Source organism: Drosophila nasuta, chromosome 4 (assembly GCF_023558535.2).
Source record: "Drosophila nasuta strain 15112-1781.00 chromosome 4, ASM2355853v1, whole genome shotgun sequence".
NCBI lineage: Eukaryota > Metazoa > Arthropoda > Insecta > Diptera > Drosophilidae > Drosophila > Drosophila nasuta.
In genome coordinates this window covers 122,410-194,498 of record NC_083458.1, presented here as the reverse complement: position 1 = coordinate 194,498, position 72,089 = coordinate 122,410, and the positions used below count along the sequence as shown (strand labels likewise).

Here is a 72,089-nt window from a genome sequence, read left to right as displayed (position 1 = left end):
ACCTAGATCTCAGAGACTATAAGAGATAGAGCTATAATTTTTTTCAGCCCATACAAAAGTATTTATTTAATAACTTCGACAATTTTTATCTGATCGCAACCAAATTTTCAGGAATCATAACTTCTATAGTTATTATTATATATACCAAAATTTGCAACTCTAGCTTTATTCGATTTTTTTTTGATTTGCGGGGGCGGAAATGGGCGTGGCAAAAATTTTAAACAAACTTGATGTGCGTGCAAACATAACAAATGCTGTTATTGCTCTATCTCTTATAGTCTCTGAGGTCTAGGTGCTCATACGACATGGCTAGATGGTCTCGGGCAAAAAGGCCTACTTACTAGGGGTCTTAGTTGCTTTGGCTGACAATCTGGTATATTGTGCCGTCTATGGTATATTTTTAATGTACTATATCCATATACCAAATATATCATTCAATACATTCTTAGTATTTTATAGTATTTTTGGTATTTTTTGAGAATAATATCGCAGTATTTTGCTTTAATTCAAAATGGTACTCTACGGTATATTTATTTTGAATGTAGTATTTATCGAAATACCAAATATGACCTGCGGTATATTTAGGTATTTTTCGGTATATTAATTCGGTATATTTTTAAAATACGGTTATCACTGCAGTAATTGGATTAAAAAAAAATTGCTTTTATATTTGTTATTTTTATGTTTATGTTTATGACAGGGTTTTTCGACCTTTTATTTAAAACATAAACGCATTATCGGAGCTCGATATTTATCCAGATTTCAAGTATTTTCTCTTTAAATTTTTCATTCAACTTTAAAATTGTGAGTTAAGGGAATGTCAAACAAGTAACTAAATATAGATAAATTATATAATTATTTTAAAAAATATATATATAACAATAAGTACTGTAAGATTATTAAATGTTGAAAATTTTATTTTAATTTACGAAATATTGCAGACAAAACTGTGTTTACTACCATTATAACTGAACCCAAACTTCCAGAGAGTACATCGAATCTTGGAGGAGCCGCATTAAGGGCCAAGACTGCGGAACTTGGTAAAACATCTAATAAATGTAACGCAGATAATGATGTATCACGCGTTTCTCCATCGAAAAGCACCAAGCTTTATAAACGTCAGCATTTTATATCAAGCTCGAGGCATAAGAATTAAAGATAAATCGCATATCATGCCATCTAACTATAAATTATGACTGTTAATTATACTGTATTTTTGTTAATTATAAGCCCAAGATGGCTATGTTTCCAGTCCACATTCTTTTTTAAATATTAAAACATAAATAATAATATGTACAAGTACAAAATCGCATAGCACTACATCATATAAAAAGTTTTTCAATAAATAAAATGTTATACGGTATTTAACATTTTAACGAAAAGCTAGTTAGAGAACCAACATACCATACATCGCCTATATTATATGGAGAATATTCGTTCCTTCCAGCTGATAAACGAATACAAAACTTATTTAGCATATATATATGCTATATGTATACGTATATATGTATTTATTCTTACTGTACGTTTTTATTACATAAGACTATAGGAATTATGCTTAATGTAGAATCTATGTATGTATGTATGCATGTTAGTATATAAAGGTAATTTGATTTTTTCCAAATGTTTTCGTTACAATCTTATTTTTTGAATATATGTTTGTATATGCTTATGTATATGTGTAGGACCAAACAAACAAGTAGTCTATTGTTTTCGAATTGCTTAAATTTTAAAGTTATTTATAAATAATTTGCTAAATTGAATACCGTACATGATTTATACAATATAAAAATTACTCATCGTTTATTTATTAAAGAGTTGTGGAAATTATGTCACAACTACCTTTAAATAACATGTCTTTCTTTGCTAGAGCTAATTCTGTTTAAAGTTAGTCAACTTAAACTTCGATGAACAGTTAAACGTTGTGTTAGGTTCAAAACTCGAATGAACAATATATCTGATATGATCAAACACGCTATTATGATTACTATAGAAACATCTGTAGCACTCGCAATACTGGTTTGCATTGCTGCGGGCTGTTCACCTGTAAATAAAAAATTGTACGCCAATAAATAATATATTTATTACTGCTTAGAAGACAAGTAAAATTTCAATTATAATTATTTTAAATTTTCAACATATTCTTCTATTGAATTGATAATAGGTATTAATATTTATATTACACTTTTACTAACCCGTTAAGACGTGAACTCGTACTGATGCCGGCATGGCCGCATTGGGAACACATGTATAATTTCCAGAATCTCGTAATGACGCACGGGTTAGCATCAAACGACTGGTAGTACCTATATCGGTCTTTTCAGTTTCCAAACTAATTCCACCTCTTAGAGAATCAAAATCTACTATTGCAGACCCATGATACCTGCGGTTGCAAGCGAATTAACAGTAGAATACATGTCAAAATTGATTACTTACCATAGAACAGAAGAGGCATGAATGTTCACAGAGCAAGCCAAAGCAATAGTACTATCGCGTTTTACGTGTATTTCTGTAGAGCCTAAAATCTTCGCACGCGCTGCAAATTTTTATTGTTGTTAATTTATAGTTAAACAAAAAAAACTATTCACATACGTATTAATTTTGATTTGTTTTATATGCTTGTAAGTATATACATAACATAAGAATATTGATTTATGTTTAGTATACAATAACTAACTCTATTGGAGTTTTAGTCTGTTAGATATTTAAGCATCAATATTTAAAGTTAAATGGTACATTAATTTATACAAATATGAGTAATGTAAAGTGTATTACCTTTGGAATCAAAGTAAACTTTTCCCGAACTTCTTTCTCGCAGTTCTTTTTCAGCTAAAATATAATAGATACATTTTTGTTAATTTAAAAAGTTGATCTTAAGCCAAATAATAAAAAGTTATAAATATGTTTAGACAGTGAAGTACACACAATATAAGCAACCGAGTATGCGATATTAATTAAGAAATAGAAATTACGTAAGTCGTATCCACCAAAGCTCGCAAATACGGCGGTGAATACAATTATATTTATTTAAATAATTTATTTATTTGTATTTTTTAAATAAATATTATTCCACATTAGTATTGTACGCCAACCGAGAATTTATAGCTCTTCCCGAACCATGCGAACACTTACATACATACAGATGTCAGAGACTATAAGAAATAGAACTACAATATAAATCGAAACCAGTAATAACGCTATAGTCGAGTGGGCGACTTTAAGAGACCCAGTACGCATTCTAGAAATAAGCAAACAATGCAGTCTTACCCTTTAAATAGACCAAATTAATATACCGAAAAAATAACTAATATATAACTGCTGCGAATTAAAATTAAAAGCCAATATCTCTTTGATTTATATGTAAAAAAAATTATAGCTTTCTCATTACATAATTTACATACATAACTAATGTGTTGCGTCAACTAAGAAGCAAGGCAAATCTAAGCACCTTCCCTCAATTTTTAATCGTGATTAAAAGTCGAGTAAGAATTCTTATTAATTAATTTTGCCAACTATATTGTGATTGGGATGTGCGTGGATATTTAATTCGCAATTGTATATACAAAAGATTTTAGCATAGAAAAATCACCAGTTATTTCCAGAATAATGGCCAAGTTAATTTTTGGTTCAGTATTAACTTGGCATTCGTAAATACCACTGTCTCTAGCCTGTGCATATTCAATTTTCAAGTCCCAATCGTCACTATTTGATGGGTGTATTACAGAAAACCGTTGATCGCCAGTATATGTATAAATGTTAGTGGTCAAAATATGTAAATCCCGTTTGCGCATCCACGAAACCTTCCAAAGAGAGGTAAATTGTTCAAATATATGTATACAATAGCAAAAGAACTTAATACATACAGTTCGATTTCCTTTGTTTTTAACGCGACATCTTAAAATTGCAGTTTCGTCAACAACAGCCGAAATATTTCTTGAACTTATATCGTCAAAGAAAGGGCGATCCATACTCGCCAAGTCTTATGAGGCGATGTGATAAAAAAACAAATATTGAAATCAGTAATTATATTTGCCGATTAGTTTAAAATAATTACCATTTATATTTAAAACTGATGAAGCGATGATATGCTGAAGACCACAACTAAAATGCAATATTAACAATATGATGGACTTCATATTTTTTAAACCATTCAAAAACTTTCTCTCTGCATTTAAAGCCGCCATTGCTTAGTTTAATAACTTCACATGCCGTTTCTCGCTACACTGCAAATAACATGATTTCTAAAAAATGTGGCAGTTATTGATGTTTAATAATCATCTATATCATACACTATTATAAAGTTTTGTTCGGGTTTATTAGTTATTTTAAGTTAGGTCAGTAGCATATGCACAATTACATATTATAAATACATGTATGTATGTACATGAATATGTACATTTAAAACCATCAACAACACAACACATACTCAGCCTTAATATAAAATGAAACCTTATCTTTCTCTTCTTGAGACCTTTAGTAATACAGAACTTGCTTTAAGATTTTCAATTAATATTGACAAAAAAAAAACCATTTCATTTCTAACAGATTTAAATTTCTTGCAATTCAGCAGTAATGTTTTTCTATAGTCGAAAGACTTCAAGATGTATTCGTTTCTGCATTATTTGTATTCACAATGCATGATTGCTGCTAATGCGCAACTCAGACTCAGCACACAGTGTGAGAAAGCTTTTATTGAGAAAGCTTTTTGCATCCCTTCAGCTTACGAATCACCAAATCACCAATTTTAGATGCCTTATGCAACCAATTGTCTGTTGGAGTCTATTAATTCACGCCATAGTCGATGTGCTGGACTTTTATATTCTCGCTACATTCTTTTAGAAAATCTACGTACACATGCATGATTTTATTCTATCTGATTTTTAATCCTGACTAGTGAAATGTTATCAAAGAAAGGTTTTATACTAAAATTAGACATTAACCTCATAATGATACAATAACAAAAGGTAGTCTCGTCGGCAAAAAGCTGGTACCCTTAGACGATGATATTAATATTTACATAGTTTGAAGCTAATATTAATGTCTCCTTGACATATTTTTAAAATGTAAATTGTTTATGAACAATATTAATAATATATATGAGAATTCTCTAATTCTCTAAATGTTTTAATTCTATCCGTATCTACGGCATACATTACAAAATGTCATTTTGCATAGGGGTTAATTGCGCTAAAAATTCGTCCGCAGACAACCTCTTGTGTCGAAATACGAATGCGCACTGACGAAAGCTTTTTTTCCGACGAGACTACCTTCTATAATTGTATCATGGGCTCGGCGTAGTAAGCAGTGTTGCCAACTTGGCTATTTTCTAGCCAGATTTGGCTATTTTGCATGACCCAAAACTAGAAACCACTCAATTTTGCTAGAGCCTGTTATGTTGGCTATTTCACAAAAAAAATTTGCTATTTTTTAGCTATTTTAAATTATTTGTAATATTTGATTATATTTATTTATTTAAAGTCGACTAAAAAAAAAAGTGGACCTTCAAATTTAATTTTCGGAAATCGTATATTGGCAATAGAGACGTTGTTTGTGGCTATCGATATATACACACCACGCTTACCGCCCAGCGTGACCGAATTGTGTATTTTAAATACTAAAACATTATTTACCCCTTTGTAGCTTTTGGGTACTTAGTATTTTCTCAACATCGTTTCGCGCTCGCAATGCCACCATCTTTAATTCAAATTCACTGATTATTGTGTTTGTGCGGTTGTTTCTTAAATTGTATAGACAAAAGTTCGCGATGCTTAGTTGGAGGATCCCCAACTTAAGGACTGTATTCCAAAAGATTTAACTAACAAATCAAAAGCATTTTGCAAATATTGCAAATGCACATTAAATGCAAAGTTGTGGGACATGAAATCGCCCGTTGAAACTAAAAAACACAAGGCAAACCTTGAAGTACGGCGAGGTAACCAAACAATAGAGTTTCCCAAAACATCTACAGAGACATTCTCAAAGGAATCTCTGCTTGTTTGTGGCTCAACACTGTTCAATCAGTTCGGTTTACCACCTTAATAATTTGTGCGCGCAAATCTTTAAGGAACGCCAGATAAAAATTCATCGAACAATGTGCATGGCAGTTATAAAAAATGTGCTGTCGCCACATTTCCAGGAATGTCTGCAAAACGACATGCAAATTCAAAATTTAGCTTATTGATTGATGAATCGACAGATATAAGCTTTACAAAAATACTTGATGAGTTTACCGCATTTTTCTAATATATTGGTTCCGAGGAGGTGGAAATTGCGCAAGTTTTAAACAATTTGCTTATCGAGGAAGAATCATTAGATTTGTACACTGAATGTACAAAAATATAAGATTTTGTTATTGAAAACTAACGGCTATTTTAATTTACTATTTTTTAAGAAATCTTGCTATTTTTGGCTATTTTTTTATGCTTTCACTGCTATAAACGACCACTAAGAGTTGGCAACACTGGTAGTAAGGCAAGCGAAACGGCAGTGTGTGGATTAGCCCTTAGAAGATGCTGAGGGATTAAAGTTGCAGTTAAAAAAAGTTAGATTTGTTTTACAATTTATTTTTTAATAATTTTGAAATTAAGGGTTAATTCACAAAAAAAAATGGTTCGCACATAGCTTTTAACGTCAACAAGCGAGCACGCATTGACCAAATATATTTCGATACAATTCACGCAAACTATCGATAAAATCTATTGAATACATATACAACTTTTTAAATTTTTTTTTTTTTAATCGGTTATTTTTATATTTATTATTATTATATTCATATTAATTCGAAAGTCAGTTTATTAAATTCTTCAGCTCTTCACTACAAAATCACCATTTTTTACACCCTTGAATATAACATAACATAACATAACACACGTTTTCAAGTTTTAATTACCTGTTTATCAATCTATAACATTAAGAGTACATTTGTAGAGTCTAACAATTTCACTCATTCACTCTTAAATATTATCAAATGCGCCAACAGTCCCCATAAGTCTTACTTACAAAGACAATTTCTATAGATCTAGCTATTTTGAAACTGCAAAAGCTATAAGATTTTGTGAAATGCTATTAGCTAGAAATCTAGATCTTTTACCGATAGGATGTATTTTGAGGTTAACTCATACATGATACAATCATGATACAATTATACAAGGTAGTCTCGTCGGCAAAAGCACTCCCTCTATAATCATAACAATGAGTGCGAGTGAAAGAATCTCAGCACAGTAGTGTGAGCGAGACGACAATGAAATGTGCATTAACCCTTAGACGATGCAATTAATATTAACATATTTAGAAGCTAATATTAATGTCTAATTGACATATTTTTTAAATGTGAGTTGTTTATGAACAATATTAATAATATATATGAGAATTCTCTAAATGTTTTAATTCTATCCGTGTCTACGGCATACATTGCAGAAGGTCGTTTTGTATAAGGGTTAATTGCGAAAAAAAATCGTCCGCAGACAACCTCTTGAGTCGAAAAACGAAAACGCACTGACGAAAGCTTTTGCCGATGAGACTACCTTCTATAATTGTATCATGTACTCATAAAATTTGCATTATAGTTCGATTCTGTTTATAGTTCATGTGCGAACTTAGTTCGTTCACTCATTAGCTAAATACAAATTGTGAATTTGTGAAACTGTGAAGCAGTGCTGCCAGTTTACCAATTTAATTGCTTTAGTTAATTTGCAACTTTTAAACTTAAAAATGCTATTAGCTACAAATTTATCAACTTTTTATTTCTCTTTTGGCAATTTTAGCTATTTTACTTAAATCCTTTTCATTATGTATTACTTTTGTCATTCACTGCAAAAATTGGGATTAACAGTTTGCAATTAAATCGGGGCTTCTATTTAAACAAGTGGTTCGATTATATGAGCTACTTGAGTTCACTGTAATATTTGTTAATCCTGTCTTTTTATTTTTAATTTCAAGATTTTATTCTAAAATGAATTAAAAATGTACAAACTTGATGAATAATGTCATTTAAAATATTTAGCAATTTTGATGGCTATTTTTTGTAAAATTTTTAGCAATTTTTAGCATTTTTTTTCTGAAATCCAGCAATTTTTGCTCCAGAGATTCTGGCAACACTGTCCACACGCATTTCAACGCAAATATCCGATTTGTGCGGATGTGGTATGGGAATAAATGAAAGTGGTTGTCGCCGCCATGTTAAATCTACGACTTATTTCTTACCGCAGTGACGTCCTCCAATAATGAATTAGATCGCGCTATTATAAGTCAGCTGCTTAAATGCTATAAGATGTGACCATCACAATAGTCATTAAAATACCACTTATCATTCTTTCGATAATAGATTAGAAAATACTTAAAACTACTAATCGAAATTCAAACTAATTTACGTCGCTTCGTGACAAGTTTGTCTGTGATTGCGGGAAAAATATGAAAACAGCGGCCAGTAGGAATTCTGGCTTTTTGTGCAAACTTAGTCTTTTTTTAACTTACTGGAATTTTAGAGATGTTTAAATTGAATTTAACGGCTGAAATGTTAAAAATGTATTTCTATCGATATTTACTTGTATCGAATAACTTCCCTCAAAATTTCGCACCTAAATTGGAGCGTCTTCAATCACTAGGGGTGTTGGATTTTGAAAAAATATCGTATTGATATTATTTTCTGTTTAAAAAATATCGTACGACGATACTAAGAAATATCCATTAAAATTATCGATATATCGATACTTTTGATATTTTTTAATGTTTAGCTAAAGTTGAATAAAGGTTTTCTGTTGCTGTAAATTAGGGTCTTTTATAGGCCAATATGTATAAGCAAAAAAATGTTAGAATATATGATTTTATCAACCATTAACTGCAAATAAGAGCAACTTGAGACACAATAGACTATTTTTTATTTAAAAAGTAAACAGAAACCGAACTACCAGGCTTGTTTAAGCAACTTAATGCCACCTTAAGAAGAAGATCCAGAATTCCAACGGATTTGTATCCCAACTACAAAATTGCATACTAACAAAAAGCTGCGTTTCCTTTCATTCGGACCTCTGGACTCAAGAGTCTCGGAGTTCTATGGTCCTTTTGTGCAGATATAGAAAACTTTTCTGAAAGCTCAATGCGACCATGTCTTGTTCTCCACAATCCATTTCTCCTTTAGACGAAGGCAGTATTTCTGTTTGTTTATTTTCAACCATGAATTGGTGAAATTTTTTACGTGAAAATGCATATCGAAATACATTTTTTTAAATCGAGCTTAGTAGCTTTCATTATTATGCTATTCTGCAGCAAACCACTCAATCGAAGGGTATTTTTTGTTTCAAATCTCTAAGCGATGACCACATTAGCTTCTTTTAATTTTGTATTAATCATAGAAATCATGGGAATCACTAAGCTGATGGTGACATAAGAATCTACGCACAAACAGCACATTGCTTTATAAAAATTTGCTATTTTCTTTTCTTTTTCTCTCTGGTATTAAGCTTTTTTTCGTTGATGCTGCTTTTTTTGCTCAGAAAAATGTGACACTACTGATCTCCAGAGGTGGGAGGGAGTATTAAACTGCTCCTCCTGTTAAAAATGAGATTAAAAGAGAACGTCAATTTTTTTCACTGGACATTGGCATATGGATTTTCTTGGATCAAGGGAGTTGTATTTAGAGGGGGGTTGGAGACGGTGAGTTTTTACTTACTTCATCGTGGAGTGGAATCAAGAATTTTAAACTAAAAAAAAAACTGCTTAAATTTACTCAAAAAGCCAGAATTTCCGCTGAGAGCTGTTTTCATATTTTTCCCGCAATCACACTTCAAAAAAATCCAGATCTGATAGGAAAAAAGCGGAAATGACATCGATGCCGCTGGAGAGGAGCCCGAGTGCGGACAACCGTCGCAGAGAGACGACGGAAATCAACCCACCAGCCGGAACAAAATCTAAATAAAAAGATTATTAAAAGAATGTAAACAAAAATATTTTATATATATGAAGTACTACATTACACAACACTGAAAATAGATAAATTGTATTGGAGTGTTAAACAATAGAAATGAGAACAAAATTTAAAAAATAAAAAAAAAACTTAACTGTGATTAGAGTAAAATTTAAATTAAAGTCTATAAAAAAAATGATATTAAATTAATTGAAAAGAAAATAAAACAAATGAAAATTTTAAATTAAAATAAATTAAAGTAGATCTACATTTGTTTTTGTAAAAATGACAGAGTAGGGACGACAAAACACATTCATATGTACATACCTAGAAATTTACTTGCGGCGAGATTTATTTTATTATTTATTTATTAAAGGCATAGACTATAAATTAATTTATAACCTAGCGTAAATTTACTAGCGCTGGATGCATTGGCTTTTGGCTAGGAACAAGTATAATTAAATTATTTACAAAAGGTATTTAACTATAATGATTAAATAACTATATATGTATATAATATGTGCAAGCTATAATTTTAGTTATATTTATATTTTTATATTTGCTGCTTTGAAGAAATTGAGGATGTTAGATTTACTATTAGAGGAATTAACACTGCAGCAGCGATGGGTGGTATTATCAATGGATTGTCACAGCCGGGATCAATGGGAATGCCTAGTAATCTTCAACAACCAAACGACATGCACGCTTCCAGTTCATTGGCTAGGAGTGGGCCGCTTAAATCAGTGCACGACATGTCATCAGCCGAGATCTACCTACTTTTACTGGAAATCCTGACGAATGGCTGCTGTTCAGTCGATGGAAAGATGCGGATTCATTAACGAAGAAAATCTTATACGCTTGCAGAAGTGCCTTAAGGGCCAGGCACTGGAAGCACTACACGGAAAATTGATGGTGTCAGATACAGTGCCGTATGCAATTGGAACATTAAGAATGCTGTATGGCCGATCAGAAATAGTCCACGCCGCGTTACAAGGAAAATTGAGAGACGAGCCAGCGATAACGGTAGATAATTTGGACTCCGTCATTCGACTAGCCCTTGCTGTCCAAAATTACTGCGCAACAATGTCTGCATTTGGTCTTCATGACTTTTTGCATGATCCTGTCTTGTTGAACGAATTGGTTGCATAGATGCCGAGCAGTATGAAGTTGGACTGGGGTCGACACCGATTGGCAAATCAAATCGTCAACATGGCCACATTCGACAATTGGCTTTTTAATGTGGCAATGTGTGTTAGTATGGTAACTCCGTATGATGTCGGACGAACGACCTCAGCCAAAACTTCAAAAGAAAGGTTGTTTGTACGCAGTGTTACCGACAACAATGAGGAGACTCAACAGCGACAGCATCATGGAGAATCGGAGAAGACTGCATGCCCAAAATGTGAAGGCACGCATCGACTGTCGGAATGTGTCGACTTTCGAGCATCGAACGTTAAACAGTGCTGGGAGTTTGTAAAAACGAAACGGCTATGTTGCTGTTGTTTCTGGCGGCATCTCGTACGAAACTGCAAAGCTTAAGAAACCTGTGGCGTCGATGGATGTAAATCAATTCACCACGTACTGCTGCATACTGCCGCAGGCAGTGATGGCAGAAACAAGTTGACTGGGCAAACAGTGCCTCGATCTGCCAACAAGGAGGAGTCTTCAATCATGTTTCATGGAAAGACGGCAAGTAGCCCTCTCTTTTGCTATATCCCGATAACGATCCACGGCAAATCCAAATCCGTGAAAACATTTGCTTTGGCCGATGAAGTAGCTCCTAGTTCTTTAATTGAAAAATCCTTATCAGACGAGCTCGATCTAGAAGGACCGGCAACTCAATTGTGCCTGAAATGTACCGGTGATGTTTCTAAGGTTGAAAACAATTCGCAATCGTTGGACGTCACTGTATCAGCTACGAGTATGGAATCGCAGCGATCTCGACCTACCAGAGCCTCGACCAGCAATTATTGGAGTCTCGGAGTCTCCTCCGTACGTTGCCTTTAGATCCCTATTCCAACGTACGAGCACGAATCATCATTGGACTCGACAACATTAAGTGGACTATTCCGCTGGAGTTGCATGAAAGTGAAGACGACGACGTCATTGCAGCACGTTGCAGGCTTGGCTGGGTTTTTTACGGCCACTCAGCAAAGGAATACTCATCGATTCTATGCCTGTTACATATTTGCCAATGCAGAGAGACTGGCAGTTTGGATGTTGCATTGAAAGAGTATTCTTTTTTGGAATCACTGGGAATTGTCGCTACGAAAAATCTATTACGATCCAAAGACGATGAGCGATCGATGCAAATCATGGAAGCAACGACATCGTTCTTGGCAGATGAGAAAAGGTGGTAAGTGGTCTTGCCTGACTCCTATGAAATGTGTCTTAAGCGACTAAAATGTCTCGAATCAAAAATGTCGAAAGATCCGCAGTTACGCAACTTCATGCAAACGACGATGAAAAACTATAAGGAAAATCGTTACATCAGACGCCTGGATGATAGTGAGTTGGCGCGTAAAGATATAACATTGTTTCTTCCTATCTTTACAGTCACCAACCCTAACAAGAAGAAGACACGTTTAGTGTGGGACGCTGCAGCGAAGCTCCAAAGGCTCTAAACGTGTGTCTGCCTGCTAAAACGTTCTGACACACTTGCATCATTGATGGGCATTCTAATACGCTTCAGAGAACGCCCAATTGCTATTTCGGGTGACATACGCGAAATGTTCCACCAAGTGAGAGTGCGACCAGAGGATCAGGCAGCTCAGAGATTCCTCTGGCGTGATGGAAACTCGCAACGGCCACCGGAGGTATACGTCTTCCAAGTTATGACATTTGGAGCATTGTGTTCACTTTCCTTGGCGAGTTACGTTTTGAAACGCAATGCTCAACGATATGAAGCTGAATATCCCGAGGCCGTAAAATCAATTTGCGGCAACACTTTCGTCGATGACTGGCTTCAGTCTGTGGATTCAGTAGCTGAGATGACAAATCTGGCCCAGGCTGTAAAACTAATTCATGCTGATGGTGGATTTGACATGCGATTCTGGACATCCAATTCTCAAACAGTGGTCTGTCCTCTCGAAAATAGATATGACATGTTGGAGAAAACAATTTGTTACCCATACGTTGGTCCGGAAAAGGTTCTGGGCATGTGGTGGCAACCTGGAGAAGATTGTCTAACGTTTATGGTGAAGCCAGGTACGATCGCAAAGGCTCTGGATGGTCGGCCAACTAAACGCCGCGTCCTGAGCATGATTATGACTATATTCGACCCGCTTGGAATTGTTGGATTTTTTAACATACGCGCCAAAATCATTCTGCAAAATATACGGGGGAGTGAAGTCGGATGTGTCGTTGGTTGGATTTGGTGCCAACGTTAAACAATCTGCGTATAGCCCGATGTTTGAAAGGAGTTAGTGCAGCTAGATGTCTGGAAATGCATACATTTGTAGACGCAAGTGTTAATGCGTACGATGCCGAGCTGAAGCAGACGATCAAGTTCATTGCAGTCTTGTAGCGTCGAAAACAAGAGTTGCTCCATAGAAACCAATTTCGATATCGCGCATGGAACTCATGGCTGCTGTTTTGGGGCCGAGGTTGGCCAGATGTATCGAGACAAGAAAGTGTTCTGGGCAGACTCTAGGGACGTTCTATACTGGATACGTTTGGATGTTCGTAAATTTCACCAATTTGTTGCACTCCGCATTGGCGAAATCTTAGAAGGACCAGATGTGAGCAACTGGAGATGGGTCCCGTCAGCGCAAAATGTCGCCGACGATGGTACCAAATGGACACAAACGACTGTCATTAACGAAGCGAATAGGTGGTTCAGAGGGCCAACGAGCCAACATAGCCATACTATTCTGCAACACGTCGAAGAGCAATTGGAAGCCATTTCACCTTTGAGCTGTATCTCACCAGACCCAGAAAGATTCAGCAAGCTGTAGAGATTAAGAGCCGCACAGTTGAGAGTATTGGATTTCTTGCGATCTATTGTCAAGACGAGCATGGGATCAGAATTAAAGAAGTTATTATTACTTGAGCGGCCAATCGAGATGGATAGTATTTTAATACGAGTGTGCCAGGAAACCGAGTATTTCAGCGAGATGAAATGCTTGAAAGCAGGAAGCAGTATAATGAATCGAAAGAGTAAGCTATTCAAATGCTCTCCGTACTTGGACGAGGTGAGCATACTGCGCGTCAAGGGAAGAATCGACCTAATAGAAAGAGTCGAAGTTAACCTAAAGCGACCCATCATCCTACCGATAGCACATCGATTTACATATCTACTGGTTGAGTCGTATCATCGCCGGTACCATTATCTGTAAGACGAGATCGTGGTCAGTGAAATAGAGCAAAAGTTCCTGATATTTGGTCTGAGAGTCTTGGTGAGAGAGGTGTCTCAAGCTTGTCCAGCATGCCGGATGAGACGCGTGCGACCTCAACCTCCAGAAATGGGAAGCCTACCACGTGAGCGTTTGGCGCACCACATAGCGCCGTTCACCTATACAAAAGTGGATTACTTTGAGCCCATCGACATCATTGCCGGACAACGGCACGAGAAGCGCTGGGGTGTTCTGTTCACATGCATCACAATTCATGCCGTACACCTCGATATCGCAACGTCGTTGTCAACCGACTCTTTTCTTTGCATTATAAAGGCATTTATAGCGAGACGTGGTTGCCCGCGTCGACCAGGGACGTGGAGAGCAAATACCCAGAAATGGAGTTCGCGTTCATTCCGCCAGGCTCACCGCACATGGGCGATGCATGGGAAAGATTGGTACGCTCGACAAATTCCATTCTAACGGAAATCTTGCCACCTGGTGGATTGCGAGAAGAAGTGCTTCGTGCTGCGTTGGCTAATGTGAAGGGTATTCTCAACTCGCGCCCACTCACATATGTACCACTGGAATCGGCAGACTCAGAAGCGCTTACACCGAACCATTTCCTGTTGGGACACTCTAGTGGAATGCGTGAACGAGACAGCGAAATTCAAAACGGTGTCAGGCTTGCCAAAGGATTCAAAATTTCAAGCCGGTTAGCCGATCAGTTCTGGAAAAGATGGATTAGAGAATATCTACCAACGCTTACGCGTCGTTCCAAATGGTTCCATCCGCCGCCAGATTCGATTGCCGTGAATGACATTGTTCCTATCGCGAGTGAGAACGGAAAACGAAACAGATGGCCCAAACAAGTTGTGGTGGATGTTCACCGATCGAGAGACGGTCAGGTACGGAGTGCCGTAGTGCGCACGCCAGATTTGAAAATTGGTATTACACAACGCGAATGCTAGTGAATTACATGGGAATGTTGGCGGCCGAACTAAATTTTCTACTGGGGCTTTGCCAGCGCATTTCCTACTAGGCGTTTGTAATCGGTGATTCTCTTTTATGCATTGGAATTTCACCGTTAGGCCCGCTAGATGTAGTAATGCAGCTGCAAATTTCGGCAGCGTGATTTACTTTTGATTTGTATGTGAGCCCAAACAGAGGCAAAAAAATTGTTAAGAATATAATGCGCAGAGCACGAATGTAAGTAAAAATATGAAAATTATAATGAAACGTACAAAATGGAATGAAAATAATAAAGATTTCAGCAGATTTTGATCCACTACAGAGTTGTTGTTTTCGAGTAATGGACTGCTCGAAGTACGAGCAACGGCACACCAACCAAGGCACGGATCTGGTGCCAACAGGTAGGTTGTGAAGTTTTAACTGTGTAAGAGAAAGTTGGGAAATCACAGGGTGTCTTTGTTTGTATATTTCATATGCAGTCTTGTTGTTTACTTGTAAGTTAATTTTAATGGCTATTATTTCTTGTTGTTTAATATAAATGGGGCATTTTTTATGGTGGTTTATGCAGCAGTTTTCGTTTTTGCAGCTTTCATTAAGTTCTTCGATGAGGTGGTGTTTCTCACCACATTTGGCACAGATTTTATCGCTTTTGCAAAGCTTTGATGGATGTCCGAATCGGTAACAGTTGTTACATCGAAGGGGGGGGCTGGGATGTAAGGGCGAATGGGAGTTTTCTCGTATCCAATCATGATGTGGTCCGGCAAAGTTGTGGATGAAAAAGTTATTATGTGTAGTCCAGTTTCAATGAGTATACCGTCAGATTTTGTTTAATTTGTTTAACGAAGGAGACGTTCTGAGTTTTGAGTTCAGTTTGTATGGTGTCTTCAGAAATCCCACGTAGGTTGTTTGCATAGATTACTCCTTTGCACGAGTTAAGAGTGCGATGTTCGGACACAGTTACTGATATTTTGCTTGTGAAGTTTGTCATCTTCAATAGCTTCTGTGCTTGATGTGAGCTTTTAGTTTAGCAGAGTCGTTTGTTTTTGTGATAGAAGGCTTGTCCACATCGACTTTTGACGATCGGGGGTGGGCCCGCTTGGTTTCTTTTGATTATTGGTTTGTATTACGCGAGAGTGTAGATAACGGAGCTTTCGAGTATAGGTAAGCGCGGCGGTTTACTTAGTTAAGCGTAGCTTGCTAAGTAAGTCGACTGTACAAGTGTCGAGTTCACTTGCGGCGAGATTTATATATTTATACTCCTGGCCATCGCTTAACACGGGGGTTACGTTCCTAGAAATCTTTGTGTTAAGCGAAATCGTGTTAAGCGAAGCATGGATTCAGTACAAAATAAGGGGTTACGTTAGCAAAATTCAAAATTGGCAGCAATTAAAATTTTTTATTGTTCAAATTTGGTCTGTTTTTATGAGAGTTTTATACATTTTTTCAAGATTAAGCAAAATTTATTATGCATATGCCTTTACTAAATGCATAACATTCATATTTTTATACCCGCTACCCATAGGGTAGACGGATCTGAGAGACTATAAGAGATAAGAGCAATAATTTCGATTTTTTTGATTTGCGGGGGCGGAAGGGGGCGTGGCAAATATTTGAAACAAACTTGATCTGCGTGCAAACATAGCAAATGCTGTCGAATAAAAATTATAGCTCTATCTCTATAGTCTCTGAGATCCAGTGTTTCATACGGACGGACGGACAGACGGACATGGCTAGATCGTCTCGGCTGTTGTACTTTATAGGGTCGGAGATGTCTCCTTCTATCTGTTACATAAATTTTCTGCCGGCTAAAAAATGTATAATACCCTTCTACCTTTTGGGTAGCGGGTATAAAAAGGTTGTCCTTTACGCCGTTGTGGCTATATTGATGTTTCGCCTCGTCCTACTGCTTTATTTTTGTCTCATGCTCCTTTGTTGAAATATCTGTTAATATAAGTAAATAAATTAAATGTTAGTAATTAAGAACATTTTTAAATAATATAATTGTAATTACGATGAGCGACATGGTTGTGTGAATTTTTTTCATCGGTGGGGAGGGGAAATCCACAGCACTACACCGGATGAGGAGCAGCCAATGATGAGCACCAACGTAAGGGAGATGGCGCCGATGTTGCCATCTCAGCTAGGGTGAGTACGCCGGTGTCCAGTGGCCCTACTGAAACATAAGAAGGATCAGTAAGTTGTACATTATTGTCGTTTTCTTTGTACTTACCGTCGTCAATAGTTTGTTTTATATGTATTTCAATTGCGCGGCAGCTGTTTTGTATTGTTAGTGTTTAGTATCGATGGAGTTATCGATTGTTCGGCTTGCGGGCCAGGGATGGAACTCATCCTGAGTACCGATGAGCAAGCCGGCACGGCCCCAGGGAGGACAACAAGTCCGTAACATCTTTAACCATTTTCTTATGTCTCTGTCTATTTCCTTTAATTTTTTACCCTTTAATTTTTTGTTTTAAGACTTGCAAAGCAAATTGAAATAATTTATAGGCGCCAAATTTTGCAAGTGGTATAACCAATTGATCAATATCGCACTTTTTTTCGATAAAATATGAAAATATTAACCGAAATACGGTCACATTTTCAGAATCATTGCCGCATGATTATTGGTGCGGCTCCATTACCCGTCCCTATCTTACACATAGCTACGCATATAATGATGCGGCGGAGGGTTCTACTTAACGGAAATTTCAACGATACAGTTCAGTCTAGACAACGTATTATTTAGTTCCCAGTACAAAAAAAATTTGGCGTATCGATATTTCGATAATGGAATGAGTGTATGTGGATGTCGAATCAGCAGTTCCACAGATGGAAAAATATGTTACGTTTTAGATATCGTTTGTGCCAGCAAGGTTGGGGGGGTTATCGATATATCGCGAGGCGATATATCGGTGGTATCAAATGGTAACTCCAGGGGGCGAGGGAGTTTTAAACTGCTCCACCTGTTAAATAGGAGATGAAAAAGGAACGTCAACTTTTTTCACTAGAGGAGCATGTGGATTTTCGCGGAGTCGTGGAGTTGCTTTGCGATCGAGGTTGGAGACGGTCGGCCGGAAGATCGTGCTGAACGATCTTGACTGTCTTTTCTTTTCGGAGTGGTGTCACGAGTTGATTTTGGATGAAGGTTGGAGACGGTCGGCCGGAAGATTGTGCCGGACGATCTTGACTTTTTTTTGTCTCGTGAAGTTGGTTTGCGATCAAGGTTGGAGACGGTCCACCAGAAAAGTAAAGAAAAAAGACTCTACTCCGTGTGTTTGCTGCATCGTAGAATCGTAAAACAACAACAGTGTGAGCAAAAACAAGCAACTGCAACGACAGCAACAACCACTGCGAAAACAACAACAACAGAACCAGCAAAGCAACAACAACAGAAGCAGCAAAACAACAACTACAGAAGCAGCAGCAACAACAACTACAGAAGCAATAGCAGCAGCTACAGCAACGACTTGCAGCATCGCGTAGCTCGATTGCAGCTGCGCTCATTGCCAATAGCATTAAGAATAACAACAATAACGTTGCAAGCAAGAAGAAGATTGCCAAGCACAAGGATTTAACAGCGGCGGCGGCAACAACAACAACGTCAACTCCAGCAGAGAGCAACGGCAGCTAAAACCAAAGCAACAGCAGCAACAACCAGAGCAACGGCGAGCAACACCAGCGGCCACAATCACCGCTGGATAACTGCGGGCAACCGTCGCCGCGAGAAGACACACGGCGCTTCAACGACGTGGAGCAGCATCCACGACGTGGGATAGTGGGCGAGACAACGCCGCCAACGCTGAGGCAGGAGGAGGAAACCGACTGGTGAGTCAGTTTCAAGTCGCCCTATTTCCGACCGCCAGTGCGGTACGTCCAAATACTCGCAACTGTCGTCAATCTTAAGATACGTAAACGGAAACAGCAGTTAATTTGTTTTCTGAGATTTGCTGTCTATATTTTCTGCTGATGTGCTCATTTAGCAATCATTAATTTAAAAATCTTGTGAAGTAAATTAAAATTCCAAATTAAATTAAAGTACAGTAAATTAAAGTAAATTCAAATTTATTTTCTTGTAATAATGACAGAGTAGGGACGACAAAACACATTACAATACAACCAATTATTCGCGACGGGATATATATATATTTTCCTTTATGAATTTACATATATGCATGATCTCACCTCACCGTATCGCCCCTTTACCAATCCCAAGAGCTCTTAGGCAGGTAAAGGTAGATGATTAAGCGACTCAGATATATACTTATATATGAACATGCGTATGTAAATTGATAAATGAAAACATACCAATCTCCAGAAACTGTAACGCATTAAAGAGCAGTTGTCCTTTACGCCGTTGTTGTTTCGCTCGTCCTACTGCGTGATTTTGTTTGATCTTATTTCTTTGCCATATTGGAATCCACATATCTGTTAATGATATATAGGTCAATAAATTAAATGTTAGTAATTAAGAAAAATTCATGAAGAATATAATAGTACTTACGTTGACCATGGTTGTGTGAGTCTTCTCAGCATGGAGGGAAGGGGAATTCGACAGCGCTACGCCGGATAAGGAGCTGCTACTGATATAGTGGCCAACGCAAGGGAGATGGCGCCGATGTGGCCATCTCAGGCAGGGTGGGTACGCCGAGGTCCAGCTGTGGCCCTATTCGACTCCGGCTCATTCTGGTGGTCCTTCTGGATTACTCCTGTGTTTACCATCGATTTGTGCTGCGCAGCGGCGGGTCGACTGCCACTACTATCTTCCGTCTGCGGCCGGATGATCTCCTGCATCAGCTTCATCATCTCCAGAAAGCCTGCGCGAATCTCATCGCGTATCGATGCTTCAATACCCTCCACCAGTGAACTCCTGTAGGTCGCATGGGCCTGCGCAAGAGCTGCGTTCACGGTGGACTTGATGACTGAATCCATCGGCTCCGGTGGATAGATTTGTCGGCTCCTATCCGTCGAATTGCTGGCAGTTACTGATACTAACTCAGATACTCCTGCTGGTTCACGACTTTCTGACATTTTAATTTTCCTATTAATCTACTGCTATATAAGAAATCCGCTAACTACCAAAATAAACTCTTATAATAATTAAATAAATACCATAAATAAATACGTAACCCTTTTTCATTCTATAACATTAACAAACGGAAGAAAGAGAAAAACTTCACACTATGACCTAACCAACGCTTTACTACGCACAATTCAAACAATGGACAAACACTTAAGCACTAATCAGATGCTCTATCCATCACTTTCGTGATGGATGACATCCAAGGAGCTCGACCTGAAATCTATTTTGATTCCGTCTCGCTTTTGAGCACGATTGGTGTCCGCTGCGTGGCAGGTGCGGCGCAGAATCGATCCTGTATCGATCTGGGTCACCTGTCGCCTATGCTGATAATAGAGCATCAGGCCAGCACACATCCAAGCGCCACTCGAAATGAGATGGAACAAATAGTAAACATAAACAACAAAGAGAAACTACCTATACAACAATGCTAACCTAAAATCACAATTCTATCACAGTATTTGTTCGTAGTTGCCACCAGGCTACGATGACACGTGACAAACTCTCTATTACATCGTAAGAGTGACACACGCGCATCAACCACAAAATGAACAAATCCTTCTACAAAAATTGACATTAAGATTTGGATTCTGTCATCAAATGGAATCTCGATCAGAGCTGCGCAATTATGGGTTACTACCTCGTACCACATAACACATCAGATGATCACAATTTGACTCGACAAAGGGACTTACACTAAATCGATGGAACTATCTTTTTTTTATTTTTTTTCTTTTGAATTCAAATTTCAAAGTTGGGCGCCATATTGTTACGGACTTGTTGTCCTCCCTGGGGCCGTGCCGGCTTGCTCATCGGTACTCAGGATGAGTTCCATCCCTGGCCCGCAAGCCGAACAATCGATAACTCCATCGATACTAAACACTAACAATACAAAACAGCTGCCGCGCAATTGAAATACATATAAAACAAACTATTGACGACGGTAAGTACAAAGAAAACGACAATAAGGTACAACTTACTGATCCTTCTTATGTTTCAGTAGGGCCACTGGACACCGGCGTACTCACCCTAGCTGAGATGGCAACATCGGCGCCATCTCCCTTACGTTGGTGCTCATCATTGGCTGCTCCTCATCCGGTGTAGTGCTGTGGATTTCCCCTCCCCACCGATGAAAAAAATTCACACAACCATGTCGCTCATCGTAATTACAATTATATTATTTAAAAATGTTCTTAATTACTAACATTTAATTTATTTACTTATATTAACAGATATTTCAACAAAGGAGCATGAGACAAAAATAAAGCAGTAGGACGAGGCGAAACATCAATATAGCCACAACGGCGTAAAGGACAACCTTTTTATACCCGCTACCCAAAAGGTAGAAGGATATTATACATTTTTTAGCCGGCAGAAAATTTATGTAACAGATAGAAGGAGGCATCTCCGACCCTATAAAGTACATATACAACAGCCGAGACGATCTAGCCATGTTCGTCTGTCCGTCCGTCCGTATGAAACACTGGATCTCAGAGACTATAAGAGATAGAGCTATAATTTTTATTCGACAGCATTTGCTATGTTTGCACGCAGATCAAGTTTGTTTCAAATATTTGCCACGCCCCTTCCGCCCCCGCAAATCAAAAAAATCGAAATTATTGCTCTTATCTCTTATAGTCTCTCAGATCCGTCTACCCTATGGGTAGCGGGTATAAAAATTTGAATGTTATGCATTTAGTAAAGGCATATGCATAATAAATTTTGCTTAATCTTGAAAAAATGTATAAAACTCTCATAAAAACAGACCAAATTTGAACAATAAAAAATTTTAATTGCTGCCAATTTTGAATTTTGCTAACGTAACCCCTTATTTTGTACTGAATCCATGTTTCGCTTAACACGATTTCGCTTAACACAAAGATTTCTAGGAACGTAACCCCCGTGTTAAGCGATGGCCAGGAGTATAAATATATAAATCTCGCCGCAAGTGAACTCGACACTTGTACAGTCGACTTACTTAGCAAGCTACGCTTAACTAAGTAAACCGCCGCGCTTACCTATACTCGAAAGCTCCGTTATCTGCACTCTCGCGTAATACAAACCAATAATCAAAAGAAACCAAGCGGGCCCACCCCCGATCGTCAAAAGTCGATGTGGACAAGCCTTCTATCACAAAAACAAACGACTCTGCTAAACTAAAAGCTCACATCAAGCACAGAAGCTATTGAAGATGACAAACTTCACAAGCAAAATATCAGTAACTGTGTCCGAACATCGCACTCTTAACTCGTGCAAAGGAGTAATCTATGCAAACAACCTACGTGGGATTTCTGAAGACACCATACAAACTGAACTCAAAACTCAGAACGTCTCCTTCGTTAAACAAATTAAACAAAATCTGACGGTATACTCATTGAAACTGGACTACACATAATAACTTTTCATCCACAACTTTGCCGGACCACATCATGATTGGATACGAGAAAACTCCCATTCGCCCTTACATCCCAGCCCCCCTTCGATGCAACAACTGTTACCGATTCGGACATCCATCAAAGCTTTGCAAAAGCGATAAAATCTGTGCCAAATGTGGTGAGAAACACCACCTCATCGAAGAACTTAATGAAAGCTGCAAAAACGAAAACTGCTGCATAAACCACCATAAAAAATGCCCCATTTATATTAAACAACAAGAAATAATAGCCATTAAAATTAACTTACAAGTAAACAACAAGACTTCATATGAAATATACAAACAAAGACACCCCACAGATTTCCCAACTTTCTCTTACACAGTTAAAACTTCACAACCTACCTGTTGGCACCAGATCCGTGCCTTGGTTGGTGTGCCGTTGCTCGTACTTCGAGCAGTCCATTACTCGAAAACAACAACTCTGTAGTGGATCAAAATCTGCTGAAATCCTTATTATTTTCAATATATTTTGTACATTTCATTATAATTTTCATATTTTTACTTACATTCGTGCTCTGCGCACACCTTCAAATCCCTATTATATTCTTAACAATTTTTTGCCTCGTCTGGCCAACCAGGACACCCTTCTTAATCTTATTTAGAGAAGGACGCCTTGGTTGGTCAAACGAGAACCCTTCTTAAGATACCCCCTCAATCTCACTGTAAACGCAATTACACTATTACTTTAAACAACCTACTACTACCTTTATTATAACTAAACTTCCTGTGACTCTAAAAATAATACAATGGAATATTCGTAGATATTTAAATAATTACAGTGAACTACAATTGCTAATAAAAAAAATATAGCCCCCAAATAATAGCTCTACAAGAGACTCATCTCCACTAATTACACAAAATACCGATTCCAATTAATTACAATCTTCTCTCTAACAATTACTCATCCTCTTACGGTGGCTCAGCCATTTTAGCACACAAGTCCTTACACTACGAACCTCTAACTTTGACAAACGACTTTGACGCGAATGGGATTACGGCTCATTCAATTATAAAACTAACCATTATATCTGCATACTTACCTTCAAACAAAACCTTCACAGAATCCAATCTCATGAACAGACCTCACTCATCCTGGGTGACTTCAACAGTTGGGGCCCTATGTGGGGCTCTCTCAAATTCAACAAAAGGGGTAAAATACTTTCAAAATGTATTAACAACTCCAATTTTATTGTGTTAAACTACAAATCACCTACACACAATTCATTCACCCATATCGATGTCTCTTTCTGCTCATCTAATCTTTACCCTTTACTTCAGTGGCAAAACCTAAATGGCCTTCATGGCAGCGACCATTACCCTATTCTTATCACCTCGCCTACTCAAAATAGCAACAATACAACTAAATCCAAACCACTTTTTAAAATCAATAACGGCGAGTGGCCCTCCTTTAAAAACAGAACTTTAATGAGATTACTCCAATAAGCAATAATATCAACAAAGAAACAGCCTGCTTAAACAAAATAATTCTGCAAAGTGCACATTCTACCATCCCCCAGACCTCCCCATACAAACACCACAAAAATGTTCCATGGTGGAAAGACAAGCTACAAAACCTTAATAAAGAAAAGAAAAAAGCAGCCATCAAACTAAAAAATTGTATCTCCAACACTAACATTACCACCTTTCGCAAAGCCACATCCAAATTTAGAAGGGAACTTAGAATTTCCAAAAGAGAATCTCTTACAGCATTTACATCTGATATACAACCACAGACACACACAACCAAAATTTGGTGCAATATTAGAAGGCTCTGTGATCTCAAAACTAGAACTGGTATACATATCATCAACTCCTTACCTATCTCACACCATAACATTATAGCCAACACGCAAACTTGCATTAACCACAAAAACTCTTCTACATATCCAAATATTGCATTCTAATATTCTAAAATATGATATTAACTTGATGAATAATAGAAAAATAATCTGTCGGGTTGCTGGCAGATTATCCAATACCTACCCTTTGGAAAATGGGATCCCCCAAGGATCGCCTATATCAGTAATCCTCTTCTTAATTGTTTATAACAAGTTAGCTTACTGTATTAAAATCCAAAGAAACTTCTCCTTCGCAGACTACGCTGACGACTTTCACATCATCGTAAAGTTCAACCAAAACCAAAGACAACATACAGCCAACTTAGACAACGTCTTCATTAAAATATCTGAATGGAGCACCTTTTCCGGCGCCAGTCTCTCCCCTAACAAATGCAACCAGTTACATATTATATTTGTAGAAAACTTAAATGTGTTAATTCCTCTAATAGTATATCTAACATCCTCAATTTCTTCAAAGCAGCAAATATAAAAATATCAATATAACTAAAATTATAGCTTGCACATATTATATACATATGTATATAGGTTTTTAATCATTATAGTTAAATACCTTTTGTAAATAATTTAATTATACTTGTTCCTAGCCAAAGGCCAATGCATCCAGCGCTAGTAAATTTACGCTAGGTTATAAATTAATTTATAGTCTATGCCTTTAATAAATAAATAATAAAATAAATCTCGCCGCAAGTAAATTTCTAGGTATGTATGAATGTGTTTTGTCGTCCCTACTCTGTCATTTTTACAAAAACAAATGTAGATCTACTTTAATTTATTTTAATTTGAAATTTTCATTTGTTTTATTTTCTTTTCAATTAATTTAATATCATTTTTTTTATAGACTTTAATTTAAATTTTACTCTAATCACAGTTAAGTTTTTTTTTTATTTTTTAAATTTTGTTCTCATTTCTATTATTTAACACTCCAATACAATTTATCTATTTTCAGTGTTGTGTAATGTAGTACTTCATATATATATAATATTTTTGTTTACATTCTTTTAATAATCTTTTTATTTAGATTTTGTTGAGTAAGAGTGCACAGAAAATTCTTCGGGCACGGGTCTGGTGTCACTGCAGCTCGACTCACTCAGACGAGCTCCACCACTTTATTAGGCGCTGGATGCGTCGTCTGGCATCCGCTGCTTCACGTCGTTGTGTCGCTCCGGCTGGTGGGTTGATGTCCGTCGTCTCTCTGCGACGGTTGTCCGCACTCGGGCTCCTCTCCAGCGACATCGATGTCATTTCCGTTTTTTTCCTATCAGATCTGGATTTTTTTGAAGTGTGATTGCGGGAAAAATATGAAAACAGCTCTCAGCGGAAATTCTGGCTTTTTGAGTAAATTTAAGCAGTTTTTTTTAGTTTAAAATTCTTGATTCCACTCCACGATGAAGTAACTAAAAACTCACCGTCTCCAACCCCCCTCTAAATACAACTCCCTTGATCCAAGAAAATCCATATGCCAATGTCCAGTGAAAAAAATTGACGTTCTCTTTTAATCTCATTTTTAACAGGAGGAGCAGTTTAATACTCCCTCCCACCTCTGGAGATCAGTAGTGTCACATTTTTCTGAGCAAAAAAAGCAGCATCAACGAAAAAAAGCTTAATACCAGAGAGAAAAAGAAAAGAAAATAGCAAATTTTTATAAAGCAATGTGCTGTTTGTGCGTAGATTCTTATGTCACCATCAGCTTAGTGATTCCCATGATTTCTATGATTAATACAAAATTAAAAGAAGCTAATGTGGTCATCGCTTAGAGATTTGAAACAAAAAATACCCTTCGATTGAGTGGTTTGCTGCAGAATAGCATAATAATGAAAGCTACTAAGCTCGATTTAAAAAAATGTATTTCGATATGCATTTTCACGTAAAAAATTTCACCAATTCATGGTTGAAAATAAACAAACAGAAATACTGCCTTCGTCTAAAGGAGAAATGAATTGTGGAGAACAAGACATGGTCGCATTGAGCTTTCAGAAAAGTTTTCTATATCTGCACAAAAGGACCATAGAACTCCGAGACTCTTGAGTCCAGAGGTCCGAATGAAAGGAAACGCAGCTTTTTGTTAGTATGCAATTTTGTAGTTGGGATACAAATCCGTTGGAATTCTGGATCTTCGCCAAGCTGGCGAAGGTGGCATTAAGTTGCTTAAACAAGCCTGGTAGTTCGGTTTCTGTTTACTTTTTAAATAAAAAATAGTCTATTGTGTCTCAATTGCTATTGCTCTTATTTGCAGTTAATGGTTGATAAAATCATATATTCTAACATTTTTTTGCTTATACATATTGGCCTATAAAAGACCCAAATTTACAGCAACAGAAAACCTTTATTCAACTTTAGCTAAACATTAAAAAATATCAAAAGTATCGATATATCCATAATTTTAATGGATATTTCTTAGTATCGTCGTACGATATTTTTTAGACAGAAAATATTATCAATACGATATTTTTTCAAAATCCAACACCCCTAGTGATTGAAGACGCTCCAATTTAGGTGCGAACTTTTGAGGGAAGTTATTCGATACAAGTAAATGTCGATATTTTGTCGATAGAAATACATTTTTAACATTTCAGCCGTTAAATTCAATTTAAAGATCTCTAAAATTTCAGTACGTTAAAAAAAGACTAAGTTTGCACAAAAAGCCAGAATTCCCACTGGCCGCTGTTTTCATATTTTTCCCGCAATCACACTTCAAAAAAGTCCAAATCTGACGGGAAAAAGGCGGAAATGACACCGCTGCTGGAGATGGCATTTTATGCACCCTGTTATCGGCACGCGATATATCGATAACCACCCGTCCACACCCACAAATTGATGGCACAAACGACATCTAAAACGAAACAAGGATAATCGCTAAGACGATCAATTGGACCCCTTTGTATAGAAATGTGATCGTTGCGAAGCGAATTGCTATTATGATGTAAAACGGAAATAATTAAAGTCATTTGATGAATAAAAAATAAAATTTATAACAAAAATATATAATTTTTCAATACCCTCAACATCACATAAATTATTAAATTTGCTAATTTTCGGTTGATTTGATTCTATTGCCCTTGATATTCTTATTTTTCATTCTTAAATTTGTGAACTTTTTCACCCTTAAACAGCTGTTCGCTTTATGCAATTTTCTTGTAAGCACTTGCAATCATAGAACTGCATCATTGAAGCAGATTCACTTGGTCTAAATAGAGTATTTGACTCTGGATTTATGGTTCAGTCGATTGGAACAAATGGTTTTGCATATGGACACTTCCAGAAGAAGGCCCACCGATTAAATGAATTCATTCGGGCATGCTCCGGTTTTCACTTTCGGTTTTCGTTTTCGTTTTGAAAACGAAAACGGAAAAATTGGTGCTCCCGTTTTCACTTTCACAAGATTTTTTCGAATTCCAAAACGAGAAAATTTGTCTTGTAGAAATGAAAAGTAAATGCCTTTTTCTATATTAAATCGGATCTTATTTGCAAAAGGAAAAAAAGTAGTTGACTCATTGGTTTATTGTCGTTCTTTTAAGACCGCCAGCAGATCAATTAGGCTTGTAATTATGTTTAAAACGACTAATTACTGACCCCACCTCAAATTTGGGATATCAAATTTTGCCGTCGGCAACAACAATTTTCGTTTTGGTGAGCAACCGATAAGTCCGACACCATGTCCGCTGCCATACCTTTGACAGAATGAAAAAGCAAGTTAAAAATACTTGTATAATCAAACGGATGGCGATAAATTTGTTGAAGTTGGGTAAAATATGTTTTTTAAAAATTAATTTATTTAATTTAATTACTTATGTGTTAACATTTTATAAAAAAAAATGTTGGAATAACCGGAATGACATCTATTAAAAAGGTGGCACCCTCATTTTTTGTGGGAAACAGCTGTTTGTCATTCAACTGATTTTTTTTAAAGAAAGTTCCCAATCTTTGTTTGCAAAAAAGGCAAAAAGCAAATATATTTCATTCAGGAGAAGCATAAATAAACTATGCAGGATAAAAAAATCCTTATGTGAGTTCAATCCACGCACGAAATTGGACATACAAAAGACATTTTTTCGCGTTGTTTACTTTTAACCAAAACACAAGTCAGCTGTTTTAGCAGTAAAAAATGAAACGTTCCGATAGCAAAACGATGACCAAAAACGTGTGAAAACCGGAGCACCTAAAAACGAAAATCTCGGTTTTGGTCCCAAAACGAAAACGAAAACCGAAAGTGAAAACCGGAGCATGCCTGATTACATTATTTTTGTAATATTCTGTCTAACAAAAGTAACGGAGCGTCATTTTGGAAATGTCCATAGATCGATATATTTCTTTTAATTCAATAGTTGATGTAAGTCTTCCCAAAAAAATTAAAAGTGAAAAATCAATTCACTTCTGTTTCATTTAATCTATAATTAGTAAAGCAGGCAAACTTGTCACGAAGCGACGTAAATTAGTTTGAATTTCGATTAGTAGTTTTAAGTATTTTGTAATCTATTGTTGAAAGAATGATAAGTGGTATTTTAATGACTATCGTGACAGTCACATCTTATAGCATTTAAGCAGCTGATTGATAATAGCGCGATCTAGGTCATTATTGGTGGACGTCACTGCGGTAAGAAATAATTCGTAGATTTAACATGTCGGCGACAACCACTTTCATTTATTCTCATACCACATCCGCACAAATCGGATCTTTGCGTTGAAATGCGTGTGGAAGCGAAAGTCAACTTAAGCTGGAAATTTAAGTAGACTGTGAGTGCCGGGTAGGCACTATTCTACTTCACCAAGATCTGCCGGCTACTTCGTGAACCGCACCTGTGCCACCTACAGGAATGCCTGTCGCCTACCTCAGTGGCGTATAGTTGTAAAAATCTGTAGAACAACCTGGGTCTGCTAAAGGCCCTTTCAAGTTTCCTGCTATAGATTTAAGCATGGTTCCTAAGCCGTTAATAAAACCCCTCTTATTTCTTATGTGTGGAAATAGGGTCTCTATTCCGTCTTCCCATTGCTGTGATTTCCCTTGTATAACTTCTAATGAAATTTTGAATGTTGTATCTAGTCTAAGAGATATTAATGTATTTCTTATTCTGGAAACACACAACTTGAATTCTTGGATGTCTACAATATAGGTTAAGGTTCTATGGTTCTGTGTTATATGAGCATTTCCCAGATGGATGAGTGCGAGAGGAGGATCCGTTGTGTTTTTCCAAGGAGAATAACTGTGTGGTAGAATGGGTTGTTCTGGAATGAAGTAGGTTATTGGGCGTAATTGTTTTTCCTGATTAACTTATTCTATTCTATTTCCCAAATACTACGTTATTGTTTTCGACCTGGACTGGTGGTTCCCTTTCTTGGTTTAACTTGGGTAACCTTTGTTCTGTTTTATTACCTAGTTGTTTTTGGATTTGGGGGTACAGTTTCCTTCTAAATTCCTTCAATTTGGTTAAGTAGTCGTGGTGATTGTCAAACTTCACTGTTTTTTTGAATATGTGAGTTCTACCATGGAAAAGTTCAAACGGTGTATAACCGCTGCTGGAGTATATCACATTGTTGTATGTTGTCAATACTTCCGAAAGTATATCTGCATGGTCGCATTGGAGTTGCAGTTCCTTCTTGGGGTTAACAATTATTCTCTACAGTTCTGATATTGTTGAATGGAGTCTTTCAACAGGTGCATTTCCTGATGATTGTTGGAATGATGTCGTATGAGTGATAATGTTATACTGAGTCAGAAAGTCGCTGAAAAGGTTTCCTGAAAATTTTGCGCTTGGTCAAAGACCGATTTCTTTGGTAAACCGAAGATACTAAAGTGATGCGATGACTCTGATTGAATTTCTATTGGTTGATGGATATGGTTGTGCAAATTTTGAGAACTTATCGATGACTGTTAATTGTTCTTATTGTTGATTGTATAAATGTCAATGTCAATAATCATTTTCATGGGTGGAAAGTAGACATCTCTATTGAGATGGTTAAGGATCTCATCGATTCCTCAGTGATTGCTATTAAGACGGTACGATTTTTTTTACTGTTTTTTGTTAGTCAGGTCGATTAAAAGTGATTTGCAACGACAGATGTTATATACGTTGTTTTCTGTGAAGTAATTGTTGAATGCTTCTTCGATTATGCAAAAGTGCCAAAATGGCATGCGTTTTGTTTAATTTGAGAATGTTCTGGAGTATATTGGTAATCAAGTTAAAAGTGTGCTCGGGTTCTGAAAAGATACGCCTTACTTTACGAGGCAATGGTGTTATTAACTGCACTGGGGCCGTTGGCTCGATTTGAAAAATCGATTGGATATTAAAATGATTCAGTGGGTTCTGAACAAGCGTTATTATAGTGGATCTTCATTTACATTTAAAGTTGATTCTAGTAAGCGACCAGGGTGGTTTTCCATCGAACTAGTTTTGGGTTTTGACCCTTCACGTTTTCAAACCAGACTAATGGTTTATGATCTGACTAATTTAAATCTGCGGTCAAAAAAACATATGGTCTAAAGTGACCTACGGACCGGATGATCGCTAACATTTCTTTCTCTATAGTCGAATATCTGACTTTCGTGTCTGAGAGTGTTCGGCTGGCGAACGAAATAGGCCTGTCGATGGTGACCGGTCCTTGCCATAGTACCGCAACAATGGTGAAATACTTGCGTCTGTGGTCAGTGTGAATGGTTTAGTGAAATCTGGATAGGCTAGTATCGGTTCGTTACACAGAAGGTTCTTTGAATAAGCTACTACTTATTTAAATTCATCGTCTATTACTATTGATTTCTTACCCTTCAGTTCTCTTGTTATTGGTTTAGTTATTCTCGCGAAATCTTGAACTTCCTGTAATAGCCTAATAATCCTAGGAACGAGCAAGGGAAATTTGTCATTGCCTGGATCTTGTCCGGGTTAGGCTTAACTCCTTGGTGTGTGACGATGTGTCCCAAAAATCAATTTCTTTGTATGTTAAGTTCGCCTTTAATAGCCTATCAAACACTGACTTTATTTCTGTAATATGTTTTTGAAACGGGGAGAATATTATGATATCGTCAAGGTATATGAGGCAAACGTTCCCTACTAAGTCGTCTAGGACGTTGTCCATAAGGCGTTGGAACGTTGCAGGTGCGTTCGTGAGGCCGAAAGGCATTCTTGTGAACTCGTAATGTCCGTTCTCAACGGTGAACGTTGTTTTGTTTGCAGGACGTGGGTTCATCTCTATCTGGTGAAAGCCACTTGCCGAATGGATTGTTATGAAGTATTTGGTTTTTCCTATGCTGTCTAATATATCTGCTATATTAAGAATTGGGTATCTGTCTGAGATGTTTTTTTCATTTAGTTTACGGAAATCAATTACCAATCGCCACTTCTTCTGACCTGAAGCGTCAGTTTTCTTAGGCACGACCCATACAGGTGCGCTCCAAGGGGAGTGACAACCATCTTTGAAATTTGATTCCGCACCTTTTCTTTGTGGATGAAAGGGTATCTATAAGATTTTGTGTAAATAGACACATCATCTGTTGAAATCGAGGTTTCACGACGTTTGAAAACGTTAGTTGACGATCCTCGTTAGAAAAGTTGTTTGAACTGCTTACATAGTTTAGTTAGGCTCTGTCTTTCCTCATCGCTCATATGTTCTGTTTGGATGTCTAATTTTACAAGAATTTTTTTTTTTTTTGCTTTAAACTGTTCGAAGATAATTAATTCCGTAAATTCTTGGATTTGGAACGTGTTAAGAACGGTATGAATATTAATATGGTTATCCAATTGTTGAATTTGATCCTTTGCAATCAATTAAGGTTTTATAGAAGGATAAGTGGAGCTGGTGTCTATGAGGAATTTAAATGGGTTTTGTTGTAGTACAGTTAGAAGATAAAAGAACGTAAGGTAAGAATTGCCCATGGGATTTTTTGTTGACGCGAGTCATTTTTATTGGTTTTGTTACTACCTGATTGTTTCTGGTTTTGTTGATAATGTTTCTCGCACGGACGGTTCCGGTCACCTGAATTGTCATGGTGGCGCTGATTTCGCCGGTCGTTAGAGTTCTCACGGTGACGACCATTCTGTTGGTTGTTAGAGTTCTGGTAGAAAAAGTGTTTTTCTATTTTTGCAAGTTCGAAAGCTTTTTCTAAAGATTCTGGGTTTCGGGATCTGATAATATTTTGCGTTTTGACTACGTGGTCCCGGTGTCTTATCAACGATTGATGGACACATACATAAACGGTCACGTACTTGCAATTTTGGTTATTCTTTTTTTTAGAGGTTTAAATGCATACTCCAGTTGCGCGGTGCACTATCAGCGATTGATGTGCATAGTCAAGTCTTTGCTAATCCACCCGAGCAACGTAAACACAATGATGGAGTAGCTACAGTTTTGGTATGACCGACCTGAAGACCTCTTAGATGTTTGCAATTAAATGCAGTGTTGCCATCTCTTGGTGGTCATTTATAGTAGGGAAGGCCAAAAATAATAGACCACAACAATTATTCGTATCTAAGATGTTTGCAGTTAAATCATTAAACTCTAGCTTTGAAATTAATCACTAATCTGAAACAAACTTGATCCGCATACCGTTTATATTCACTCATATTCTTAGATAAAACGCCAGTTTTATAATTAAATATTATTATTTAAAAGACGCATATAAACAATAACAAACAATCATGTATCTGCACCTGTTTATGTTCAAAAAAAGTAAATTTTTAAAAATATAATATAGGAGATTAACGTATCGCAAATCAAAATCGTGTAACAAATCGTATAGGTTTTTAATATTACTATTTATGGAGTAAACTGTTTAAAAGTCAGAATACGGCAATCTATTTGCAGAAACTTGACCTTTTGGACTGAATACCAAATTTTGTTGATTGCCAGAGCCCACGCTCCAGCCACGTGCACAGTTGTTAAAGCTTTGACTTGGGAAGCTTGTTACTGGTGCATTGTGCACTCGCTTATTTTTGTAAACCGATGATTGTGGAGGATAATTGCGATTCTCAAGCTCTGTTCCGAATGGAGCGGGTGTCACATTCCGTACGTTATTATATCCGTTCATTTTATCAACGTTTATAAAGCTTTGGTTTAATGATCTTTGATTAGACGTCTCCTCAAACTTTGACAACTTTTCGTATGGTATTGGTGAGGGACTAAAACTGGTGGGCCCCTTCACGTAACTCTGTTGCCCATAAAGTTGTTGTTTAGGGGGCTGTGATGAATATAATCCTGTATTGCTTATTGGAAACCCTTTGAGTGTTTCCCCAATTCCAGTTGAACATCCTTTAGCATAATTGGCTATTGATGAACCTTGTTGAACAGGAGGTGGTGCGTAGCTAGTCAGCGAAATCTCCTTAGGTACATAAAGACCTAAAGGAAAATATGTAAATAATTAAAAATATTACTTATCATCATCATAATATGTTACAATTGTCTAGTACACGTATAAAACATGTATATTCAAATTAATCAAGTAGGTTGATGCAGTTGCTTAAATTAAATTCACCATATTTTTATAAAAGGGCAAAAGACGACTTAACATAAAAGACTGCACACGCAGTATCTGCCTGCTAAGCTTATACACCCAATCCTTTTTTTACGCGATTGTTGGTTCTGCCACTAATCGCGTAAAAATGGTTAGTTTTCCAATATAAACTAACGAATTGGTTCCGAATATAAAAAATATCGCGTATAACAAAAAATACGCGCAAAAAAATCAAAAACAATACAATAAGTTTCAAATTTCAGACTTATGATTTATTCATTCATGGATTAGATAACCGGAATCAGTATGTAAATTGAAACGAAAATAGTCCTAAAAATTAAAATAAATTGGAAACTGAAAAAAAATCATAATATTTAATTTTATGTCGAAAAAATCAGACCAAATTGAACGCGACAAATAAATTGATGTAGTTTTGTATCCACTACATATAGAATAAATGGCTAAATGAGTTTTGATTAGCAGGAAATGTATATAACAGCGAGAAAAAAATATATCCGACACTATGAATGAAGTGTATATTTGCTATTTATCGCAGCACACTCAGCTATAGCTTTATTTAACAATTTTTAAATTTTCTAAATTTGTCAATATGGGCGTTTCGCCATATATAAAAAAAAAATGTATATACAAAAAAAAATATATATATATATGTATTTCGAAGCAGTACCAAAGGGGTTCGTTTATCCATCCGTCCGTATAAACACCTAGATTCTATCATATGGACTACTTTTTTAGATTTTTAATATCTCCTCCCAATTTTATAATAATCCATAATAGTAATTCTGCATTTCTGGATTCAAACTATTAGTTTTGCCATATGAACGTGTAGGACAATTTTCTGGTTTTCATATTCATTTTTAGCACGCGCACATCCGACCCGAAAATCGACAAAAAAAAATCTATTACGAAGCGTAGAAGTTGTGATATTTGGAAGATACAATAATAACTACATTTTTATGATTCCTGAAAATTTGGTTGCGGTCAGATAAAAAAAAAAGTTATTTATTACTATTATTACTGCAAATATTTCTTAGTTGCTTTGTCGACTGCGGCTTTCTTACTTGTTTTTGCTGCAGTAATTCGAAATAAATTAAATGCTTTAGTCTATGTATGTATTTGAGAAATTGTTTATAAAATTGATTCAAGAATATTCATTAATTCCTACGTAAATGCAGTGAAAACCAGTTTTCCGTAAACAAATAAGATATACAATCTCATGGTTATTACTGACAGCGGACTAAATGGAATAAACTACAAACACACACATATAGGGATTTATGTGCATGCACAGTACACATATCTAAGTAGTAACAATTCAAATACATTTAAATTGAAACAAAAGTAACTAAATAAAAATACAAAAATATAACATGCCTTCGATTACAGAAGTGTCGCCCATTTCGAATACTGATTCGTTTTCATTAGCTGTTAATTCGTAATTGCCATTTATAATTGATTTGAAATTCTTCGCATCATGATCTCGTAATGATTGTTTCTCAAATGAGCAAATTAACTCCCGTACATTAGCAAATTCATTATTTTCTTCATAGTTTTTTGCTAATTCACAGTTTTTACTCTCTGCTGGAATATTTGACATACTCATATTTTGAGAGAAATTATGTTGGCCTGAGTTTTTATTGACACTGTCTGTTGTGACGACTAATTTTTGACTACCAGACAACATTTTAGATTGTATTTGATTATTTTCAAGTTCAATCCCAAATCCAAGAGTTAATCTTTTCTGGAATAACTCCAATTGGTAGAGTCGTTGTAGCACTTCATCATTTGAATCGATAAAAACGGGATTTGTAGTATTATTTGTGTACAAATTATTTGAATTATGTTGTTGACTATTCGTATGATTAAGATTTAGATTTTTAAGCACCAAAATATTATTCCTGCCACTAAGATAGTTCGTCAGATCGTCACTATTATTATTGTACCCAATTTTTTCATCAAAATATTCTGAAATATTTAATTAATTATTTAATGGCAGAGGAACGAATATTCATTCGTTGAATATTGAAAACGATATATATACATATTTACATATATTAACATATTAATTAAATAAATTACCGTTCTGTAGAAAATAATTTCTTATTTCAAAAACACTTACCTTTTGGCAACTCAACATTGCGACCTCCCCAGCCTTGAGCCACACTTGGTTTATAAGCTAGTTCTCTTTGAGGATTGCATGGCAAATTGCGTTGATTGAGAAGACGAGTATCATTGATCTTGTAAATATTTGTAAATATACAATATACTTGTTGTTATTTCAATTTTTTTTCAAAATCTTTAATCTTTAACGGTAAAGTACATACCTTTTTATTCGATTCTTCGGCAATAGTATTTGATAAAATGCTATTAGAAAAGGTTGGTGGTCGTGAATATGAATGAGTCGGTTCAGAGAAATCATTTACATCTTGTTTAAAATGTACTGGGGATCCAAATGAAGAAGTGGCCGTCTGTTTGTTACTATATGTTGGATCTTGCAGAAATGCTGTGCTTGCTGATCCAGTTTGAAGAGCAGCTTCCCAAGGCGATTTAACAACGGTAACGCCAGGCTTTGAGTATTTCTCAATTAGATGATCCTGATGTAAATTCAGTTGAACCCGATGCTTACCAGCATCGGAATATGCTGGTAAAATACTTGGTGATAAAGGTGGTTTTGCAGGGTATTGTTGAAAATCTGGAATACCAGATGGACTGTGAGTACCGGCATTAGTCTCGTCGACTACCCAATTATCAGCCTTTCGACGACGTTTTGCAAAGAGCTCAGCTCCTTTTTAGGCGATAGTAGTAGTAGGCAAGCGCAAAGCAATTTTGTTGTTGATTGTCCATGTTTGAAAAAGAAATGGTTAATTATTTTATGTAATATTATTATCTGTGTAGTTACTGTACTGTATAAAAAGTATAAAACAGAATTCAATTTTATTGGTTTGACTCATTAGGAAACAATTAACAAACCCTAAAAAGGCTTTTAAATAAATTTGAAAAAAAATTTTAAATTAAATTTTCGTTTATTTCAAAAATTATAACGCCTAAGGTTTTTGCTTGAATGTATAGTAATCCAAATAACACTAACGACAATTATCTTTCAAAGTCACGGTTTGAAGTATGCAAAAAAATAATGAAATTAAAAACTTTTGTTATCGATTTTTTATATTAAGTGTAAAGTAAAAATAACCAATAAATTTTTTTTATCGAATACATGTGCAAAAAAATAATATTTACTGATTCTTATACATGAAATACACAAATATATATAACATAAGCGAATAAATGATTACCTCGACCCTTATGCAGTTGTAACGCGGTTATTAGCTCAGCGCAATTTTCAGGTGATAAAAGCCCTGTTTCAATATTTATAGAATCTTTTAGTGAGTTATAGTCGCGCATTTGACCACGCGGATTCATAATAAGTTTTAATGGTAATTTATCCAACTGGGTTAGTTCCTTGCTCGTGGTTACTTCAGCATTTTCTTTAATTGCAATGTCGTCTTCCCCTATTCAGATAACACAGGCATATTACAGTTTGTTTTAATATTACTATAAATTAATTTTAATTAATTATAAATTGAAATACTATAATATAAAAATAAACAATAGTAGGTATTTCTATTTTCGAAATATCAACCTCTTTTAAGTTAGATTGTCGATTTAATATGTACATATGTCTGTGCCGTCTTGCATTTTATTTTATTTCGAATAAAAAATTGGTAACAATATAAATATTCATACTTAAAAGAGACAGTAGCATTAGTATTTGCTGCTTTAAGTATTAAAGGCACTGGTCACATGCTTTTAGGAAGTGGTGAAATATTAAACATTAATGTTAAAAACTAATTAACCCCAAACCAACAGTTTTGTGTGCTAATTGTGGAAGCTGCAAGCATAAAGTATTTATGTTGAAATTGTGATGTAGATAATAAATATATATTGAGTAATAAAAAATGTCGAATTTTAATCTATATACAGTAGAATCTGGTTATACCGACTCCGCTTATAGTTTCCGTCCAGTTATTGCGACGAAAACTTGCTGGTTGGTCCCCATACAAACTTATATGAAAGGACCTCCGCTTAGTACGTTTCCGCTTTTAGCGACAAACCGCTTGCTTATACCGACAGCGAATTAATACCAACAAATTTAAGCATCAAAAGGCCCCGATAGTAATGTATGTATTTGTCAGTAATCCGGCAAGTTTTCTTTTTCAAATGTTTACCACGCCCACAATAACAGTTTTAATTGTAATTTTAGAGCTAGAGTTTTGATAACCACAATAATAACTACAGTAATTGTGATTCTTAAGAATTTGGTTGCGATCAGATTAAAATTGTGGAAGTTATTAAAGAAATACTTTTGTATGAGCTAAAACGCCTACTTACTAGGGGTCATAGTTGCTTTGGCTGACAATCTGGTTATTGTGCCGTCTATGGTATATTTTGAATGTGGTACTATATCGATATACCAAATATACCATTTGGTATATTTTTAGTATGTTGTAGTTTTTTTTCGCAATATTTTGCTTTTATTCAAAATGGGTAGCGGGTATCTCACAGTCGAGCACACTCGATTGTAGCTTTCTTACTTGTTTCGGTTGTTCTCGCGAACAGAGCGTAAGGAAAAAAGCGGTTAACAGTTATTTTCAAGCTATGATCATAAGGCATCATTTGTGATTGTTGCTCGCAGATCAAAAATTATAACAACAGTCGTAAAGGTTACTGAAATTTTTCCAGTTTTATAGCTAATTATGGAAGAATAATTAGTATAAATTATTTTGAACTCTGCGGTATACTGTTAAGTTACTGGTATTTCATTACATCAATGCCAACTACACTCGATTGAAGCGTTCTTCATTGTCGAACATTTAAATACAATTTTAGATTTTCTACGAATGAGAGTATTGCCACTTGAGATAATTGAATTTGGTATCTAGTCTCAACATTGCTATAGTATTCAGCTTAGCCTGCAAGTACAATTTTATATATGTAAATAGTAGGCAGTTTTCTTGCAAATTAGCAAGCGTTTTTGTTTTTTAGATTGTTTTATGAAGTTGTTTAAGTTCGTGTAGTTTTAGAATCGATATTAATCCCCTTTTTCAGTTTCGGTCAAAAATGAAAGTTCGTTTTCTAATTCACTCACCTCCTCTAGAGGCAGTAGTAGCAGTAATATATAACTATTGGTTATTCTATCATGCTCCGGTTTTCACTTTCGGTTTTCGTTTTCGTTTTGAAAACGAAAACAAAAAATTGGTGCTCCCGTTTTCACTTTCACAAGATTTTTTCGAATTCCACAACGAGAAAATTTGCCTTGTAGAAATGAAAAGTAAATGCCTTTTTCTATATTAAATCGGATCCTATTTGCAAAAGGAAAAAAATTAGTTGACTCATTGGTTTATTGTCGTTCTTTTAAGATCGCCGGCAGATCAATTAGGCTTGTAATTATTTTTAAAAAGACTGATTTCTGACCCCACCTCAAATTTGGATATCAAATTTTGCCGTCGGCAACAACAATTTTCGTTTTGGTGAGCAACCGATAAGTCGGACACCATGAGTTATCGCCTAAGCTGCCATACTTTTGATAGAATGAAAAAGCAAGTTAAAAATACTTGTATAATCAAACGGATGGCGATAAATTTGTTGAAGTTGGGTAAAATATGTTTTTTAAAAATTAATTTATTTAATTTAATTACTTATGTGTTAACATTTTATAAAAAAAAATGTTGGAATAACCGGAATGAAATCTATTAAAAAGGTGGCATCCTCATTTTTTTGTGGGAAACAGCTGATTGTCATTCAACTGATTTTTTTTAAAGAAAGTTCCCAATCTTTCATTTCAAAAAAGGCAAAAAGCAAATATATTTCATTCAGGGGAAGCATAAATAAACTATGCAGGATAAAAAAATCCTTATGTGAGTTCAATCCACGCACGAAATTGGACATACAAAAGACATTTTTTCGCGTTGTTTACTTTTAACCAAAACACAAGTCAGCTGTTTTAGCAGTAAAAAATGAAACGTTCCGATAGCAAAATGATGACCAAAAACGTGTGAAAACCGGAGCACCTAAAAACGAAAATCTCGGTTTTGGTCCCAAAACGAAAACGAAAACCGAAAGTGAAAACCGGAGCATGCCTGTATATATCCATAATATCCTTATTTTAACTATGAAGCAATTATGATAAAACAACCATTATATTTTTAGTTTTTAAATCATGGCAAGACCATGCTGAAGGAATATTTTTTTTTTAAAGTAGTACGTTTACTTAATTTTAATAACTTTAAAAGCCCGATTGGAGAGGCTTAGATCAAGAATATATAAATCTTTGCGTAAGTATTGCAGCGTCACATCTTTTACTATTTCGGCTGTGTGTCGATAGTTTAGTCAGTCAGCACAAACAAGTAAGAAAGTAAAGAATGTGCTTGACTTTGAGATGCACGCTACCCATTTTCAATTAGAGTAAATTAGTGCACATTATTTTTAAAACACACCAAATTAATATACCACAAAAATACTTAACCCTTTATATGGCCGTGTTGCATATCTGCAACATACCGTTTGAATTCAAATATTTCACAATGTATATCAAGAAAGTGTCATGTGTTAATGTGATATCATTATGCAACAATGTTTTTTTTTAATTGTAAAACATGGTCACTCTCAACTATGTGTTTTCACAACATATGTTTACTTTTCCCGCCAATTTTTGTGAAGCACTCACGTGTGACCTCCGTTCCAAATTTTGTATTACAAATATTTCCTAAAATACAAGTTATTTGTCTAAACAGAACTGCACAGTTGAAAAGGTATTTATGTTTAGAATGCATATGCAGTCAAGTTATTATGTTATGTGTTATGTGTTACGTGAAAATAGTGAGTTTCGTTATGTTTACCGTTACCGTTTATCCTTAATAAAAGGGTAAAAAATCAAAAATTGGGAAAACGAAAAGTGTATTTTTTTTTTTCATATCTATCTAATAACAAAAACCGCATCAAAATCGGAGTTTATGCCATATAAAGGGTTAATTATACCGGCTATATTTGATATATTGATATTGTACTAGCACTACCCATATAATACATAGATACTTCATCTCTTGAAGCACTATCGCAACGATGATCACGGGCGTATTTCGTTGCGCTGTGCTTTCGTTTGTATGTATGCGTCTACGTATATACATGCTCGTTAATATGTGTATGCATGTGAAGTTTTGCAGCGCGCAGTTGCCGCGCAGACTAGCAGCTCGTGTGCGTCAATTTTAATTTGTCGCGACGAAAGCCTCAAAAATGAAGACGACAGCAACTGCTTGTGTTTTAGACGTTAAGTGTTTTAAGTTAAGTGGCGGACACACAAGGACTGCATTTCTTTTTTTTTAATTTGGATTCTCGGGGCGGACGTGGGCGTGGTAAAAATTGAACACAATCTTGATCTGTGTGCACAAAAACAAGTGCTGTTGAAAAAATTTCAATTTTTCTGTTCTTATCTTACAATATTTGATTATGGTTTTTTAAAATTCCACCTAGCTCTTGTTCATATCACATCAGCTGTTATATGATAATATTAATTGTGTTGACTTGCATATGCGAATTCAATTCTTGATTAAATCTATTGGGAGACTGAAAGACTGCAGTGGGAGCTACATTGATTACTCAATCATACCCGCTTAATTAACGGATTCTCGGAATGCCGCAGAAATCTTTAGACATATCGTCTTAGGGAGATTTGTAAATCTCGCAATATTTATCGTCAATGTTCGAAGTTTTTGAGGCAAGAAAAAAATGTTTTTAAATATAAATAAATAATAAATATTTGCCTTTGCTTTTAGTGTAATATCCAGCCATTAGCGTTGTATTTTATAAATTGGAATATAATAAACACTTCTATAAAAAGCGCTCGTAATTTAAAGAACGAAAAATTAATTAGTTTGCTCTTTAACTAAAGTTTAATATTTTTCAAGCTCTATCAGCTTTTTGTACATTTTTTGATTGATTTTATGTGTGCTTTGTGTTTGTATTCAAATCAAAAAAATTATTTAAAATCGATTATGCGTTTTGCGAGACTGCTGGAAATTTATATCTTTCGTTAGGTTGTATTTTAGAGATGCATCGGATCCACTAGTTACTTTTATAGTATATGAAGACATATGTAGTATGCACATTGTTCATTCATATGTGTGTTTTATTTCGTTATTCTTTTTATTTACGGGTGTTCCTTGTTTTTTAATAGATTTCGGTAAAAGTAATAATAATTATAATTAGTTAATTATTACCAAAATAGAATCAATATAAAGTATTGAAGATTTTAAGTCATCTCGGCTTTGTGTTGGTTATCGGCTTTAATTTGCTCAGTTTGGATTTCTCTAGAACCCTTTATTGATCGTAATTATTATGTTTAATATTTGAGGAACGCAAATAAATCTCTGGATCAATCTGACTAGTACAAATAAAGTCTATGTAAGAATATTCTTTGGTAGGCTGTTCAAAGTTTTTTTCTTACTAATTCAATTTGCATATAAAACATTAGCAAGTATCGAAAAGTCATTGCAGGTCCGTAAGAATATTATTTAACACAACAAAAATGTAGATAATTTCCTTATTAATGGAAATCGAGAAATCTGTTACCTTGGAAGGAACCTTCGTGAACCCATTTGACTGAACGTTTTTTTCGATTGACAAACATTGATTGTCCTTTAGACTTTTGATTGCTTATATCACTCAATGAATGTGAGATTCGGCGGGCAAGCTCAACCTGGTCCTCCACAGTAGGATGCAATGTTGGAGAATAAAATGCTGATGAGGCATATAGCTTTCCTATATAGTGTTTAACGAAGTTTATGTCAATTTTATTATATTGCCAAGAAATATATATTTAAGAAAAAGGCGATACGTAATTAAAATTCAGCAATCTTAACTTAATACAAAAAATTATTAATTGTTATCAGTAAGCAGAAAAATCAGGGTGATAATAATAACACATGGACATGCACGCAAAGCAATGTGTAGGCATTTTGATATTGGGCGGTCACCGAAAGATTTGAAATAATTATTTTACGTATCACCTTTTACACAATGGAGGAGCATTACTTACGATTCTTGGGTAATATTTGAGGAGCATCTGTAGCTGGAGTAAATATTTTGCGCAAATCAACTGTCCTTGATAGATTTGAAGATTCCTATTTTAATTTATACACAAAATAATTTGATACTTATTCGGAAGCTAAGTACATACGTACATTTTTGCTTTGCCATATTTTAGAACTCAATTCAAGTAAAATTTTCTTTTTACGTTCATCGTAACGATCGGTAGGGCGAAAGCCTCGTTTTCTTTCTATTGTGCAAGTCTCTTGCATATTAATATAAACTAACTACTTTATTATACAAACATATAGATTTTGAACTATTTTACAGAAATCGTAAAGTCTATTGCTTAAGACAGATACGAATTCATTAACATGCTCACATAAATATTGCATGAGTTTCTCTATAAATACAGTATTCACACATGTGTACAAATTTATATTCGAGAGAGCTCTCTTTTCAATGCTAATTATAGTGGTATTCACAGAGAACGGAGCAAAGCACAGAACAAGAGAGTTTCATATAACTGAAAATATGAGTGAAAGTAGTATATCTATATCCATATATATCTATATACATATATATATATATATATATATATATAAACATATATATCTATATACGCATCAATTTGTGAAAGGAAATTATTTTGGTAAATGATGAAGAATGTGTACATGTATTGTATATCAGTATAATTGAATACAAACTTAAACATAAAATGTACAGGGTGCGCCATCTGGACAGGGCTTATTGAAATGTTTAATAACTCCGCCATTTTTCAGCCTATTTTGACAAGCCAGCCAGATTCTGAAACGTCAGCCTATGCCATTTTAGACATGGATCGACTCACAGCAAAAAATCGGGCTGAAATTGTAGCGCTGTACATCGAAAGCAATCGTTCAATTGTGAAAACTGTGCGTGCCTGCGCGTTGTCTCAAAAAAGGGTGATTTGGAGTAGCCTCCTCGTTCGCCGGATTTGACGGCACCGGACTTTTTTCTGTGGGGCTACTTGAAGAGTAAGGTGTATGTCAGCAAACCGAAGACTATTGAACAACTAAAAGCTAATATCAAAGCTTAAATTGCTGCTATTACGCCCGAAATGTTGTCAAATACAATGCGAAATGCCCAAAAAAGGGCCGTTCTTGTGTTTCTAATGAAGGCGGTCATTTGATCGACATTGTATTCTGAGTGAATTGTCAATAAATGGCATTCTGTACCCTAAATGAATCTTGTTTATTTTCCAAAATGGGCTAAAAAATGGAGGAGTTATTCAACATTTCATTAGATCCTGTCTATATGGCGCACCCTGTATATATTATTTATATATCAATAAGTACAGAGCAAAAAATCAAATTAGTAAGGGTAATTGATATGAATCATATATTCAATATTATCCTTGTTCAAGAAGCATAACGGATCACACCAGCTTTTAAAACAAATACTTAATTTTGATAATTTAAAATTTAGCTTAGTTATAATAATATTCCGTACTTACTTTTGTCTTGTAGATGTCATCCTGTATTTGATTATAATTATTTGCATATGTTTCTAACACTGATTCCTGTCTATATTGGTTGAGGTTTTCGTTTTGCACTTTTTGTTGTTGTTGAATCTCTTGTGAGCGTTTGAGTTCATTCTCTTTAATTTGATTTTGTGCAATTAGTTTTTGTGCTAATAACTGCTGTTGATGAATTTGGTTTGTTAATTGCTTTTGTTTCTCAATTAGTTCAAGCTCTTGCTCCTTAAGGTGTGCGATTTTTTCTTGTGCCTTTATATTTATATCAATATCAGATATAATGTTCTCAATCTGGTTGCTAATATCCTTTAAAAATGAAAATATTAATCGAAGGATTTTAAAGCTTGGGGTGCTGTGAAATCGTTATCCAAGTAATATAAATAGTACTTACGTTTGTGTTGACATTTTTTACCTCCTCTTTAGCTTCCTCGTTCTGCACAACATTTCCAGAGTCTGAAGGCTTTGAAATATTAGAATCTTCCACCTAATAAAAGATTTAAACGACTTACATATGTACATTTTCCATAAAATAATTTTCAATGATAATGCAGTCATTCTGAGATTTTTATAGAGTTAAAACATATAGTCCGTCTGTCAAGCTTAACAGTAATTTTTTTTATGAAAATATAGAAACACTAAACCAAAGTCCATTAACATTTTCATGCAGTATTTTCAATAGGAAAATATATATTTTGTATACTTTTTCTGTTTTTTTATTGGTGTCTGCTACTGGCATTTCATCTTCAGAAGAAGTTTCACTATCTTCCGAGTCTTCTTCCTCTACGTCTTCCTCTATATCTTGTGTAGATGTTTCAGTTGTAGCGTATTTTGGTTCAATCTGTTCATTGTTGGATGTAACTGGACTATCAACGATATCTGCCTTAACTAAACTTTCAGTATTTTGTTTTTGTTTTTGTTCGTTTTCGTCTGAAACATCGCGACTCTCGGTTACTTCAATTGACAGTACCGTACCGATTTCCTTCTCTTCTGAACTTTCGACATTTTTAATATCGTCGACAATGACAGCACTTATGGCGTCCGTTTCAGCTTTCTCTTCGTTTTTCTTGTCAGTACAAATTATATTGATTTTTTCAGGATTTTCATTTTCCTTGTCATCTGCGAAATTATCTTTACTTATTGATGATTGATCGGTAGCAGTAGCGGTATCCTGGATATCCTTTTTAATTTCAGCACCTTCTTCATCCTTGCTCGTTATATCAGCCGTGGATGGGACATTTTCATTTGAGTTTGAAATTTCAGTTTCATGAATTTCGGTCTTAACAAAAAAAAAATAAGAATTGAATAATTAAGTATAATCTTAAATTGTGCTTGTGTATCGAAGCAATCATTAAGCGATTGAATATATTCCAGTAGAAGCGAATATTCTATCCAGTTGTTATTTTTTTAATATGTTGTGACATTTGGTTTTACGTTTATTTGTTATATTATACTTAAACTATTATTTCCATTTTCACTCATTTTCTTTTCGTTATCCATATTTTATTAATATTTATACCCGCTACCTTTACCATATACAATGCCAAAAGTAACAATCAGAAGAAATGCGATTTATATATGCATATAGACCGTCTGTTTAAAGATGCGAACTTGTCGAATGGGATTAAAACTATATATCGACATAATATTAGCAGGTCACCAACAATTGAATAATTGAGGAGTTTAAAATGGTAGTGGTAGTGCATGTTAAAATGCTGGAGCTATGGAGATCGAGTGCCCACAAAACTTACTCCGGATCAGTAATTGGACTAGGATTCGTGGTGGCTGTGGTTATGTCCAAGCAGACAACCTATTTAAATGCAGTTCAAACATTTGGATTTAACTGCGAAAAGGTACAACACACACAAAATTTTTTGATTGGTTGACAATCTGAATTATTTTTAATTGCATCGTTATTCCAAATATATGATACAATTTAAGATTTTCCTGTATATCAGAAAGAATACCGGGTAACTCACATGTCAAAGATCGTTAAGTTTTACTTCGGTATTTTATTGAAAATGGTTAGCGGGTATCGAGCACACTCAACTGTAGCTTTCTTACATGTTTATATCTCGTTTAATTTTCCCATTACTAATTCAATTAAAAAAATTGTAAGTCATAATATCATTAAATAGTTTAAGCAATACAAGATTTTTGTTCTGTTACTGGATGTACTTTTAAAATAAAATAATGTTTTTTTTTGAGTTAGTGTTAGTGTGTCGAAAATACTCTACGCCACACACTGCGTTCTTTATTAGTTTGATATCATAACTTTCACAGTACAAAGTGTGTACCACTGTAAATATTATTTCTACTGCTTAGGTAAAGTAAGAGAAAAAAATGTAAGTTATTCAAATTTGAATATATGTTATTAAATTAATTAGTACTTATGTTATCATTATCCTTGAGATCGAAGAACTTACAAGAACCGAGAGTTTTACTTTTTGTTGCTATCAAGTAATAAAATATTATATAAAAATGTTTGCCGGCAAACACTCCGTTCATTAATTTAACGTTTTATATATTTATATATGATATTACAATTCTTACAATCTTATATTCTACAATTGTATTTTCCTTTAAATATTCGTAAGTACTATGTTTGCTAAATATTAAAACCCTTCAATGTATTGTTAAATAGCCTGTTTATATAAATAATTTACTGTGCAAGAAAATAATGCAATGTTACTTTTTTGCATAAATGTTATACTAATGTCCAGGTCTTGAATTCTTACCATAGTTTCGGAATCCATAATTAATTGTATTCAGAATGCTCCACACCTAAAACAAAAAAAAAAAAACATTTTAATTAATACTATTGAAGAAACAGAAATACAGGCTAAATCAAATTATCTCAGTTCTAACTACATATGTGAACTATAAATTCGCGCAATAGGCTAATCTTAATACACCTGGCCCTCGCTTAACTCGGACTCTTTTAGCACGAACTCGGTCTTACACGGTTACAAATTTGCTCCCATCCCCCTTTTAACACACTAAAATCCTCGTTCTTACACGATTTTTTGATAAGGAGCCACCAAAATGAGAAAACATGTTGAAGCAAACTGGCTTAAGCTATAAATGCCACCAAATGCATTTCAAACTTGATATGCATAGAAACATATGATCTCCTTTAAGTTTCTATAAAGATTAACCTGTTAAATTATTATAAAAAGCAACTTTTTCAACTAAATGCCAGCATTTAGTTTTGAAAATATTAATGTTATGCATTTATTAAAGGCATATGCATAATAACTTTTGGTTAATTTGGTTATAAAGACATAATACCGTTTATCGACTGTAAGCTGAAGCAATAATTACAGTCGATAATTACACAAAGCATAATGAGGTTATCTTCTATAAGCAATTAAAATAAATAGTTTTGGTTTATTTTTATTTTAAACGGATGCACACCTACATGTGTACGTAAGTATACATACATATATGTATATATATCAGTATGCGCTCGCCATTGTATGTACATATGTATGTGTATATGACAGTTACAACAATATTTTTACTGGAGGGATAACATGCTTCTAAAATTATGCATTTATGTGTATATGCATTAGATGGAATACATTGAAGACAAAAAACTTCGAGTCAGTGAACTACATTTTACACTTATTTTGAATATACAGTGTAATGTACATGTAATGTAGATGCAATTATATTGTGTATGTACATATACATATGTATATGTATGTATACGTTAGTATGTCCTAAAATTCATAGTAGAATATCATATGTACTACATATTTTTAAGCTGTTCATTGGGTTTGAATACAAACACATTATATAATTTACAGTTAAAGGTAGATACATATGTACATATGTGTATATAAAAATACTTTTATTATGTACATTATTTTTTCCAAATTTTTCAATAATTTTGTAATCTTAACACTCACCAACTTTATCGAATTTTTTAATAATTACAACCGAAGAAAGCTGTACGATCAATCTTAGAATAACGGACTCTACTTGTGAAAGATAACAAAAAAATTAAATGCCAACTGAGCTAGAAAAATGACCTCGAAGGAAAGAAATATATACATACATATGTGGTTGAAATCCATATACATAAATATGTATATATATAGATATATATACACATATATATATGTGTGTGCGGGTCTCGTTTGAATTATAATATGCGAGTGCACATGGGACACAGCATCCACACTGTCCACATTCTATTTATTTACTATAAAACAAGTCGCACAACCACATTATAGAATGGATGCATACATATGTATATATATACACATATGTATATACCTATTTGTATCGTTTGTGTTTTGTATAACGTAAATTCATATGTACATACATACATATGCATAAATGTTTGAACGGAAACGCAAATCTATCTCTATAACGAACAGTTCATAGTCTTATTTAAAATTTTAAAATATACATAGTTTTATTAAAAAATTAAAACCGAAATAAAATAAATAAAAAATAGGCATGCATACCTACAAATTTTCATACCTATTTACACAAATGTTTGTTTAATAATTAAACAAATTACCAAAACAGATAGATATATCCATTAATTCCGAGGAAAAATTAAAAAATGTTTCTAGAATCAGTTACAATTAGAACAGTTAAATAATTCAAATCACAAATTTAAAAAGTCATTGAAGTCATCATATACTTTTAAGTCGATAATTATAATTTTTTATTATCGGAGACACTGAAAATATCAAGTTTGTTATCGATTTATCAGGAATATCGATATTGTATGAGCATCCCTAAATGCAATTATAGAAACCTAAAATGTAAGAAAAAACAAAACTAAATATAGAACATCACAAATATAAAATGGGGGCTACAATGACAAAAAATGGAAATCTATTGGAGTCCTTACCATCACAGGTGACTTTATTTAAAGGTCAATGTGCTTAAATGTAATAATTATGTGCTGCCCTTAATTATAGGGAACTCTTCATGTAGTTATGCTAGGCTTGGATTCTGCTGGAAAAACAACAGCGCTTTATAGACTTAAGTTTGATCAGTATTTAAACACAGTTCCAACAATTGGATTTAACTGCGAAAAGGTACAACATTAGAATTAAATGTAAATTACAATAATATACATTTTATTTTTTCTCTTTGGATTTTGTAGGTACAAGGGACGTTAGGAAAGGCAAAGGGTGTTCATTTTCTTGTCTGGGACGTAGGAGGACAAGAAAAACTTCGGCCGTTGTGGCGAAGTTACACTCGGTAAGTTTATACTCTCATATCTACCTACATAGATAAAAAAACATTTATATAAATGAAAGGATGTAATGAATGTAAATAATACGGACATAAAATTAAGTCTTTAAATTATGTACATGCATATTCAAATTTACATACACATTAATTGATCGAGAAGCGAGTGAGATTACCTTTTTAGTTTTTTTACGATTTGCTACTATTCGGACAATGGTTACATATATTATCGTGTTTCAAAAATTTTCTTGTTTTCAGATGTACAGATGGAATTTTATTCGTTGTAGATTCTGTAGACACTGAACGCATGGAAGAAGCCAAAATGGAATTAATGCGAACAGCGAAATGTCCAGATAATCAGGTGTGCTGTCCCGCAAGAGTTAAACTCTTGTGTTTTTAAAATTGTTTCAGCATTTTTATACCCGCTACCCATAGGGTAGAAGGGAATTATAACTTTGTGCCTCCTGGAAATGAATGTCTGATTCTATAAAGTGTATATATTCTTGATCATGGTCAACCGCCGAGACGAAATAGCCATGTCCGTCCGTCCGTATGAACACCTAGATCTCAGAGACTATAAAAGATGGAGGTATTATGCACGCAAATTATGTTTTTTTTTTAATTTTTCCATCCCCACTTTCCCCCGCTGGAATAACAAGCCTAATTTTTAATCTAGAGTCGCGAAAATTTGGTACAAACAATAATAACTATATTCTTTATGATTCCTGAAATTTCTAAATTTTCTTGCGATCAGATATAAAATGTATAAGCTCTTTAAGAAATTCTTTTCTATGAGAAAAAACGCTTAGTTACTATGGGGCTTACTTGCTTTGGTTGACAGTCTGGTATATTTTCAATATAGTACGATATCAATATTCCAATTTTAGCCTTTTGTATATTTTTTCGGTACATTTGATATATTTTAAGAATAATACCGCACAGTTTCAAATGGGTAGCAGGTATCTATCTCACAGTCGAGCACACTCGGCTGTAGCTTTCTTGTACATTTTTATAATATCATATTTATATCTATGTCTTTTCAGGGTGTCCCTGTACTTATTTTAGCTAATAAACAAGATTTACCTAACGCATGTTGTCCTAAAGAGCTTGAAAAGCTATTAGGTCTACATGAATTGCAAAATCCAATAGGGAATGTATTGAGCCCAACAGGTACAGGGAGCACTGCCTGTCATAGCAAACCGCAAGACAAAAGTTCTATGGATAATGATGCATTAAACCAATTCAATTTACACCATGTCAATATGATAACTGATCTTGACAAAAAAAAACATGAATACAAAGCAAATAAGACATTTTCTGAAAATTTACAGGATGAATCACGAAGTAAAACTAAAGGTCCAAGCTTGCAAGTTTCAATATCGCCTAAAACAGAAAACACCAGCTCGCAATTTGTAATAAATCACAATAGATTAAATCCATCTTCTTCGTCAATTTATCTGAAAGGATGGTACATTCAGCCTGCATGTGCTATAACCGGTGAAGGTCTACAAGAAGGGTTAAATGCATTATACGATATGATCTTAAAACGTCGTAAAATCAATAAGTCGCATAAAAAAAATAAACGGTAATATTTACATTTAAACACACAATTTAGAAAATAAAATCTTAGAAAAATTAAAAAAATTATGCTTTATAAAATGCATTACATTAAATATATCTATAATTAAATTTTTACCACCTTACTTTGATTTTCCGCCAATACAATTTATTATTCTTTTTTTTTTGCATTTTTTAAAGTTGGGATACAAAAATATGTTGTAGGTATTTAAGAACAATTTTTTTTCATTACATATATATATATATATATATATATATATATATATATATATATGTATATTGCTTCAAGTTTTCGGCAGCAATCTTAATTAAAGTAGTTGTAATGTACGCCCAAATTTTGTAAATTTACATTAGTCGGAACATATGTCGAAGGTGGAACACACTTTAAACAATCACGTTTTAGTGATGGCTTTTGTTTGGACTTGGACCCTTGGCAGTGCATAGCGAAACGCAGTTCTTCGGCCATTTCCGAACACAGAGATTGATTATCGGTATGTAAGTTTTTCTTCGAGTTCCAACAAAATTCAAATATAGCAACAACAACAGCAAGTGCAAGACCACAGAGAAGAACAACAAACACACCACCTTTAAATATGCATATATAATTAGTATTTGATATATATTTTTTTGTAAAAGATGTCCACATACCAATATTTTCAACACCCAAAGCATTTGCTTTAGATTCTTTACTTTTGTCATCTCTATTACATACATCTCCAGTATTTTTCCACCATTTATCGTATAGGATTTGAATAATACCCTTCTCTTGAAGTTCCAAAATAGCTAATGAAATTTTATCCCTCCATGGCGACCCTTTAGGTGTTGCAATACCATAACCTTTAGAATCGAGTAGTCCTCCAATCTGTGTCAAATTACAATCCCGCTGCACAGCATAATCTAACATTGTTGACTCCATAAGAAAAGCATAATTGCCCTCCATAACGCGTTTGATTCCATCTTCATATGTTTTTACAAACACAGATGATTTTCTGTTTTCCATATATCTCCACATTTTTTGATAAATACCAATTTTAGAATCCTTAAGCAAAATAAAAATTTGTATGGCGCTTTAAAGACAACAAGCAACGGCATAATTACCCGAAAAAATGTCATTGTGGATCCACCTTCCAAGGTTCCATATGATATTTCAGTTTGATCTGCTAAGTCAGATGCACTCTCTATTGGAGTTATCATCCGTTCAACTGTTAAAAAAGCTGCCAAGTTGGCTGTATAGGACGATATAATAATCAAACAAAAGAAAAACCAACATCCGCCGACAATTCGTGTTGATGTCGCCTGCAAAATTTTTTTTATATTTTTACATAATAGTTCGGATACTTTATGTTAGTAATATGAAAGAATATAAAATATATATATATAAAGTTATCTTATACTACCCTTGGATATAAATCGGCCCCTTGTTGCATAAGAGCACCAATAGCAAACCAAAAGCTGTTTTTCAAAGTAAAATCATTTTGGACGCTTACTAACTCCCAAAGTATCGTCGGCCTCAATTCCATCTTCACCACTATATAGTGTACTAATATTATTACAATCTGAAGCAAAATTTTCCAAGGTGTTGACATCTATATTGTCTTGAATAAAATCTCGATTTCTTAAGGATTCAAGTCCCAATGGTTCTTTGATATAATTCGACATTCGAATTCGTTGATCACATGCCATAGAACAAGATGGTTTTGAGTGAACCCATTCGAATGGTGACACTCTGGCTACTATCCAAATACATATCGATACAAGAATGTAGCCAAAAGCTATATAAAACCATATTTCAATTGCAAGTGGATTCATGAAAGAGAAAAACTTCGATTGAGCCCGATCTGATATCTGAAAGTCAATACAACTTCAATGTTAAAATACTTAACATTTGTTTTAAAAAAAATAAAAATAGTTAATGGTCATTTAGAGGTATTTTTCAATTAATAACACTTAGCATCATACATATATATATACATATATCATCAATATAAAGACTTATACATACCTTTGGGTTCAGCCCAGATCCTTGTCGTAAAAAAAGTGCCAGTTATAAACCAAAAACTGTTTGATATTGAAAACTGATTTTCAACAATATCAGTTTCTTTATAGCATGGATGTGGATTTTTCCATTCATAAGGTGAAAATCGAGCCATCACAAATAGGGCAAATGATACTAATATGTAAGCAGCTAGCACATAAAGCCATATCTCAATTGCCAATGGGTTCATAAAAGAAAACAGCCGTGTCGGTTGACTTGTAGGAACCTAAACGATTTAGCAATATAAAATTTTTGATTATAGCGAACATGTACATATAAACTATCCAATCAGTGAGTTTATTCTTAAAGGTGTGGCAATACTCTAATGGAATCTGTTTGCAATTGTTTTAAAATGCAGTCCTATTACATTCTCTTGTTGGTTATGGCTGGTTGGTTATTGCTATCAGAAAATGCTACATGACAAATATCATGATTTTTTTTTAATGAGTGGCAAAAAAGCAATGGCAGACTACAAATTTAGTGGAACACACTCGGTACTTTGCCGTCTGTTGAAGTTGAATCAGTCGGAGAAAATATTTCCATTAAACTTAAAAGAAGAAACAGTTCTTATAGATAATATTTTTAGAAACTGCAAATATACCTATTTACACACAAAATTTTAGTCTTTTCAAAGAAGAGACTTTCAAGTGTAAAATAAAATCAATCCGCGAACCGAGTTGACAGAAATAGTTTCAAGAAAAGAGGTGAGCAGCAACAGCATTCACCCGGGTGATTTTGAGAGTTAAACGCAAACACTTTCAAGGCACAAGCGATCATGGATATACGAAATACAATCACCCGGACCCCAACATCAAGAATATTTACTTGCCGAATGTGAAAATGATCCGAGACTTGTAACACGACAAGTACTAATGATATAGTCATAGAGGTCTGATATTTTCAATTGAAATGGTTAGGCTATAAGCTTTAGAAACTATGAATTGCAAGTCTTAGTGTTTGCCGCTTAAGTAAATAATATGTACGGCTAAACAATTAAAAACTCATTATATTCTACTAGCAATACTGTTGTTTCTTTTTTATGTTTTTTTTAAATATAATCTATAAAAGAATCGAAGTTCTCATGAAATTATATTTCGTTTTTTTTATATGATTTAAAAAAATGTGTACCTTGAAAAGAATTCCTATTCCCAAATTCATAAATGGTTTAGTAAAGTCAATTACACTTTCACGGGCATAGTTAATTGTCATGGAGGCGACAGCTAAGTCAGCGCGCTAAATTAAAAATAAATTTAATTTAAATTGTGAACACATTTTTTTTGTTTTTTTTTTTGTTATACTTGCCCTTTCCATTAACTCTTGTACAATCCCATTCCACGAATTTGTTTCCGGTATGTACACACCATACATGTTATCGGGAACTAATTCAATTTTATATTGAAAACCAACCTGCTGTGCTATTGCTTTTAGTAAATCTATGCAAAATCCCTCGAATCGAGCATTTCCTGTTAAATTTGCATCATCTTTAACCATTACATATGGACGTTCCTGAATGTAAACAATTTACATATATAGACATGTCCTGTTATTCGTAGCTTAAACAAACCTCTCGTGTCATGACTATCAAAGTAATGTTTGCAATATTCGAGTCATAAAATGCGGTTGGATCTGAAATGTTTACTCCGACATCTGGTTGCCAATAACCAACCTTTTGTATTATTTCTTGCTTTAATTTAAGTATATCAATTTTAAATTTATTCCGTCGACCTTCGATAAAATTGACTTTTCCTGTTAGGCCATCAACTGCAGCCTGTAAACAAAAAATGTATTTTATACATATATACAATGTATACAAACGTTATGAATTAGTATATGTATTTATATATGTATATTCTTACCGAATTAATATAATTATATAGCGAAAGTCCATCACCCCAAGTCTTATCAGAGTTGCATGAAATATTTGTGAAAGTCAACGTGTGACTGCTATCCAATCTTTTCAAGCCGTAGGCAAACGCATATACTGAATCGAACATTAGTGCGGAGTCCGCCTGCGATTATAATGAAAAGCACTTTGTATTGTCTATCAATCAGTAGAAAATGCTCTTTTACTTGAATATACGGCATCCCATTGATCACGTTTAATCCACTATGCTGAATATTTTGCATTTGATTTATAACCTCCTGATAGCGTTTGCTTCCCACGTCAACTAAGCGGAAAGCTGTAATATTGACACTGTTATATCTGAAATCCTCAAGGTCATATGTCTCCAAGTCCTAAAATAAATAAATGATTTTTGTATATTATACTCTGGAGGAAACGAAATTTAACCGAGATCTTTTTCATCCTCAATCGTTAATTACAATTGTCTTAGTAGTAAAATGCAAATGTGAAACAATTTTATTTATATTTATATATAAACAAAAAGTAATAATATTTAAAATAATAATATGAAATGATAAAAATAGTAAGAGAAACTGAAAATAAATAAAAATAATAAAATTATAACTTAAAGCAAAAAAAAGATCAATGTTGTGCAAAGTATTGTGACCGTTCGAGTGAACGTACTTCTTGTCAATGATTTTCGTATCCATGTTGAAACTTTCAACTTTCAAAAAAAAAATCATAAAAAGGTAGGAGTTACTTAAGACCGTGTGTAAAATGGGTACCGGCACAAAATCTACCCAACTTTGCAAAGAGACGCAAAGCGACGAGAGTGCATTTACAGTACAAACAAGTAAGAAAGTTACAGTCGAGTGTGCTCGCTGTGACATACCCGCTACCCATTTTGAATAAAAGCAAAATATTGCGGTATTTTTTCAAAATATACCAAAAATACAAATGTACAGAATAGATAAAAATTGTGGAAGTTATTAAAGAAATACTTTTGTATGGGCAAAAAACGCCTACTTACTAAGGGTCTTAGTTGCTTTGGCTGACAATCTGGTAAATTATGCCGTCTATGGTATATTTTGAATCTGGTACTATATAGATATTACAGAAATACCATTCAGTATATTTTTGGTATATTTTGAAAAATACCGCAATATTTTGCTTTTATTCAAAATGGGTCGCGGGTATCTCACAGTGAAAACACTCGACTGTAACTTTCGTACTTGTTTTTTTTTTTAATTTATCGCATTAGCTATATTTTAAAGAAGTTTAAAAGTTTACATCAAGGACTATTCGTAGACAAATCAAAATTTGTTATACTTACAAAGGTTGTAAACATATAATGATATCGATGATCGTTCATTTGCAGCTGTAATATCTATAAAAAAAAATCACGAGTAATGGTATTGTGATCGGCATTAGATTTTGTAAGAAATAATATATACGGTCGGCGAAATTGTGTGAAGTAACAAATTACATTAATGGGCATAAACATTTAATTTCACTCACATATCGATTCTAATAATTTAAAAAACCAATTTGTGGATCTTTCAATGATCTACTCTTTTAAATTTGTCTTGAAATAGACGACCGATCATTTATTCAGGTAAAAAAATTCTAGGTCCTCTTTGTGATGTATTTAAATGGCAGAGATAGGGAGTTGGAACATTGTCAAAGAAATCATCGAAGATATACACATACACATATACATATACATATACATATACATATACATATACATATACATATACATATACATATACATATACATATACATATACATATACATATACATATACATATACATATACATATACATATACATATACATATTCATATACATACATACATATAAAGAATGTATTTGAAACGGATATATAATAACTGTTCTCCGACATATTTTTCAGTCCCTATGGGTAGTGCACCGATAATTGTATAATTACAATACAACATATAAATAATAATAATGTAAATAATAGTAAGTATATAGTCATCGCTCGTACTGATCGAAAAAAAGTTTTGATATTAGTTGGATTTGTATCAACAACGATTTTATAAATTTCCTTTTGGCGAATTGCCCGTAGGACTTGGCGATAGGTCTCCGGATTTGCTTGCCTTATATACATTTCCGTTTTCATCTCTGCAGATGAGTGAATTAGGTCCTGTTGCTTAAAGAGACCTAGAACATATAATGTGATAGGTGAAAATTAGATCAATAATACATTGATATTTACCATAATCGTCTTCGTAGATAAGTGCAACTTTTGTCCAGTTTAAATACATCATAAAGTCTCGATAGGCCATATTCATAATGTGTTGAGATGGATACAAATTAATAGCAAACTCTTTGACGTTCATTTCTAAATCAAGGCGAGCTTCAATATGCGGTATATCAAAAGCTTCACAAATTGATTGCACATGAGCAGCTAGAAGTGGATCTGTTGGTCCAAAAATCGCTTGAACTCCAGTTTCCAAATGTCGGCAAACTTTTTTTGTTGTCCGGAAGGAATCATCACGAGGCACATGCTCAATATCATATACGAGTTGAGTATTAGGTAGCAGCGATTTGTCCTTATTGATGCGATAAATTGCATATTTAAAAGCTGATTCAATGTTACTATCGCGTTCATCTTCAGTAAATATAGCGCCTTAGACATGAAATCAACCAAAATAAATAAACAAACGTGTATATATTAACACAAGGAAAACTTAGAAAGCTGCAGTCACTTTTTATAGGTGCTTTCAGCGAAATAATGCCAACAAATTTAAGCATCAAACAACGCTGTTATAAATGTACATATGTATGTATGTATTCATCAGTGATCGGCACCCTTGTTCGTTCTTACAATCTCACTGCTCTCTGTCCGCTGTCGCCTTAGCTTGTGCTTATGAATATGCATGTATACGACTTATTATGAAAAAATCATATTAAATATATTACATTGTTTCTTTTGATTCAAGAATTAATTCGTTGTATTTTAAAACCCTATTACGAACATGGAAATCATAAAAAAAAACAAAAACAATTTTTTTTCCTTTCAATAGATCAGAGTGCATCACTTAAAACCGAAATGTCTTAAAATCCATTTTATTTCTAACCTTAAAAGTAGTTTCAATTGTATATTAAGATAACTTTTTACAAGTTCTACATATTTTCAGATGCAAATTGGTCCTTGATACAGAAATTTAACAAGTTTAACAAGTAAGAAAGTTACAGTCGAGTGTGCTCGACTGTGACATACCCGCTTTGAATAAAAGGAAAATATTGCAGTATTTTTTCAAAATAAACCAAAAAAAAAATCGAAAATACTAAAAATATACCAAAGGGTATGCCAAAAATATCGATATAGTACCACATTCAAAATATACCATAGACGGCATAATATACCATATTGTCACCCAAAGCAACTCAGACCCCTAGTAAGTAGGCGTTTTTGCCCATACAAAAGTATTTCTTTAATAACTTCGACAATTTTTATCTGATCGCAACCAAATTTTCAGAAATCATAACTACTACTAATTATTGAATATGCCAAAATTACGCTTGTTATTCGATTTTTTTGATTTGCGGGGCGGAAGTGGGCGTGGCATAAATTTGAAACAAAATTGATCTGCGTGCAAACATAACAAATGCTGTCGAAAAAAAAATATAGCTCTATCTCTTATAGTCTCTGAGATCTAGGACAGACACACAGACGGACATGGCTAGATCGTCTCGGCTGTTGACGCTGATCAAGAATAGATATACTTTATAGGGTCGGAGATGCCTCGTTCTACCTGTTACATACATTTCCTGCCGGCACAAAGTTATAATACCCTTCTACCACATGGGTAGCGGGTATAAAAATGTTCCTGCGGCTAACATATGTATGTAGGGGAACAGTACTTCGACGAAATCAGAGTCAACGGACGAATTATCGTGCTTCTATATTAGAGAAAGGGAATCGAAGATGCGTAATAAAAATCAGCTATTGGACCTTATTGACAAATAAAACTATAACGGTAGTCTATAATTAGCGAGTGAAAATTTGGTATTTTTAATTAGTTAACTCACCAACTCGAATAACTGGAGGCAACGCATTGGCTAATAATAACATTGACAGTAAAATAAGATATCCAAAAATCCCGTAGGATGCGTTAAGTTCTAATAAACCTTTTCTCATAAAGTTAGTTCTTTTTTTTAACGGACGTTCGTAGAAGTGACACCAATCATCAATATTACAAAAATTGCTAATATGTTGTGGCATTGAATATTTTTTATTTATTATTTTTGTTCATGAACATCAAATCAAATCCATTGACTTTTTTATTTTATTTCCACTTAAGTATTATCAACTTTTTATAATGTAACCTAATTTAATGTACAGATTGTTATTCATATATTTAATAATTATTTAAAGCGTAGTAGCAGCCACAAAACTGTATGACATACTTCATTGCAGCTTTTCATTTTAAGCTTTCATCCACATTCCAACGCATGCGCCTTAAGAAGGTGCCTGCTGCGATTACAATTATGTAAAATGTATGTCAACAAAAGTCAATTCCTTTATTAAAATAATTAAGAAATTTAAGAAATTACTTAAAAAATTTGCACGAAAAAACATCAATATCGCCAGTAACCTTTTTGTACCTGTTCACTTTTTAAACAGTGAAAAATGTGTATAGGGCTTTTGATATCAACATGTGCGGCACAAGATTAAAATTTGTATTCTAGTTAATTCCACAATTATAATAATAAGAAAATTATATACCACTCCCCATTTTAATCGAAACAAAACCGAAATTACCATTTTAGCATACAGAAAATATATTAAAATATAACAACCGATATTTTTTATATATCGATATACTTACTACACATACAAAATACAAAAACCTTAAAAATATTTGCGGGACAGAAGTGGGCGTGTAGAAAATCTAAACCAAACTTTATCTTCGTGCAACATTATTCTTGCTGTATTAGTCTTACAATATACCAAGTAAATATTCTTAAAAATACTTGAATATACCAAAGGCTATATTTGCTCTATTGGTATGGTACACATTCGAACTATATCATACCATAATACTCTATTTAGACCAAGTGCATCTGCTTCAATGATGTAGTTCTATGATGCAAGTGCTTACACTAAAACTGCATCCCGCGAACAGCTGTTTACGGGTGAAAACGTAAAGAAACTCAGACAAAAAGAAAAATAATAAATAAGGCAATAGAAACCAATCAACGGAAAATGCGCAATTAAATATATTTTCTTGTCCTTCTGTCTATTAATTACTTTTTTTTCGACATATTTATTTTTTTTAAAGAATTGCTCAAAAATTTCAATAATTTGAAGGCGTCCAAATTGTAAGTTTATGTGAAATAATCATCTGATTTCCAATGATATCGCTCTTTTTTCGATGCGGCTCCGTTAGCCGTCACTTTGTGATGCGGCGGAAGGTTCTTCTTGAATTTCAATGATGCAGTTCACTCTAAGCAGCCTATAAAATACAAAATACACAGAAAAACTATTGCCATATTTCTTCGAAATATTGTAAATAAAAATATGGGAAAAACTTCAAAGAATGTAACAATTGTCTCATTTATGCAGCAGACAGGCGACCTATACTAAGACAAGCAACAAATTCGCATGACACATCGACAAAAATTTAAGATAAAATAGGTGTTAAATCGAGTTTATCAACCGGACAAAGGGTGATAAAAAAGCTCCACATCTCAAGAGACAGAAATTTAAGAAAAAACTACCAGTTAATTGTCAAAGAAAAGAACACAGTTCAATTTTTACCACTGCCAAATGTCATGGATAGACAATACATTGTTTTTCATAAGAAAATGAATTTAATTTGGAAGGACCTGATGGGACTAATTATCATTTTCATGATCTCTGTAAGTGCCGGGAGAGAGTCACGACAATGCTACAATTCAGCCTGATCTGTGCAGACGTGGATTTGACATGAAATCCTTGAGTGGCCACCATACCCTTAGATCTCAATATTATCGCGATGATCTGGGGGTGGTTGGCTAGGAATTTGTACATGTCCGAAAAACTATATAGTACTAAAGATTAATTAATCGAAGCAATAAAACACGCTTGGTCAACTATTTTTTTCCCAATCGAATTTATGAAGTAATTTCATATAGAGGTGGATCCTCACATTATTAATTATTCTTAAGTTTGTTTAAAAAATAGTATTTAAATATTAAGTAGGGTTTCAAATTATCTCATATGGCGGCGCATTCGGTTTTGCCTACGCGTTAATTAGAGGTGGAGCTAACCTGATGAAGCGCAGTGTATATTTGTTGGATATAAAAGCCTTCCAGCCTATGGATAGCGAGTATATAAACTGCAGCTTTATCTGTTTTAGTTTTTGAGGTGTTTATACGGACAGACCGGCAGGCAGACAGACGTGGGTAACGTTTATAAAATCTATTATCTGTATTTTTAATGAAACATTAACTTAACAGACGATTAAATATAATTTATTATATATGTGCATCTATGGTATTCCAAACAACATATACGATATTGAATAATAAAAGTCAATTAAGAAATGAATGCATATTATCACCAGGAGCCATGATCTACACGTATCATATACATATATATTTGTGGTCACCTAGGTTTTTTTTTTTACAAATTAACTAATAAAAAAATTTAAATCATGTAATTAAAAGTGATTTTACAACTGATATCTATGAAATTTGAAGATAGTAAACATTCGAGTGTGCGTTCAAGTTCAAGCAATTAGTTAAAAATCAATACACTGAGCAACGGTGCACGACCAACTAAAGAGTTAGTTTAGTGAAAGTAGTTTTTAAATTATAATACATCATGGGTGAACATGTGAAGGTTATTATACGCTGTCGACCAATGAATCTAAAAGAAATTCATGAAAAATGTGATGTAAGTGTTTAGTAAAAGAAAATTCGCACCATCATGTATCTTATTTCGTTGACAATGCCTTTATTTTGCAAGAACATTGTGGAAACTTCTGATTATGATGTTTCTGTGTTAAATCCCTCGGCACGAAGTGCACCAAGAAAATCGTTTAGATTTGATAGCGTCTATAATACATTTTCGAAGACCGAGACTATCTACAATGATATGTGTTATGCATTGGTGGAGAGCACATTAGAAGGGTATAATGGAACCATTTTTGCTTATGGCCAAACAGGTTGCGGCAAAACTCATACAATGCAGGTAATTACTTACAATTTATATATATAATCACGATGACTTTAATGATAAGTTGTTATTTCTTAAGGGCGATGGATCGATAAAGGATGCCCCAAATAAGGGCATCATACCAAGATGCTTTGATCACATATTTGAGAAAATTTCGATAGCAAACAACGTCAGGTACCTCGCATTAGTAAGCTATTTGGAGATTTACAACGAGACTATCAAAGATCTTTTGAGTGAATCGGACTCATCATCGCATACAATTAATCATTCATTAAAGGATGTGCCAGGTATCGGCGTTACAGTTCCTTCCTTAACTACCCAGCCGGTGAAAAATGCAGAAGAATGTTATAATTGGTTGAAGTTGGGTAATAAGAATCGGATTACAGCAGCCACATTGATGAACGAGACAAGTTCACGATCACATACTATATTTACAATAAGTTTGGAGCAGATTGAAAGTTCTGTTACCCAATCATCAGATTTGAATAATATGTCGCCCATAATTGGATGCATTCGAAGAGGCAAATTGAATCTTGTCGACCTTGCCGGCTCTGAAAGACAATCCAAGACAGGAGCTATTGGTGAACGTCTAAAAGAAGCTACAAAAATTAACTTATCGCTTTCGGCTTTGGGTAATGTTATATCAGCGTTAGTTGATGGCAAAACAAAGCATGTACCGTATAGGGATTCAAAACTGACGAGATTGCTTCAGGTAGATATAAAAATTGTTAATTATCGTTCAAAGTCTAAGTTTTTGCACTGGTAAACAAACAATTTACAATTGAAATGAGAAAACAAATATGAAATTTATTTGTTTTGTCCGCGTGTCGACAAGCCAAGTGATTGGTATCGCTGAGCGGCTTGTTGGTAAGTCAATATGTCAACGTCCAACAAAAAAAAATCTTTAGTCCAAGCTTTTTGTCACACTGAAACCATTTTTTAATAAAATCGTATTCTTACTTAAGCTTTTAAATTATGCTGTCTTATTCTGTCTGTTACGTACTTTTCCTGTATAAAAATGAGCATTTAAAAAAAGAAATTAAGTCCCCATTGACAAAGTCTGTTGTACATATGTACATGGGCATATAAAATATTTGCAAAATAATACATTTTTGTCGCAAATTAAAAATGGCGTGTAGATTATTTCCAGAGTCGATTGCAATATTGATATTTATTGTCACTTTTTATAGGATTCCCTGGGAGGCAATACAAAAACTATTATGATATCATGCATTTCGCCAGCTGACAGTAACTATGATGAAACATTGTCAACTTTACGGTACGCGAGCCGAGCGAAAAATATATCCAACATTCCCAAAATCAACGAAGACCCAAAAGATGCCCAACTGCGTCAATATCAAGAGGAGATAGTCAAATTACGAAAAAAGCTTGAAGAAAGTAATCAGACCGAAAATGAAATATTTCAAAAAATTTCTAAGGATAATGAAAAATTGCGAAAATTATGGCTGAATGAGAAAAAATCTAAAATGCTTACACAGGAGATGAATAATAATAAGGACAATAAGCGAACAGGTCAACCCCTCAATAAAGATCTATCAATTGAATTTCAATCTGATGATGGAGAAGGAAAGGAATGCGTTCAATTAAATGCACGTCGGCATATTGATCTGATTAAGCATGCTCTTATTGGTGGTGAAAAAGTTAATGACATGCAACTTCGAGAACGTCATAGACAACGCAAAAAGGAAGCTCAGCAACACTTGAGTGCGATCGCTCAGGCATTAAGCCGCATTGAAAGTAATGATCGTAACCTATTGCAAGTTCATTATGCAAATATTCAACACGAAATTTATACCAAAAATGATCGTATTAAGATGTTCAATCAAAAGATTAGGATGCTTGAGCGGGAGATTGAAGATTTAAATTCGGAGTTTCAATTGGACCGCGAAGATTATTTAGATGAAATTCGACAGCTTGGTCGCCATCTGAAATTCTATCAACTACTGTTTGAAAAAATGAGTCGTATTCTTCGTAAAAATGGAAAGAATTGGTAATTTGAATTCTTTGTGTGTGTTTTCATCTTATTTGGCAACTCTAAACAATATCCTGTCTTGTTGGTTTGATATTCCTTGCCACTCAGGAGGGTTGCTTCCGGCCTAGTTTTCTTTTTTCTCGAATATAATTGATCATCTGATGCTGGATAACAGAAGCCGTCGAGAATATACACGTTTTTACGTGTGATTAAATTAAACAGGGCTCGACTAACTGCCTGATCCAGTGAAGTGAGCTATTTAAAAATAAAAATTAGCTTCAATTTTACGACAAATTTTTTTAAATATTTGGAAAAACATGTTTTTCAAAAGATGTTTACGGAAATTGCAAAAAAATCGTTTAGATTTTTTAAAAATGTTGAAATTTTTCCCGGTCGAATGATTTAAAATTGATTGCAAACGATAGTCTACACCACAGAATTTAAAAAAGTAAAGCTCTCAGATTCTCCAAATTTTGAAAAATATGAAGTCTATGTCCAGTGTTGCAGTTTAGCTTATTATAAGCTAGTTCTAGCATATTTGAAAATTGAAAAGCTTCTAAAGTTTGTATCTAGCTATAGCTTGAAATATTGCTTTTTTTAAATTCATCTAGCAGATTCCAGTTTTAAATGTATTTGCGACATAAACGGTTTGTTTTGTAAGAAAAATATGCATTATGGCATGAAAATATAGGAGCTTGTACTTTTTTGGCCGATGGGTATGTGCATTTCATATGATCGTGAATTTACTTCTAATCGATAGTGTCATCGAAGATCGATAGGTTGCAGCGCTCGCAAATAACTGTCGACCGTTTCTCGTTGTCTGCAAATAAGTTTCTTTTCCTGACCATACGAAAAGACTCAGTGAGCAACCGATTATGGGTTCTTGAATGAGATCGCTTGCGCTCATAGCGAAACCCTTTTTATACCCGCTACCCATGGGGTAGAAGGGTATTATAACTTTGTGCTGGCAGGAAATGTATGTCGTCGTGATGGTGGGGTTTTAATTGCAGTAGATGCTCAATTTGCTTCAGAATTGATTGATCACACTTCTGATATTGAGCTAGTTGCTGTAAAATTATCCTTTGGTAGTTTTAATATTTTTATTTCTTGCTCGCAATTTTTCTATAATTAATAACATTTGTAACATGCTTTCTGATCGTGATTACTTTATAGCCCTGGGTGATTTCAATATTGTTGGTATCTCATGGCATTCCGCCAATAATTTGAATGGCTGTGCCTCTCTACATCCCATGCTATTATTTATAGTCTTTACGGAGTATCATTGTCTCAGATTAATGGTATTCCAAATTGTTTAAACAGGTCTCCAAACCTTATTTTTGTTCTAGACCCGGATTCCTGTTTTCTATCGAGAACATTTCCTATATTCTCTCCTGAAGCCCCTTACCATCCAACTCTAGAAATTATGCTGGAACTCTCATATATTGCGTCAGAGTCTAGTGTACGTTGTGGTGAGCGTTCTCGTTGTTTTCGGAAAACCGATTTTGAGAAACTTGCCCTGCTTATATCTGGTCGCAACTTTCTTGATTCTAAATTTGTCTGATAAACCCTTATGGTTTATTAAGAAATTATCGAACTTAAAAACTCGTAAGTCGAGACTTTACAAAAAATTCAAGGAAACTGTCTCTTTTCTTGATTTTCTCCGCTATTCTGTTGCTCAAGCTGCTTTACGCAGTCATAACAGTGAGTGTCATAATAATTATTTGAGTAGGAGCAGAATAAGATTTCAGCGTGATCCAAGACGATTTTACGATTTTGTTAACTCGAATCTACGCGGATCTACGCGTAATCGAAACCTTTTATGTCTTTGGAGAATATGACAGTATCTAATGGTCCTGATATTGCCGATTTATTTGCGGACTTTTTCCAAACGATATATTCTGTTCCAAGTTTTCATCACCTCTTACTCTATAAACTTAATCTGTTAGGGTTGCCTCATAGCCTAATTAAGTGGATCTCCTCATACGTTTCCAACAGAATACCGAATGTTTATTATAATGGCTTTGTAATACAAAGTTTGTATCTAAATGTGTCCAAGTTACTTTTGGTGTGCTCCAGGGTAGTCATTTGGGTCCGCTATTGTTCACTTTGTTCATAAATGATCTTCCTTCTGTTATAGAGCATTCCGGTGTACTTATGTACGCTGATGGTGTTAAGCTTTGCCTGACATTTAATAATAGTCTTGCGAGTTCACTGTTGCAATGTGACCTTAATCGTCTAGAATCTTGGTGCAGTGTAAATACATATATTACATCTCAATTGCAATAAATGTAAGCTTATGACCTTCTTTGGGGTTTTTCTAACTATGTTTTATATGATACTCCTCTAGAGAGAATAGAGTCTATGAATGACTTAGGGGTTCTGCTTGATGCAAAACTAAAATTTGGTAAACACATTCTGTCTGTTGTAAATAGGTCCAGCAGACAGACAGTTGTAAATAGGTCCCAGTAGACACTGGGATTCATAAAACGCTGATCAAAAGAATTCAACGATCCCTACATCACTAATACTTTATACGTTTCATTGGTTCGCCCCATCCTTAAGTATGGATCTCTTGTCTGGAATACCCAGTATAGGGTTTATCAAGATGGGATTGAGTCGGTGGAGAAACCATTTTTGATAATTGCTCTTTGTGTTTTAAATTGAAACCCTAATATTAGATTACCACCCTATCCCAGTAGACTTTTATTACTAAACCTTCCTTCTTTTTCTGACCGTAGAACTATGCAAGGTGCTGTTTTCATTCGGAGACTTATTAATGATGAAATAGACTCTTTGGAGCCGTTAAGTCAAATTAGTTTTGCGGTTCCGGTCAGAATCACGAGGAATCTTCTTCCTCTTCTCATTTCACGTAGCTCTACTAATTTTGCTTGTCATAATCCCTTCCGTATTCTATGTGTGAATTATAATAATCTCAATAACGTAGTTTGCTCTAGTAAATCTATTCCTCTGCTCAAAACCTTATTATTAGCATATTTATCGAGTATGTAATTGTTTATTATCTTATTATACATATACCCTAACATATTTTGCTTCCCTATTAATATAGTATTATTAGTGTATTTAATTAGCGTCCAGCATCTTTTAATATTTATTCGCGGCTTTCGATTATTACGTGCTGTTCACAAATTTATTTTGTTTTGTATGGTATTACTGGGCCACTTAATCTTACTGCCATAAGTACGTCAACGTCCAAATAAGAATAACAATAGCAGGGATAAATACTAAATATAATAACGTAAAAATAATAAACTTAACGAGAGCGAAGGCGAGGATGCGGGCTCAACTGTGTAGAATATATAATAGTAGAGTATATAATCTTTACAGTAACGTGTGGTATGTGTACATATGTTTTATCTAGAACATAAAAACCTAAGTCCTGTCACCACTTGTAGCAAAAATATTTGTGCGTACCTGTCGGAATTATTTAAATTCAGTTCCTTTTATATTTTTTAACTTTTAAGCTCATTCCATCCAACGAAAAGCTTTCGAAACTTTTGAAAATGTATTTTAAAAAAGTAGCCAAGACACTTAAAAATATAAATATACAGGCGTGGTAAAGTTTTCAATTTCCGTTAGTACGTTTTCGATTTTAGATGCTCCGGTATTCAAAACATTCGGACATCGTTTTCAATTTTTTATTTCTTTCTGCTGAAAAAGCTGAAATATATTAAAGTGTTTTGGTCAAAAGTGAAGAACTGCATAGATCTTTCACGATTTCTTATGATAACAATATATTTGCCTTTTCTCTTTTACGCAAATAAAGTCATATAACTTACATTTTCAAGAAACAGTTCAGTTACCACCTTTTTAACCAATTGTATTACTGTGATTTAAACTAATCTTTTCAATCACTTTTAGCATTTAAGTAATTAAATTAAACATATTAATTTACAAAAAATATATTTACCACAAATTCAACTATATTGATATCATCCATTTCATTATATATCAATTTGTAACTAGTTTTTAATTCCACCAAATATACGGAAGCTTTTGCGATAACTCAGGGAGACAGATATAACAACAGATAATTGTTGTTACCAACGGCAACATTTTATTTCCGAATTCGAGCTGGAGTCAGAAATAAGTAGTTTTAAAAATAATTACGAGTTTAATTGAACTTCTGGCGAACAAGTACTATTCATAATAAGTACAAACTTTTTTTTATAATAAATTTACATTAGGAATCCTGAAGAAATTATGGAAAATTCCGTTTGGAATGATGACTTAAAAACATGGAGATTACCAACCGCATTAGGAAATACTATAAAGTTACCTACAACACATCCTGGATCATCTTTTCAAATAGCCAAAAACAATATATTCGATGCGAATGATAATAAATTTAATTTGAGGGATTCGGAGGACAGCGATGTGAGTATTGCAAAATAGGTTTTTTGGTCTAATCTAAAATTATAATCAGTTAAGCTTGACCGGATCTCCAGAAAACTATAAAATCAATATATTAAAGAACTATTTTCGGCCAAATCGGAAAAACATAGATCAACATGCTCAAAGGACAAATAAATCACAAGTCTATATGCGTGGTAAATAAGAAAAAAAATAATTTTGCGAATAATTTTTATATTTATAGAATTCATATTGTAGAATTTACAGCTCATAAGAGGGCATCGATGCCTGTTCGAGAGTTGCAAGCGACAGCTCTAAATAAAATTGAGACTTTTAATAAAACTTTTGAAGAAGAAGACAATTCAAGCGATTATATGGACAAGAAAAATCCGACACCGATTACTTAAATTTACTACTGACATATGTACAAATTGACAGTGCAGTTATTTTCTACTTTTTTTTCATCGCCCCGTTGCTCATTACAAGCGTTTTCGCAATATCCGCTTACAGCCAAACGAACTATGTACGTGCTAAGTACCTGAGAGAACTCTCAAAATATCAGCTGTGATACAACGTCAATAAGTTCGTTGCCAGCAGCAAACCCCCGGCATCTGATCAGTATCAAAGTGCATTAGCATCAACAGTGCACGAGGCTGCTTCAAGAATCAAGACAGCTAGCGACAGCAGACTCAACCTGACAAAAGTAATGTTTTCGAAAAATTAGAAACTCAATTACTCTACTTTAATATACAAAATATAAGTTACCTGAATTCAACGTTCTCTGGAATATTGAACTGAAAACGACACCAGCAACAAATGCTGGCCGCTATGTTACGATTGCGAAACCATGAGTTTCACATTCGAAGAAGCTTTACAATCACAAAATTGTATCCCTTAGTTTAGTATTGGAATTGTCTTGCGTATCGCTTTATTTCATTAATAAAAACTAAATTTCAATTCTCAATAGTTTTTTTTATTCTCGAACAAAGTTCCAGAGTTTGATCGGTATTCATGTAGATTACAGTAAGAAGCTAATTTATATCGTTGTGCATTCTTAACAGCGCATCTACCAAGGAATTGTGTTTAAGGTTGCGACCGACAGATCGCCAAAACTCGGTTCTAATCTTTTGTTTAATTAAATTAATTATCCGTTTTTCGCAAATACAACTCTGCTGGTAACTAAAACTGCCTTTTCCAAGTTAAGCGCTGTTCCCAGATGAGCAAAATTTTCAATATGTGGAAAAGAAATATATTTCGCAAGTTACACAAATTTTAGAGTGTTCGTTATTGGTAACACCTATGACCCTAAATTTGGCACGGAAATGGTAAAAAACAAAAGTTTATGGCCACACCACTCAAACATTTACCTATTAAATAAATGCAATTATTACAAAAAAATAGATGATATAACATTCATTGCCTATTTCTAAAGCGACAATCAATCCCAATCACATATGAAAACAAAAAAAACCGCTGCAAATGTTAAACTTAACGGCTCACCAAATCCACAAAATACCTGTGTGAAATATCTGGACTTGCATCTCGACCCCTAATAAACATAAAAAAACATATTAAAGCAAAATGTCAGCAACTCAGTCTTAAAACACTAAAAATATCATGGTTGATAAAGTCGAAAATCAGAAACCACGTTGGGAAACAAAGTTCGCCGCTACAAATCCATAGTGAAGCCTGTTTGGACCTACGCTATACAGCTCTTTGGAACTGCTAGCAATTCAAATATTAAGATATTTAAGCGTCACCAATCAAAAACTGCTACCATTTTTTTTGTATCTAATGCAAATATTCACAAAGATCTTCATATTCCAACCAAAAATGAAGAAATAAAAAAATTTAATAAGAAATACATCGATAGACTCCATAGCCACGAAAATAATTTAGTCTTAAATCTAGTAGACAACAATTTAACAGTAAAAAGACAGAAAAGATACCACATACTTGATCTCCCCGATACATATATCCAGCCAACTGAAAATATGTTACACGGGCATTGGAAAACTGCTATTTCTGTTAATTTAATATTAATTATACAATTTACTTATTGTTTAAACAGACGGATTGTAAATAAATGAAATGGCAAAAAAAACATATTATTGCAACTTGTTGCAATATTTTTTTGATTTTAAGTTAAAACGATTGCAATTCTTAAAAAGAAATCAAAGTTGAAAATAAAAGGAAATACATATAGGCATAAGAAAATATTTAAAGAATTGGTAATTGGGTGAAATAGCGATTCCACTTTGTTGGCATGTATTATCTAAAAAACGAAACACTTTTTTAATAATTTGAATTATATTTGTCAGTTCAAAATAAAAATGTGAGCTTATGAGTGGAAGCTTTGAAAGCTCTCCGAAGCTTTAAAACTGGACGTTTTCCGCATGATACAATTATACAAGGTAGTCTCGTCCATGATATAATTATAGAAGGTAGTGCCGTCGGAAAAAGCTGTCCGACTTTAAACATAAAAATGAGTGCGAGTGAAAGAGTCTCAGCACAGCAGTGTGAGCGAGACGAGAATGAAATGCGCATTAACCCTTAAACGATGATATTAATATTTACATATTTTGAAGCTAATATTAATGTATCCTTGACTTATTTTTTAAATGTAAATTGTTTATGAATAATATTAACAATATATATGAGAATTCTCTAATTCTCGAAATGTTTTAATTCTATCCGTATCTACGGCATACATTGCAAAATGTCATTTTGCACAAGGGTTAATTGCAGAAAAAATTCGTCCGCAGACAACCTCTTGCGTCGAAATACGAATGCGTACTGACGGAAGCTTTTTCCGACGGCACTACCTTCTATAATTGTATCATGGTCTCGTCAGAAAAAAGCTGGTACCCTGTCTATGTTAGCAATGAGTGCGAGTGAAAGAGGCACAGCGTGGTAGTGTGAACGAGACGACAATGAAATGCGCATTAACCCTTAGACGATGCAATTAATATTTACATATTTAGAAGCTAATATTAATGTCTAATTGACATATTTTTAAAATGTAAATTGTTTATGAACAATATTAATAATATATATGAGAATTCTCTAATTCTCTAAATGTTTTAATTCTATCCGTGTCTACGGCATACATTACAAAATGTCATTTTGCATAAGGGTTAATTGCGCTAAAAATTCGTCCGCAGACAACCTCTTGCGTCGAAATACGAATGCGCACTGACGAAAGTTTTTTTCCGACGAGACTACCTT

General features: G+C 34.3%; 6 protein-coding genes across 19 annotated transcripts in view; 3 read left to right on the top strand and 3 right to left on the bottom strand.

Annotated features, from left to right (window-relative positions):
- LOC132794961 (rho GTPase-activating protein 6) overlaps positions 1-1,156 on the top strand; it is a 14,064-nt gene extending 12,908 nt beyond the window's left edge. For all 3 annotated transcript variants that reach the window (XM_060805305.1, XM_060805304.1, XM_060805307.1), the window contains one exon: positions 942-1,156. In XM_060805305.1, coding sequence (XP_060661288.1) covers positions 942-1,156 — 215 coding nt within the window. The remainder of the gene's footprint in view (positions 1-941) is intronic.
- A 736-nt stretch (positions 1,157-1,892) lies between these two features.
- LOC132794967 (zwei Ig domain protein zig-8) lies at positions 1,893-4,640 on the bottom strand. 5 transcript variants are annotated; one of them, XM_060805318.1, is made up of 8 exons: positions 4,427-4,639; positions 4,055-4,241; positions 3,864-3,979; positions 3,590-3,800; positions 2,776-2,829; positions 2,437-2,536; positions 2,196-2,383; positions 1,893-2,044 (listed from the first exon to the last, which is right to left on the bottom strand). In XM_060805318.1, exons 2-8 carry the CDS (start codon positions 4,182-4,184, stop codon positions 1,893-1,895), a joined length of 951 nt encoding a protein of 316 aa, XP_060661301.1. In that variant the 5' UTR covers positions 4,185-4,241; positions 4,427-4,639. The 5 variants fall into 5 exon arrangements, with proteins under 5 accessions (XP_060661301.1, XP_060661300.1, XP_060661303.1 ...); XM_060805317.1 differs by having other exon boundaries at positions 4,055-4,223; XM_060805320.1 differs by having other exon boundaries at positions 4,055-4,218.
- A 28,507-nt stretch (positions 4,641-33,147) lies between these two features.
- Positions 33,148-48,787, bottom strand: LOC132794957 (putative uncharacterized protein DDB_G0290989). 7 transcript variants are annotated; one of them, XM_060805294.1, is made up of 13 exons: positions 48,689-48,786; positions 48,540-48,608; positions 47,364-47,409; positions 45,329-45,904; positions 45,020-45,112; positions 44,608-44,934; positions 43,123-43,207; positions 42,657-42,845; positions 37,325-37,540; positions 36,356-36,816; positions 36,151-36,268; positions 35,406-35,996; positions 33,149-33,895 (listed from the first exon to the last, which is right to left on the bottom strand). In XM_060805294.1, the coding sequence occupies exons 3-13, from the start codon at positions 47,379-47,381 to the stop codon at positions 33,333-33,335; spliced, it is 3,237 nt and encodes a 1,078-aa protein (XP_060661277.1). In that variant the 5' UTR covers positions 47,382-47,409; positions 48,540-48,608; positions 48,689-48,786; the 3' UTR covers positions 33,149-33,332. The 7 variants fall into 7 exon arrangements, with proteins under 7 accessions (XP_060661283.1, XP_060661277.1, XP_060661278.1 ...); XM_060805295.1 differs by lacking the exon at positions 37,325-37,540 and having other exon boundaries at positions 48,689-48,787; XM_060805296.1 differs by lacking the exon at positions 37,325-37,540 and having other exon boundaries at positions 36,356-36,723.
- A 540-nt stretch (positions 48,788-49,327) lies between these two features.
- Positions 49,328-51,570, top strand: LOC132794960 (ADP-ribosylation factor-like protein 4C). Of its 2 annotated transcripts, none has more exons than XM_060805303.1 (5): positions 49,328-49,506; positions 49,585-49,688; positions 49,757-49,854; positions 50,104-50,206; positions 50,889-51,570. In XM_060805303.1, the coding sequence occupies exons 2-5, from the start codon at positions 49,587-49,589 to the stop codon at positions 51,432-51,434; spliced, it is 849 nt and encodes a 282-aa protein (XP_060661286.1). In that variant the 5' UTR covers positions 49,328-49,506; positions 49,585-49,586; the 3' UTR covers positions 51,435-51,570. The 2 variants fall into 2 exon arrangements, with proteins under 2 accessions (XP_060661286.1, XP_060661285.1); XM_060805302.1 differs by having other exon boundaries at positions 49,330-49,506; positions 49,569-49,688.
- A 105-nt stretch (positions 51,571-51,675) lies between these two features.
- Positions 51,676-59,734, bottom strand: LOC132794959 (glutamate receptor ionotropic, kainate 2). The gene is given in 14 exon segments (XM_060805301.1): positions 51,676-52,008; positions 52,072-52,462; positions 52,522-52,719; positions 53,426-53,458; positions 53,460-53,684; positions 54,587-54,691; positions 54,761-54,964; positions 55,023-55,226; positions 55,315-55,467; positions 55,529-55,693; positions 56,635-56,688; positions 57,314-57,489; positions 57,545-57,958; positions 59,365-59,734. Coding segments are annotated over 14 exon segments (2,796 nt in total). The 5' UTR covers positions 59,558-59,734; the 3' UTR covers positions 51,676-51,727.
- A 1,994-nt stretch (positions 59,735-61,728) lies between these two features.
- On the top strand, positions 61,729-69,656 carry LOC132794899 (osmotic avoidance abnormal protein 3). Its single transcript, XM_060805191.1, has 7 exons — positions 61,729-62,215; positions 62,288-62,512; positions 62,577-63,209; positions 63,688-64,508; positions 68,696-68,885; positions 68,935-69,058; positions 69,120-69,656. Exons 1-7 carry the CDS (start codon positions 62,144-62,146, stop codon positions 69,266-69,268), a joined length of 2,214 nt encoding a protein of 737 aa, XP_060661174.1. The 5' UTR covers positions 61,729-62,143; the 3' UTR covers positions 69,269-69,656.
- Positions 69,657-72,089: the final 2,433 nt, after the last annotated feature.

Coding starts and splice junctions, on each gene's coding strand:
- LOC132794899 (XM_060805191.1), top strand. CDS start 62,144: ATGGGTGAACATGTGAAGGTTATTATACGCTGTCGACCAATGAATCTA. Junction 62,513..62,576: donor GCAAAACTCATACAATGCAG/GTAATTACTTAC, acceptor TTATTTCTTAAG/GGCGATGGATCGATAAAGGA. Junction 63,210..63,687: donor AACTGACGAGATTGCTTCAG/GTAGATATAAAA, acceptor CACTTTTTATAG/GATTCCCTGGGAGGCAATAC.
- LOC132794957 (XM_060805294.1), bottom strand. Junction 42,846..43,122: donor TCAAATATTACCCAAGAATC/GTAAGTAATGCT, acceptor AACACTATATAG/GAAAGCTATATGCCTCATCA. Junction 36,817..37,324: donor ACAACTGCATAAGGGTCGAG/GTAATCATTTAT, acceptor TCGCCTAAAAAG/GAGCTGAGCTCTTTGCAAAA.
- LOC132794967 (XM_060805318.1), bottom strand. CDS start 4,184: ATGGCGGCTTTAAATGCAGAGAGAAAGTTTTTGAATGGTTTAAAAAAT. Junction 2,830..3,589: donor CATTATTCTGGAAATAACTG/GTGATTTTTCTA, acceptor ATTATATTTTAG/CTGAAAAAGAACTGCGAGAA. Junction 2,045..2,195: donor ACGAGTTCACGTCTTAACGG/GTTAGTAAAAGT, acceptor TTTTATTTACAG/GTGAACAGCCCGCAGCAATG.
- LOC132794960 (XM_060805302.1), top strand. CDS start 49,453: ATGGGGGCTACAATGACAAAAAATGGAAATCTATTGGAGTCCTTACCA. Junction 49,689..49,756: donor TTGGATTTAACTGCGAAAAG/GTACAACATTAG, acceptor TGGATTTTGTAG/GTACAAGGGACGTTAGGAAA. Junction 49,855..50,103: donor TTGTGGCGAAGTTACACTCG/GTAAGTTTATAC, acceptor TCTTGTTTTCAG/ATGTACAGATGGAATTTTAT.